At 33.0% G+C, this 69,790-nt stretch overlaps 6 protein-coding genes across 8 annotated transcripts in view; 4 read left to right on the top strand and 2 right to left on the bottom strand.

Moving 5' to 3' along the window:
• Positions 1–24,908: 24,908 nt before the first annotated feature.
• Positions 24,909–25,343, top strand: LOC141674010 (curculin-1-like). The gene has a single exon (XM_074480737.1). It carries the CDS (start codon positions 24,909–24,911, stop codon positions 25,341–25,343), a length of 435 nt encoding a protein of 144 aa, XP_074336838.1.
• A 4,209-nt stretch (positions 25,344–29,552) lies between these two features.
• LOC141674009 (uncharacterized) lies at positions 29,553–30,188 on the bottom strand. Its single transcript, XM_074480736.1, has one exon. It carries the CDS (start codon positions 30,186–30,188, stop codon positions 29,553–29,555), a length of 636 nt encoding a protein of 211 aa, XP_074336837.1.
• A 10,562-nt stretch (positions 30,189–40,750) lies between these two features.
• On the top strand, positions 40,751–42,744 carry LOC141670799 (T-complex protein 1 subunit delta). The gene has a single exon (XM_074476796.1). It carries the CDS (start codon positions 40,929–40,931, stop codon positions 42,516–42,518), a length of 1,590 nt encoding a protein of 529 aa, XP_074332897.1. The 5' UTR covers positions 40,751–40,928; the 3' UTR covers positions 42,519–42,744.
• A 2,553-nt stretch (positions 42,745–45,297) lies between these two features.
• On the top strand, positions 45,298–49,298 carry LOC141670639 (uncharacterized). The gene is made up of 2 exons (XM_074476582.1): positions 45,298–45,673; positions 48,702–49,298. The coding sequence occupies exons 1-2, from the start codon at positions 45,512–45,514 to the stop codon at positions 49,272–49,274; spliced, it is 735 nt and encodes a 244-aa protein (XP_074332683.1). The 5' UTR covers positions 45,298–45,511; the 3' UTR covers positions 49,275–49,298.
• Positions 49,299–64,113: 14,815 nt separating this feature from the next.
• On the bottom strand, positions 64,114–66,471 carry LOC141672292 (GDSL esterase/lipase At5g03980-like). Of its 3 annotated transcripts, XR_012555440.1 has the most exons (6): positions 65,957–66,471; positions 65,611–65,808; positions 65,238–65,392; positions 64,876–65,149; positions 64,556–64,773; positions 64,307–64,444 (listed from the first exon to the last, which is right to left on the bottom strand). XR_012555440.1 is itself a non-coding variant. In XM_074478860.1 (5 exons), the coding sequence occupies exons 1-5, from the start codon at positions 66,246–66,248 to the stop codon at positions 64,203–64,205; spliced, it is 1,161 nt and encodes a 386-aa protein (XP_074334961.1). In that variant the 5' UTR covers positions 66,249–66,467; the 3' UTR covers positions 64,114–64,202. The 3 variants fall into 3 exon arrangements, 2 of the variants coding, with proteins under 2 accessions (XP_074334961.1, XP_074334962.1); XM_074478860.1 differs by lacking the exon at positions 64,556–64,773 and having other exon boundaries at positions 64,114–64,444; positions 65,957–66,467; XM_074478861.1 differs by having other exon boundaries at positions 64,304–64,773.
• A 1,704-nt stretch (positions 66,472–68,175) lies between these two features.
• Positions 68,176–69,790, top strand: part of LOC141672987 (uncharacterized) — a 6,468-nt gene continuing 4,853 nt past the window's right edge. The window contains exons 1-2 of the mRNA XM_074479699.1: positions 68,176–68,602; positions 69,394–69,471. Coding sequence (XP_074335800.1) covers positions 68,282–68,602; positions 69,394–69,471 — 399 coding nt within the window. The 5' untranslated portion in view covers positions 68,176–68,281. The remainder of the gene's footprint in view (positions 68,603–69,393; positions 69,472–69,790) is intronic.

Here is a 69,790-nt window from a genome sequence, read left to right as displayed (position 1 = left end):
ATGATTTTAAACTCTTCAACTTAATTCAAAGAAATACTGATGTCGGATCGTTTTTATATCTGAAAACCCTAAAGAGGGAAGGCACACAGATATATAAATCATATTTTATTATTTCTCTACAATCCATAACAATTTACACATAATAGTTAAATATATATCTAAGCATCTTAACATATTAATCGTATACCGAATAAGCAAAAACTATTTAAACAATTATAAAGTTGATGAATTAAGAACAGCTCACCGGAGTCCCTGGTGAATGCTATGCCCCTATTCTGACTTCCCCGTCATCTTGGGCTCTGCAACTTCAGGCGTCTCAACGGACTATCCACCGTTCCCTGCTTCTTCATCTTTATAATTATTATTATAGTAAATGTTTATTGGGTACTTTGATCTGTATGAAATTTAGCCTAAATATATGTATTAACTGTTATGCTTTCTTGTTATAGATTGCAGAGATGAGGTTTTTTAGCTTGCCATTAGTGTATAAAGAAAAAGAAATTTGTATATGAAAACTCAGAGAATAACTTGGCAGATGATTTTAAACTCTTCAACTTAATTCAAAGAAATACTGATGTCCTTCTCTTTTTTACAATTCCTCCTTTTATAGAAGGAGAGATTTCTATTACATCATATATTTTCCGACATAATATTCTTCTTCTTCTGTCTTCTTTTGCAAATTTTTCTTTCGTCTACTTTTTCTTCTGTCTTCTTTTCCTTTATGTCCTCTTTTTCAACTTTCCATCTTTTTCTTCTGTCTTCTTTTGCAAATTTTTCTTCTGTCTACTTTTTTTTCTTCTGTCTTCTTTTCCTTTATGTCCTTTTTTTTTTCTTTCCATCTTTTTCTTCTGTCTTCTTTTGCAAATTTTTCTTTCGTCTACTTTTTCTTCTGTCTTCTTTTTCTTTGTGTCTTCTATCTGGAATTCCATAATTTTTGCCTGTTGCTTTTTGCTAAAATATTACAGTCACCAATTTTCATTGGGCCGTAAAAACATATATTACAGTCACCAATTTTCATTGGGCCGTAGAAACATATATTACAGTCACCAATTTTCATTGGGCCGTAGAAACATATATTACAGTCACCAATATAATTTGGGCCGTATTGTTATTTGTAATATGTTTTCAGTCACCAATTCTTATTGGGCCGAAATATCATTTGTAATATCCATAGGTCACCAATTCTCATTGGGCCTATCAATTCATTGTTATTATTACATTGTTAGGTCACCAAATTCTATTGGGCCTAACTTTCATCAAATAGTATTACATTGTATTATATGGTTAGGTCACCCTTTCAGGGCCTAACAAATATTTATGCAAAGGGATCAGAACATCCTTCTTCTTTTGTTGCTATATTCTTTAGAGTTGCCACTGGTCTCCGTCTTTGTCCTGATAATAAATTCTGATAAATTTCCTTTGTCTTCTGAGCATGATTGTGCTTTAAGTCTGATAATCTTGCATGCATTTCGTTCAAAGCTGTAGTATCCCTGCTAATTATATCATTATTATAATAAATAGTTAGTATTTCTTCTGCTAATCCACCTTTACTTGTGCCAATGACACATGCCTTTCCTCCTCGTATCATATCTTCAAGTTTAGACTTCAATGTTGCTATGCCGATTGCTCTCTTGTTACACAACCAGTCGCCAAATTGCTCTATTGTACATGTCATGTCCGTCTTTAGGCTAGTATTTTCGCCTTCTATAATAGTATTCCTGCCATACTTAAATATTTGACAGAGTAATATGGGTTTTCCTGTTAAGTCTGTACAGGCATCAAAAACCTGTATACCGTAAATTCCTCCTGGTCCGTATGAATTCATGTAAGATTGAAGGCTTTGTGTTATAGTTGAAGGTAGTTGTGCTATACTTGATAAGGTTTCATCTACCATTATTTTATCAATAAATCCTAAGAGTAATAGGTTTTTTACTACAGTTGAATCTGCGTTTTCCCTACAGATATACCTTGGGTATTTTCCAAATTTCCCATTTCTCAGGATTGTAGTATTGGTTTTATAATCATAGTACTTTTGTATTTTTTCAAAGGACTCGGTGTATTCTTTGGTAAAGGTTACACGCTTTTTTAGGGTAATGGTGTTGATAGTATTTTCTGGTATGGTTATTGTTTTGATAGTAGGAGTATTGGCTAGTCTTGATACAAAGGTTTCTGGGGTTTTTTGTAGGTTGTTTAATATTCTGAGTTTTCCTTCTAAAGTAGTAGTGAGTTGGCTGATTTCCTCGTTAATAGAGTTTATCTGGTCATTCTTTTCCTTTATCTTCTGAATTACTTCTCCCACCTGTATCATAATACTGCTAATACTTTCCATTTTCCCTGCTAAGATAGTCTGCAAGAATATTTTTAGTACCTGATATGTTTTTTACAATAAAATCATAATAACTAAAAAATGCTTGCCAATTTCTTCTTTTATTTAATTCTGGTAAAGGGTCAATTTTATTGAATATAAATGATCTTACTTGAGTATTATCTGTTCTTACAACAAATTTTACAGGTAGTAAATGATAATGAAATCTTTTAATCCCTAATTTTACAGCTAATAGTTCCTTTTCATTAATATGATAATTCTTTTCATTGGGTTTCCATGTTCCAGCTGCATATCCACATATTAAAGGGTTTTCTTTATCAATATCATCCTTTTCAAAAGCTACTAATACTGCTCCCCATCCTATATCACTAGCATCTGTAAATAGTTCTAACTGATCACTATCTTTGGGTAATCGTAGTTTTGGTAAATTTTCTACCTTTGTTTTTAATGCTCTTATTGCATTCGTATGATCTTCCTTCCACTCAAAAGTTTTATTTTTCTTTATTAAATCTTGTAGTGGTTTTCTTAATTTTGGTAAATCTTTTATATAATCTGAAGCGTAATTTACTATTCCTAAGAATTGTTGTACTTCTTTTTTATTTTCTAAAATTTCTTTAAAATTCTTTATTTTTGTTGATATATGTTCTTGTAATTGAATTCCTTCAGAGTCTATAATATATCCTAAATATTCTATTTTGTGTTTAAATATTTCTGATTTCTTTTCTGATAATAATATTCCATGTTTTCTAATAGTCTGAATAAATATTTCTAGATGTTTTGAATGATCTGTTAAATTATCACTAAATATTAATATATCATCTATATATACTAGAATAAAATCATTCATTTCTCTAAATATTTTATCCATTCTTCTTTGAAATATTTGTGGAGCTGTCCTTAATCCAAATGGTAGTACTATCCATTCATAATGTCCTTGTGGAACGCTAAATGCTGTTAAACATCTAGATTCCTTAGTTAATTTTATTTGCCAGTATCCACTTTTACAATCAAATTTACTAAACCATTTTTTATTACTTGTTTGGTTGATTAAATTTCTTTTATATGGTAAAAAATATCCATCAAATACAGTCTTTTTATTTAGTTCTCGATAATCTATTACCATTCTAGCTTTTCCTCTTTTTACTTCATTATGATTTCTTACTAAAAACGCTGGGCTACTATGCGGACTTTTACTTTCTTGTATTAGTCCTAAGTTTAATAATTCTTTTATTTGAACTCCTAACTCCTTTTGATCTGTTGGGCTATATCTTATTGGTCTGTTTCTAATTATATCATTAGGGTTTATTAGTTTTATTTCAGCATATATTTTTTCTGTTTCCCATAACTTCATTGGATGTTCTCCAAAATTTATTTCTAAGGCCTTTAAATATTTTTGTTTTAATAGTTCTAAATTCATTTTTCTTTCTGTTTTAATATTACTTATTTCTATTGATTTTACAGGTATTATTCTTTTTAATACTATCCATTTTTCGCAAGGTGTTAGCAAACTTATCCTATCTTGTTTTATTATTTGGGTTTTAAAAGAATCTAAAAAGTTATTTCCTAGTAACATTTGTTGTTTCATATTATTTTCTTGGTATATTATAGGTAACCTAAATCTTATTTTTCCTAATATAAATCTTACATTTTCTGCTATTATATCTATCTCTTTTTTATGGTTATTGAATCCTGTTACTATTATTCTATTTTTTGTATGCTTCCATTTGTGTTGAGTAAATACTTCTTCTTTAGCTAAACAAATATCTGCTCCACTATCTATAAATATCTTTTGTTTTATATATTTCGTAGGTTTATATTCTACCTGTGCTTCAATATATATAGCCACCATTTTATTTTATTCAGTAGTTAAACTTTCATTATTACTATCATTTTCATTTATATAATTTATTTCTTCTGGTTCTGTTTCACTTATATAGAATACTTCTTCATCATACCAGTTATTATTATCTTCTCTTATGTATTCTAGTTTCATTATTAATTCGGTGGTATCTATGTATTTTACTCCCTTTTGCTGTAATTTAGGACACTTATTTGCATAGTGTCCCTTTTCATTACAATTCCAACATTTACAATCTGCTATTTTTGTTTTATTTCTTTTTCTAAACTTTCTCTTATATCTAAATCTCTTTCTATTTTCAGGAGTATTTCTATATTTTTTAAATTTTCTTCTTTTAAATCTTCGATTAAATGGTTTATAAGGTCTATAGGTTTTATTTTGTTTTCTATAATATTCATTTTGATTATTATAATCTAGTTTCCTATATTTCCTATACTTCTTTCTAGTTTTATATCCTTGATTATCACATCCAAATATTAATTTTTTCTCCGTAAAATTACAGATTTCTCTTAATCCTTGTTTTTTATCCTTTTTAATTTTCTGTTGAATTCTATATTCTTCACATTTTCGAGTTAAATATGCTCTTAATAATCTAATTCTTTCTCCTAATGTATTTTCTTTAGGTTCTAGATTATTATATTCTTTAGTTATTTCGGTATTATAAGGTGAAGGTAGATGATCATAATACAGTTGTTGATATACTAAGCTTTCATTAGGTAAAAACTTAGCTTCATAAAAGAATTTAGTAAAACTTATAGTATATTCTGGTAATTTACTAATCCTACAACATTTCATATTATTTAGATACATTGTTATTTCTAATTTTCTTTCTACTGTTATATTTTCTTGAGCTACAAACCATCTTTCTCCTAGAAATTCTCTTTTTAATAATATATCAAATGCGTTTAACGTATCTTTCCAGCTTCTAGCATACGTTCTTACTTGTCCCTTTAATTCATAAATAATATTTTCTAACCAAAATGCTGCTTTTCCTATAATTGTTTTTGATATTAGTTCAAAAACATAATCCAGATCTTCTATATTTTTTGAATTCATTAAGGCTATATACATCCCTAAATTCCAGTCTTTTATTCTTCTACTTATTTCTTGATCGTCGTAGACATTATCTAAATCTAGAAAATATCCATTTATATTTATTCCTTGGTGTATTGATCCTATGAAATCTTGTACTTCATTTTGTTGTCCTATAGGTATATTTCCTGGCATTTTAATATTATTTTTAGTTATTATATGATCTTCTATTTCTTCTTCTGGGTATGCATCGTTATCCATTATATTATCTGATTCGGTTTCATAATTTGTTTGTTTATGTGAAGTTTCTCTTTCTTCTATATCACTTTCATCGCTTTTTTCTTCATTTGTTATTATTGCATTTACGGTTTTTCCGAGGGCTTCTAATATTTCTTTATTTTCTTTTATTACTATTTCTTTTTCCTCATTATCTGATTCCTCTAAGTAATTTAATCCTTCTTCTCCTAGATTACTATCTGATATACTTGTATTACTGCTCTCATCTTGTTCTTTGTTCGTTTCTGGATTACTATCGTCATACTTAATAATTTCCTTTCCTTTTAATTCTATTTTTAATTGATTAATCTCATTTTTTAAATTATCTATTTCTTTTAATACACTTATTACTTCTAACTTTGTTTCTTTTAATTCTTTCTTTTGGGTTTTATATTTTTTTTATAAAATTTATATTTATTTAACCATTCTATATTAGTTTTAGTTTTTAATTTAGCATTTTCTTTTCTTAATTCTTTTAGCTCATCTTCTCTTATTTCTTGTTTTATAGGTTCATATTTTTGTCTTTCTTTTTCCAGTAACTCTTTTCCATGTTTTTTAAGAAATGTTATAGCACTATGTTCTGTTATGGACATTTTCCTAAAATTTTCCTGATTTATGAAGCTCTGCTAAACCATTTATTGTTCTTTTAACGCCTATAGTTATTTTCGGTTTTGATTTGCTTATATCCATTAATATAGGTTCTTTAGTTCTTCCTATTACTGTTATAGGTACTAGTTCTGGTTCTTCTGTTTCATCTTTAATTATTTTCTTTTCTTTATTTTGTTCTAAACTATTTTGTATAATGGTTAACTTATCTAATATTTGTTTAAAGATTGGGATTTCTGATATATTCCATAACGCTGTTATTTCTTCCTTAATTATCTTTCTACTAATTTCTTGATTTTCTTCCATCTTTTTTAATATAGCGTTTAAACTTTCCTTTATAAATATTTCGTTCCAAATATCTTTTATTTGGTTTTCAGTATTATTCATATTTATAGACTCGTTTTCTCCATTCTCCTTTAATTATCCATATTTTTCTTTTCTTACCTTTTATTTTCTCTAATTCTTTTACTTCTTCCTCTAGTTTTTCTTTTTCTTTTAAGTATTGTAGTTCTTTTTCCTGAGACATAATTAATGTTTCTTTTATTATCCTATTAATAGTTTCTATTTCATCTTTCTTTTCATTTATTTCCTTTTCAGGGTTCATATTCTGTCTATAAATCTTAATTTATTCTGATCATTTATTTCTATTCCTTCATTGGTTATATTATATTTTATTTCATTTAAGAAATCCATTCCTAATAATAGTTGATAACTAACGTCATTTTCTATTACTCCTAGGCTTATATTATATTCTAAGTCTAAAATTTTTAATCTTAATTTTATACTTTTTGTTATTATTGTTTCTCTCGAGCTATTTGGTTCAGTTATTATCTGAGGTTCTATTTCCTCACATTTGTTTGAGTCAACTTCAGTTATATGTATTTGACTTTTTGTTGCTCCGGTATTTATTTCTGTTATGACTTCTTTGGCAAATATTCCATTAAATATTATTGTTTTTATTCTTAATTTATCTGATTCATAACACGGTAATCTTATTAAATCTAATTTTCTACTGGTCATACTCATTGATCTAACTAAATTTATAGGGTTGTGTTCTCTTCTAAAACTTAATCTAGATCCTTCTAATATTGGTTTAATTCTTTGTGTTGGAATTATTTGTCTATTACTAAAGTCTATTGTAAATTCTTCTGGGATTGTTATTTGAGATTCTTCTTTATGTTCAATTTTTTCTAATATATCATTATATAATTTTGGTACTATTATTCCTAATTCCGTTTGTTTCTTTACATGATGGTTTCCAGTCATAGCATATACTATTTTAGTTTCTATACTAATTACTTTACTTCCCTTTTGCATTTTTATTCCATCTAATTTATAATATAATGTTAAAGATCTTTCTTTATTTTCATCTCTTAATGATATGCTGAAATCAGGTTGTATTATAAATTTTAATTTTTGATATATTAAGTTTCCTTTTACTACTGCTATTAATGAATCTTGTATATTTCCTATTATTCTATCGTCTAGTACATATATTTGTATGGGAGTATCAATATTTTTCTGAAAATATGCTTTTATTGTAAATTCTATTGCTCCAAAATAAATATTTTTTAGTTTATTTGCTTCCTTTTGTTTTAATTTAGATAGTTCTTTTTTTATCAAACCATCTGTTATTAAATTTATTTTTGCTTTTCCATTTATTGTATCTATGTCTATTATATTTTCATGTTTTTGAGCTATATATCTAACTTCTTTATTTCTTTCAAAATATGATGTTTTGAATATCTTTTTTATTGTTAGTTCTTCTGTTTCACTTTGGATTTGATTATATATATCTGGTTTAAAACTTAGAGTTTGTGATGTTCCTTCTTCGTATTCATCCATTTGATAATATACATCTTGTGTTTCACTTGATTTTTCTAATGACATTTTTTCAAACTATATTATTATCCAGTTATATTACTTGATAAAATTATTCTTTTAAGTCCTTGAATTCTTAGTTTATTATTTCTAAATGTTATTATCATATTTCCAAGTTGTTGATAACATCTTATTATTTCGTCCGTATTTTCTCTTGTCCATTCAATTTCATTTTTTCTTTCTTGCAATTTATCTAGTTCTATTTCTAGTTTTTCTTGATTTTTTATTAATTCTTTTATTTTTCTATTATTTCTAGTTATTGCATTTGGATCTATCCAATTCATTTTTTAAATTTTTTGCCTTAATTCATCTATTAATTTATATTGTTCAGTTAATACTTCTTTTAATTCTTTTATTTGAATTTCTAAATTAGTTTCTTTAATAAATTTTTCTCGTTTTATTAAAAGTTTTTCTTCTTCCAATCTTCTAATTTTTTCATCTCTCTCTTCCAACATTGTTCGTAACCTAGCTATAATATCAGATTTTTCATTTATTATTTGCATACTTATTTTACAACTTTCAATATGTTGATTTATATCTTTATTAAAAGTAAAGTTTTTATCTGCTATTAGTTTAATACTTTCTAACTTATAGTCTTCCATATAATATTTATTTTATTTATATAAATATATTAATTGTCTATATAGATTTTTCTTACACATTTGTTTTGTTTCTTTATTCTCTACTATAAAATAAATTAATAGATTTGCTATTATTTTAGATTTATAACTTTTATTCTTATTTTTTAGTAATTTTGCTGGAGTTCTCATTTAATTTTTAATTTTTACTATTCATAATTACTATTCATTTTTCACTATTCATCGGTTACTATTCATTCCGAAATTTTGCTACAGTAATTTACTGTTCATTTTTTCCGGCCTATTTTCTAGCTCTGATACCAGATTCGCGGGGGATCGTTTTTATATCTGAAAACCCTAAAGAGGGAAGGCACCAGATTCGCGGGGGATCGTTTTTATATCTGAAAACCCTAAAGAGGGAAGGCACACAGATATATAAATCATATTTTATTATTTCTCTACAATCCATAACAATTTACACATAATAGTTAAATATATATCTAAGCATCTTAACATATTAATCGTATACCGAATAAGCAAAAACTATTTAAACAATTATAAAGTTGATGAATTAAGAACAGCTCACCGGAGTCCCTGGTGAATGCTATGCCCCTATTCTGACTTCCCCGTCATCTTGGGCTCTGCAACTTCAGGCGTCTCAACGGACTATCCACCGTTCCCTGCTTCTTCATCTTTATAATTATTATTATAGTAAATGTTTATTGGGTACTTTGATCTGTATGAAATTTAGCCTAAATATATGTATTAACTGTTATGCTTTCTTGTTATAGATTGCAGAGATGAGGTTTTTTAGCTTGCCATTAGTGTATAAAGAAAAAGAAATTTGTATATGAAAACTCAGAGAATAACTTGGCAGATGATTTTAAACTCTTCAACTTAATTCAAAGAAATACTGATGTCCTTCTCTTTTTTACAATTCCTCCTTTTATAGAAGGAGAGATTTCTATTACATCATATATTTTCCGACATAATATTCTTCTTCTTCTGTCTTCTTTTGCAAATTTTTCTTTCGTCTACTTTTTCTTCTGTCTTCTTTTCCTTTATGTCCTCTTTTTCAACTTTCCATCTTTTTCTTCTGTCTTCTTTTGCAAATTTTTCTTCTGTCTACTTTTTTTTCTTCTGTCTTCTTTTCCTTTATGTCCTTTTTTTTTTTTTTTTTTCAACTTTCCATCTTTTTCTTCTGTCTTCTTTTGCAAATTTTTCTTTCGTCTACTTTTTCTTCTGTCTTCTTTTTCTTTGTGTCTTCTATCTGGAATTCCATAATTTTTGCCTGTTGCTTTTTGCTAAAATATTACAGTCACCAATTTTCATTGGGCCGTAAAAACATATATTACAGTCACCAATATAATTTGGGCCGTATTGTTATTTGTAATATGTTTTCAGTCACCAATTCTTATTGGGCCGAAATATCATTTGTAATATCCATAGGTCACCAATTCTCATTGGGCCTATCAATTCATTGTTATTATTACATTGTTAGGTCACCAAATTCTATTGGGCCTAACTTTCATCAAATAGTATTACATTGTATTATATGGTTAGGTCACCCTTTCAGGGCCTAACAAATATTTATGCAAAGGGATCAGAACATCCTTCTTCTTTTGTTGCTATATTCTTTAGAGTTGCCACTGGTCTCCGTCTTTGTCCTGATAATAAATTCTGATAAATTTCCTTTGTCTTCTGAGCATGATTGTGCTTTAAGTCTGATAATCTTGCATGCATTTCGTTCAAAGCTGTAGTATCCCTGCTAATTATATCATTATTATAATAAATAGTTAGTATTTCTTCTGCTAATCCACCTTTACTTGTGCCAATGACACATGCCTTTCCTCCTCGTATCATATCTTCAAGTTTAGACTTCAATGTTGCTATGCCGATTGCTCTCTTGTTACACAACCAGTCGCCAAATTGCTCTATTGTACATGTCATGTCCGTCTTTAGGCTAGTATTTTCGCCTTCTATAATAGTATTCCTGCCATACTTAAATATTTGACAGAGTAATATGGGTTTTCCTGTTAAGTCTGTACAGGCATCAAAAACCTGTATACCGTAAATTCCTCCTGGTCCGTATGAATTCATGTAAGATTGAAGGCTTTGTGTTATAGTTGAAGGTAGTTGTGCTATACTTGATAAGGTTTCATCTACCATTATTTTATCAATAAATCCTAAGAGTAATAGGTTTTTTACTACAGTTGAATCTGCGTTTTCCCTACAGATATACCTTGGGTATTTTCCAAATTTCCCATTTCTCAGGATTGTAGTATTGGTTTTATAATCATAGTACTTTTGTATTTTTTCAAAGGACTCGGTGTATTCTTTGGTAAAGGTTACACGATCTTTTAGGGTAATGGTGTTGATAGTATTTTCTGGTATGGTTATTGTTTTGATAGTAGGAGTATTGGCTAGTCTTGATACAAAGGTTTCTGGGGTTTTTTGTAGGTTGTTTAATATTCTGAGTTTTCCTTCTAAAGTAGTAGTGAGTTGGCTGATTTCCTCGTTAATAGAGTTTATCTGGTCATTCTTTTCCTTTATCTTCTGAATTACTTCTCCCACCTGTATCATAATACTGCTAATACTTTCCATTTTCCCTGCTAAGATAGTCTGCAAGAATATTTTTAGTACCTGATATGTTTTTTACAATAAAATCATAATAACTAAAAAATGCTTGCCAATTTCTTCTTTTATTTAATTCTGGTAAAGGGTCAATTTTATTGAATATAAATGATCTTACTTGAGTATTATCTGTTCTTACAACAAATTTTACAGGTAGTAAATGATAATGAAATCTTTTAATCCCTAATTTTACAGCTAATAGTTCCTTTTCATTAATATGATAATTCTTTTCATTGGGTTTCCATGTTCCAGCTGCATATCCACATATTAAAGGGTTTTCTTTATCAATATCATCCTTTTCAAAAGCTACTAATACTGCTCCCCATCCTATATCACTAGCATCTGTAAATAGTTCTAACTGATCACTATCTTTGGGTAATCGTAGTTTTGGTAAATTTTCTACCTTTGTTTTTAATGCTCTTATTGCATTCGTATGATCTTCCTTCCACTCAAAAGTTTTATTTTTCTTTATTAAATCTTGTAGTGGTTTTCTTAATTTTGGTAAATCTTTTATATAATCTGAAGCGTAATTTACTATTCCTAAGAATTGTTGTACTTCTTTTTTATTTTCTAAAATTTCTTTAAAATTCTTTATTTTTGTTGATATATGTTCTTGTAATTGAATTCCTTCAGAGTCTATAATATATCCTAAATATTCTATTTTGTGTTTAAATATTTCTGATTTCTTTTCTGATAATAATATTCCATGTTTTCTAATAGTCTGAATAAATATTTCTAGATGTTTTGAATGATCTGTTAAATTATCACTAAATATTAATATATCATCTATATATACTAGAATAAAATCATTCATTTCTCTAAATATTTTATCCATTCTTCTTTGAAATATTTGTGGAGCTGTCCTTAATCCAAATGGTAGTACTATCCATTCATAATGTCCTTGTGGAACGCTAAATGCTGTTAAACATCTAGATTCCTTAGTTAATTTTATTTGCCAGTATCCACTTTTACAATCAAATTTACTAAACCATTTTTTATTACTTGTTTGGTTGATTAAATTTCTTTTATATGGTAAAAAATATCCATCAAATACAGTCTTTTTATTTAGTTCTCGATAATCTATTACCATTCTAGCTTTTCCTCTTTTTACTTCATTATGATTTCTTACTAAAAACGCTGGGCTACTATGCGGACTTTTACTTTCTTGTATTAGTCCTAAGTTTAATAATTCTTTTATTTGAACTCCTAACTCCTTTTGATCTGTTGGGCTATATCTTATTGGTCTGTTTCTAATTATATCATTAGGGTTTATTAGTTTTATTTCAGCATATATTTTTTCTGTTTCCCATAACTTCATTGGATGTTCTCCAAAATTTATTTCTAAGGCCTTTAAATATTTTTGTTTTAATAGTTCTAAATTCATTTTTCTTTCTGTTTTAATATTACTTATTTCTATTGATTTTACAGGTATTATTCTTTTTAATACTATCCATTTTTCGCAAGGTGTTAGCAAACTTATCCTATCTTGTTTTATTATTTGGGTTTTAAAAGAATCTAAAAAGTTATTTCCTAGTAACATTTGTTGTTTCATATTATTTTCTTGGTATATTATAGGTAACCTAAATCTTATTTTTCCTAATATAAATCTTACATTTTCTGCTATTATATCTATCTCTTTTTTATGGTTATTGAATCCTGTTACTATTATTCTATTTTTTGTATGCTTCCATTTGTGTTGAGTAAATACTTCTTCTTTAGCTAAACAAATATCTGCTCCACTATCTATAAATATCTTTTGTTTTATATATTTCGTAGGTTTATATTCTACCTGTGCTTCAATATATATAGCCACCATTTTATTTTATTCAGTAGTTAAACTTTCATTATTACTATCATTTTCATTTATATAATTTATTTCTTCTGGTTCTGTTTCACTTATATAGAATACTTCTTCATCATACCAGTTATTATTATCTTCTCTTATGTATTCTAGTTTCATTATTAATTCGGTGGTATCTATGTATTTTACTCCCTTTTGCTGTAATTTAGGACACTTATTTGCATAGTGTCCCTTTTCATTACAATTCCAACATTTACAATCTGCTATTTTTGTTTTATTTCTTTTTCTAAACTTTCTCTTATATCTAAATCTCTTTCTATTTTCAGGAGTATTTCTATATTTTTTAAATTTTCTTCTTTTAAATCTTCGATTAAATGGTTTATAAGGTCTATAGGTTTTATTTTGTTTTCTATAATATTCATTTTGATTATTATAATCTAGTTTCCTATATTTCCTATACTTCTTTCTAGTTTTATATCCTTGATTATCACATCCAAATATTAATTTTTTCTCCGTAAAATTACAGATTTCTCTTAATCCTTGTTTTTTATCCTTTTTAATTTTCTGTTGAATTCTATATTCTTCACATTTTCGAGTTAAATATGCTCTTAATAATCTAATTCTTTCTCCTAATGTATTTTCTTTAGGTTCTAGATTATTATATTCTTTAGTTATTTCGGTATTATAAGGTGAAGGTAGATGATCATAATACAGTTGTTGATATACTAAGCTTTCATTAGGTAAAAACTTAGCTTCATAAAAGAATTTAGTAAAACTTATAGTATATTCTGGTAATTTACTAATCCTACAACATTTCATATTATTTAGATACATTGTTATTTCTAATTTTCTTTCTACTGTTATATTTTCTTGAGCTACAAACCATCTTTCTCCTAGAAATTCTCTTTTTAATAATATATCAAATGCGTTTAACGTATCTTTCCAGCTTCTAGCATACGTTCTTACTTGTCCCTTTAATTCATAAATAATATTTTCTAACCAAAATGCTGCTTTTCCTATAATTGTTTTTGATATTAGTTCAAAAACATAATCCAGATCTTCTATATTTTTTGAATTCATTAAGGCTATATACATCCCTAAATTCCAGTCTTTTATTCTTCTACTTATTTCTTGATCGTCGTAGACATTATCTAAATCTAGAAAATATCCATTTATATTTATTCCTTGGTGTATTGATCCTATGAAATCTTGTACTTCATTTTGTTGTCCTATAGGTATATTTCCTGGCATTTTAATATTATTTTTAGTTATTATATGATCTTCTATTTCTTCTTCTGGGTATGCATCGTTATCCATTATATTATCTGATTCGGTTTCATAATTTGTTTGTTTATGTGAAGTTTCTCTTTCTTCTATATCACTTTCATCGCTTTTTTCTTCATTTGTTATTATTGCATTTACGGTTTTTCCGAGGGCTTCTAATATTTCTTTATTTTCTTTTATTACTATTTCTTTTTCCTCATTATCTGATTCCTCTAAGTAATTTAATCCTTCTTCTCCTAGATTACTATCTGATATACTTGTATTACTGCTCTCATCTTGTTCTTTGTTCGTTTCTGGATTACTATCGTCATACTTAATAATTTCCTTTCCTTTTAATTCTATTTTTAATTGATTAATCTCATTTTTTAAATTATCTATTTCTTTTAATACACTTATTACTTCTAACTTTGTTTCTTTTAATTCTTTCTTTTGGGTTTTATATTTTTTTTTATAAAATTTATATTTATTTAACCATTCTATATTAGTTTTAGTTTTTAAGTTAGCATTTTCTTTTCTTAATTCTTTTAGTTCATCTTCTCTTATTTCTTGTTTTATAGGTTCATATTTTTGTCTTTCTTTTTCCAGTAACTCTTTTCCATGTTTTTTAAGAAATGTTATAGCACTATGTTCTGTTATGGACATTTTCCTAAAATTTTCCTGATTTATGAAGCTCTGCTAAACCATTTATTGTTCTTTTAACGCCTATAGTTATTTTCGGTTTTGATTTGCTTATATCCATTAATATAGGTTCTTTAGTTCTTCCTATTACTGTTATAGGTACTAGTTCTGGTTCTTCTGTTTCATCTTTAATTATTTTCTTTTCTTTATTTTGTTCTAAACTATTTTGTATAATGGTTAACTTATCTAATATTTGTTTAAAGATTGGGATTTCTGATATATTCCATAACGCTGTTATTTCTTCCTTAATTATCTTTCTACTAATTTCTTGATTTTCTTCCATCTTTTTTAATATAGCGTTTAAACTTTCCTTTATAAATATTTCGTTCCAAATATCTTTTATTTGGTTTTCAGTATTATTCATATTTATAGACTCGTTTTCTCCATTCTCCTTTAATTATCCATATTTTTCTTTTCTTACCTTTTATTTTCTCTAATTCTTTTACTTCTTCCTCTAGTTTTTCTTTTTCTTTTAAGTATTGTAGTTCTTTTTCCTGAGACATAATTAATGTTTCTTTTATTATCCTATTAATAGTTTCTATTTCATCTTTCTTTTCATTTATTTCCTTTTCAGGGTTCATATTCTGTCTATAAATCTTAATTTATTCTGATCATTTATTTCTATTCCTTCATTGGTTATATTATATTTTATTTCATTTAAGAAATCCATTCCTAATAATAGTTGATAACTAACGTCATTTTCTATTACTCCTAGGCTTATATTATATTCTAAGTCTAAAATTTTTAATCTTAATTTTATTGTTTCTCTCGAGCTATTTGGTTCAGTTATTATCTGAGGTTCTATTTCCTCACATTTGTTTGAGTCAACTTCAGTTATATGTATTTGACTTTTTGTTGCTCCGGTATTTATTTCTGTTATGACTTCTTTGGCAAATATTCCATTAAATATTATTGTTTTTATTCTTAATTTATCTGATTCATAACACGGTAATCTTATTAAATCTAATTTTCTACTGGTCATACTCATTGATCTAACTAAATTTATAGGGTTGTGTTCTCTTCTAAAACTTAATCTAGATCCTTCTAATATTGGTTTAATTCTTTGTGTTGGAATTATTTGTCTATTACTAAAGTCTATTGTAAATTCTTCTGGGATTGTTATTTGAGATTCTTCTTTATGTTCAATTTTTTCTAATATATCATTATATAATTTTGGTACTATTATTCCTAATTCCGTTTGTTTCTTTACATGATGGTTTCCAGTCATAGCATATACTATTTTAGTTTCTATACTAATTACTTTACTTCCCTTTTGCATTTTTATTCCATCTAATTTATAATATAATGTTAAAGATCTTTCTTTATTTTCATCTCTTAATGATATGCTGAAATCAGGTTGTATTATAAATTTTAATTTTTGATATATTAAGTTTCCTTTTACTACTGCTATTAATGAATCTTGTATATTTCCTATTATTCTATCGTCTAGTACATATATTTGTATGGGAGTATCAATATTTTTCTGAAAATATGCTTTTATTGTAAATTCTATTGCTCCAAAATAAATATTTTTTAGTTTATTTGCTTCCTTTTGTTTTAATTTAGATAGTTCTTTTTTTATCAAACCATCTGTTATTAAATTTATTTTTGCTTTTCCATTTATTGTATCTATGTCTATTATATTTTCATGTTTTTGAGCTATATATCTAACTTCTTTATTTCTTTCAAAATATGATGTTTTGAATATCTTTTTTATTGTTAGTTCTTCTGTTTCACTTTGGATTTGATTATATATATCTGGTTTAAAACTTAGAGTTTGTGATGTTCCTTCTTCGTATTCATCCATTTGATAATATACATCTTGTGTTTCACTTGATTTTTCTAATGACATTTTTTCAAACTATATTATTATCCAGTTATATTACTTGATAAAATTATTCTTTTAAGTCCTTGAATTCTTAGTTTATTATTTCTAAATGTTATTATCATATTTCCAAGTTGTTGATAACATCTTATTATTTCGTCCGTATTTTCTCTTGTCCATTCAATTTCATTTTTTCTTTCTTGCAATTTATCTAGTTCTATTTCTAGTTTTTCTTGATTTTTTATTAATTCTTTTATTTTTCTATTATTTCTAGTTATTGCATTTGGATCTATCCAATTCATTTTTTAAATTTTTTGCCTTAATTCATCTATTAATTTATATTGTTCAGTTAATACTTCTTTTAATTCTTTTATTTGAATTTCTAAATTAGTTTCTTTAATAAATTTTTCTCGTTTTATTAAAAGTTTTTCTTCTTCCAATCTTCTAATTTTTTCATCTCTCTCTTCCAACATTGTTCGTAACCTAGCTATAATATCAGATTTTTCATTTATTATTTGCATACTTATTTTACAACTTTCAATATGTTGATTTATATCTTTATTAAAAGTAAAGTTTTTATCTGCTATTAGTTTAATACTTTCTAACTTATAGTCTTCCATATAATATTTATTTTATTTATATAAATATATTAATTGTCTATATAGATTTTTCTTACACATTTGTTTTGTTTCTTTATTCTCTACTATAAAATAAATTAATAGATTTGCTATTATTTTAGATTTATAACTTTTATTCTTATTTTTTAGTAATTTTGCTGGAGTTCTCATTTAATTTTTAATTTTTACTATTCATAATTACTATTCATTTTTCACTATTCATCGGTTACTATTCATTCCGAAATTTTGCTACAGTAATTTACTGTTCATTTTTTCCGGCCTATTTTCTAGCTCTGATACCAGATTCGCGGGGGATCGTTTTTATATCTGAAAACCCTAAAGAGGGAAGGCACACAGATAATTCTCCTCTCGTAGAATTCGAACATGTGACCAAGAGGATAGTTTTCTCTCTTTAACCAACTGAGTCAACCCTAGCGGGCGGAACTTATTTCTAACTGTTTTGATAATTTTGAATAGCAAAGATGATTTAGGTATTTATGATACTTACTCAGACATGCATTCGTTAGTCAGAAAAAAAAACAATTTTATTTATGACATCATCATTTGTCAACAAAATACATTCAAACATATATAGGAAAAGTTTGCAGAGAAACACAACTCTCACATGAAGATTATTTAACAATCTGCAGAGAAAAGCAACAAAGATAGAATCAGACCGATTCGCGAAAGTCCTTATGCGGATTTCTTGTAATAAGTCTTGGTATCCCAAATTGCCTTTCTTGCAGCTCCTTTGTAAATGACCACATTCCTGTCTTCTTGAAGAATCAGTTCATATTTATCAGTTCCTCTCACAGTTTTGCTTGCCCAGACTGCACCTTGTCCATTGTAAATCACCAAATTTCCATCTCCCTGCATTTTTGCGTAACAATTACTGCCTTTACCGGCTGTCCCTGTGCTCCATATGGCCCTTGAATTGTCGCGAAGAACAAGATTGCAGTCTCCTTGCATTGCAAGGCTGAAAGCACGGTTGCTGAGTTGATCGCCAACGTGGAGTGATTGATTCGTATAAATTGCCACTTTTGCAGAAACATGAAGACCTGAGTTGCTAGTTAGAACTAGCAAAACCATCAACATGCAGCATTTTAGAGAAGTTGGCATTACCATATGTTTTGTTAGCCTTTTATCTCAGTATGTACTTTGCTTCAATGTTCAATGTGCTTTCTGTTGGTTTGGAGAGGGCTTTATTTATAGGTGAAATTGCAACTTAGATGCATGAATTATTGGATGCCCTAAATAATTTATGTGTTTTATTTGCAACTTGGAGGACCTTCACTTCTTTTTTTTCTGTGATCCACCAAATGGGGCGTTTGAAAACTTACATTTTATTTTAAATGAAGGATTTCAAATAATAGCATTTGAGTTGTCATTTCAAATTCTTATATCTCTTCTATATATAATAACCCCACAAGGGTATAAATGTGGTTCGTGGGAATCAAACCCAGGTTATTTCATTCAATCATACAACATTTTACCACTACACCATATTCTCTGTACTTTTTATCATACACATAATGTGTAAGTATGCTAAATAAATATTTTATTTAATTTTAAAGATACTTACTTAAATTATGCAAAAAAAAGATAGTTAGTTAAATATTTGTACAGTTAATTTTAAAGAATTGAATTCCAGATATAAAATTAGGCATAGTACAAAAATGGATTATTATCTTATTTATTAATCATTTTTTAGTTTGAAAATATATCTCATATATTTTTAGCATATTTTTTATTATAAAATGTAATTAAAATGTACATATATAATTTTTTAAAAAAACAGATATAAAATTAGGCATAGTACATAAATAGATTATTATCTTATTTATTAATCATTTTTTATTTTGAAAATATATCTCATATATTTTTAACATATTTTTTATTATAAAACGTAATTAAAATGTACATATATAATTTTTTTAAAAAATATTGAAAATAGGATCGCTTATATATAAATAATTTATATTGGTATTACATATTTAAATAAGTTCGAATTATAATGAGTAAATGCATTTTAGAACTTGGCCCATTGTTCAAAAAATACTTGAAATTTGACTACATGACCCGGCCGAAAAACATCGTCACATTCTACGTTTAGTAAATTAAAATTATAAGCTCGGCGAGAATATCTTACCAATAATGTGAAATTTTTTAATATCTTGTGTTAATATAAATTAATGTGTTTGAGGTCTTTATAGGATCAAGTCAATTGATTATTTATATTAAAATTACTAACTTTACTGGTAACGTATTATTGTTTTTGGGATTTGTCCCGATTTTAAAAATATTTGAAATTTGAAATGAGATCTCACGAGATTTGTTAAAACTACAATGATATATTAAATCGATTTATTTTTCATTTTTCACTTTAAAAAACTAGCTTTTAAAAATGAATTCTTTTAGATCAGCAATATTCATTGATCAAGATAATATTATACAAATATTTTGAATTATTCAAATAAAAGTTATATCTATACGATATTGTAGCATTTGAATCAATGCATTTTATATTATTTAAGGAAAAAAAACATATATTTTTCAGTAATTTGAAGGAATTAACCAGTTCAACTTATATTTATAAAACTTTATCAAACTGAAATTTTTTAATTTTAGGAGAATAGTATAAAATGTTATCAAATTATTATATGAATAAATATTAGAGTCGTAATGAAAGAAACTTTAAAACAGTTTAAATAACAATATAATTATAATTTTTATTTCGAATTCTTGAAAAAAAATCATGAATATCAATAATAAGTCTTAAAAATATATAATTCATTTTTATGTTACAACCATGATTGATACCCGATTGCGTAAAAAATAGATATGGATCGTTTGTCAATGATAATGTGAATATCATATATAAATAATAGCAATTTATTTATTACATAATTTTAATTTTGGAATAATTATAAATGCATGTTAGTTAAGTAATCAATTATCTCACTAGATGTTAATAATGATTATACATGTACATAAATCAGATATTTAGCATATAAATAATTGAAACCATCATAATTTATTAAGAGATATAACATACAATAATTTACATGCTAACACACATATACATATTACTTAATCTTACTTTCTTAACAGTAGTGTAAATAAAAAACCAACATTTTCCCATACATATATGATATATACATACGTTGAATTTCAAAAACTAATATTTTTCATTAAAATCAACTTTAATATTAATAATAATGTAAATTTTACATTATTGTATATTATGATTGCAAGGGATTCTGACTTCAGTTATGCATTTTTATCTTTTTAAATTGAGTATGTCAATTGTAAGTTAGCATTGAACTCAGTAATAATATAGAGCAGTACATATAATTTATTTAAATAAAATTCAAGATTTTGGTCAACTCTGTATTCAACATGTATGTTAATTTTTAGATTTTTATTTGTAAACATACTAACGGCATTCTACAGATTAAGTTTAATCGTTTCGTTTTAAAGGTACACTTGCTACCCTGTTTATATTCATTCTTTAAATATAAAATAACGGATAAGAAAAATATAATATAATAATAGTTAATGGATATTCATTACTTAAAGTGAGGAAACATTCGAAACTTTTAATGTTATAGAGGGGGATATGAAGATTGTTGGAGAGAAAGTTTATCTCCATTTTTTCAAAATTTGACTCAAGAGGATATTGTTGGAATTGCTCTAAAAACATTATAATTGTGTGGTGTATAAAAAAACTCTAGAAAATGACTCGTGCCTCGCACGGGTTATTATGCTAGTTTATACTAATATTTGAACGTCCTGAATTTAATGAGCCGAGCCGAACCGAACGAGCTCTTAATGAGCCGAGCTCGAACTTATTCACGAACAGCTCTGTTCGTTAATAGCCGTGCCTCAACATGAAGAACATAAGAACTTTAGAAGAGCACAAGTCAATATCTACGTCCGCCCTTGGTTTTGCTGATACCAATGGTATATTCGGATTTTGCATTAATCAGTGCTTCCAAAATACCTATAGGGCATGTCCCCTCCTTTTTAAGTCAATTTCTACGTCGGCCCATGGTGTATCTGATACCACTAGGGCCACTTGTACATTTGGACATTTAGGCTAAGGTACAACTCTTTTTTAGGTTCACTTCATACCTCTGTTGATATTCATTCATGCATGTATAAGTTGCAATTTGCACAAGCTATTCAATTTAGGTGGGGACATATACGGGGAAAAAACTTGGAAGTATCCTTTGATTTCACCTATAAATTCAGCCCTCTCCAAGCCAAATAAAAGCACATACACATCAATAATATTGCAGTGAAGTGCAAACATAGAGTGAGGGAAAAAAGGCTCAGAAAACATGGTAATGGCAACTTCTCTAAAATGCAGCATGTTGATTGTTTTGCTAGTTCTAACTAGCAACTCAGGTCTTCATGTTTCAGCAAAAGTGGCAATTTATACGAATCAATCACTCCGCGTTGGTGATCAACTCAGCAACCGTGCTTTCACCCTTGCAATGCAAGGAGACTGCAATCTTGTTCTTCGCGAGAATTCAAATGCCATATGGAGCACAGGGACAGCTGGTAAAGGCAGCAATTGCTATGCAACAATGCAGGGAGATGGAAATTTGGTGATTTACAATGGACAAGGTGCAGTCTGGGCAAGCAAAACTGTGAGAGGAACTGATAAATATGAACTTATTCTTCAAGAAGACAGGAATCTTGTCATTTACAAAGGAGCTGCAAGAAAGGCAATTTGGGATACCAAGACTTATTATAAAAAAGCTGCATAAACAAACAACCTCAGATTTGGTCTCATGTCCTGTCTCTGCAGCAGTTGCGCAGTTGCAGCTGGATTTTAATTATGTTTCTTCCCTGGTTAAAAAATAATCTCTGCATGTGTACGTTTGATGCTTTGCATTCTGTTCTTATATATGTATGCATTTTGTTGAGAAATAATCTCATGAATAAATTTGTATTTCCACATGCATGGCCTCAAATATGTTTATCATCCATAACTAGGTACGTACTAAGGGGGCAAATAAATTCATTTTCCCAAAAAGAGAAACTCATGTAAGCTCGCAAAATATTAATGACCTCAAAATTTGAAGTATGCCTCGGACATTTTGAACTAATTATAATGTAACTATTGAGAATTTATTTGTTTTGCAGTAGCTGTAAAGATAAAAAGTGTAAATAGCATATTTCGACTAATTTTTTTGTTAAATTTAGATAAATTAAATTGTATCAAAATAATATATATACTCAAATATCGGTTATGTACTTTTTTATGTAATAAAAGGGGCTTTTTTGAAAAATACCCGAGTCTAAAAATATTTTTGCTAAAATATTGCCATTTTTAAAAAAATTGCAAAAATACTTTTTTATTTAACAAAAATACTATTTTTCAAATTTTTTTTGCAAAGATACGGTTTTTTGCAACTGTGATCAACTGGATGCAAATTTTCACAAGTTTCTGCAACTACATGCAACAAAAAATCAATTCAACTAGTTGCATATCTATTTGATTTTAGTTGGTTTTGGTTAATTCCGTTTTTTACAAAAATATTTGAAAGATGATAAAATCACAAAAAACTTAAAAAAAATTAGTGTTTTTGATAATTTCTCTAAAAAAATTAACGCTTACATAAGGTTAGAATATTTAGAATATTTGAGACCTACTTGGATTTAAGTAAATTTCGTTTGTAAGTCCATATCTACGTCCGCCCTTGGTTTAGCTGATGCCCCTGGGTAGGAAAAGCCACGTGTACATTTTGACATTACAGTTTAATTTCACTTTAATTTGAACATTTGGACAAATAAGCTGACTAGACAGTTTTCAAGGCTGCTGCATTGAGGATAAGGCCCCGTAAGATTAGACCTGTAAATTGGTTCGTATTCTATATTTTCGTTTCCTATATTTTCGTGTTTCGTGTACTTGAAGGTCAATACAAAATCGACATGTTTAGGAGGTTTGTGTATTTCCGTGTTTGTGTACTTTCATTCCGTATTGTGTCATGTTTTTCGTATAAAATTGAATATTAATATTAATCAAGATAAATAAATAAAAATATAAAATTTTTAGGTATTTTTTTTACGAAATATATTAAAAACATATATTTAGATCACATTTATATACATAATATAAAATTAAGTAATTATTGTAAAAATAAAGATGCATATTTTTATTATAAATATAAATATATTTATTATAAATATTAATATTTAATTATAATATTTATTTATATCGTATAATACGTGTCTTGTCGTGTATGCCAAGGGAAAACACAATATCGACAATAAACCTCGGTTGTGTACTTTCGTATTCGTGTATTTTCGTGTCGTGTGCAAACACAGATACTAAATTTTTATATTATTTCGTGTGGTGTTCAAAATTACCCGTCCATGTAAAGATTATTTCACTCTAAGATAAGAGCTAATCACCACAGTCCATGACTAGACTGGTTTGTTTACAAAGATATGTTCAAAAAAGAAAGAGTTAGAATTCATTTTTTCCTTTGGTAAAAGTTCGAACTTTGCCTTGTTTTTCATTACGGTGCACGTATATAATCATAAATTTCCGAAATAATTTTAACGTTTTGAGCCAAATTCGTTAATTCAATTTCTATATTGTTTGGGTCATGTTATATAGCTTAACTGGTCAATTTTCTCCTGTATTTAGAATAGTTTTGCAGGTATGTAATTATGTTGTTAGACTTTTCCTCGAATGAGAACGTGTTAAAATGTGATTCGTTAGAATTGGTGATTTCCGTGCTTAAAATTGGGGATTTAATAAAATATAAAAAATTTGGTTTGAACAAAATCACAAATTTACCAAATATAAAATCAACTTTTCAAAAAATCACCAATTTCAATTACATAAATATTCCGCAGTTCTGTTGTTGATGTTTTAATTAAAACCAATTTTTGGTTTTAATTGGTGTTATTGATGTGAATTCAGGTTTCAATTAAAATCTATCACATGTCATTATATACAAAATTTTGTACACAATTCTGTATTATATACCACGTGCACATTCGATTCACGTGATTTGCAGGTTATTGCGTGAGGCTGTAGTTTTCCAGTACGCATCCAAAGGGTAGCAACTACGGCGATAAAACAAAAAAAAATCCAGGTACGGGTCGCATGTGTCAGTTTCTACGTTCGGCCGCGTTTCACATTGTTGCTGCAAAGATTTACAAGGGCTTTTTGACATATGTCCTGGAGCATAAGCAATTCTCACACGTCAATTTATTGCTTCAATATTAAATCTTAAAAATGGGTATCATGCAAGCAAGTTGCAATATTATTTCAAGGCTGCTGCAGCATTAAGGATAAGCTCCCTTTAAGATATTCCCTTCAAGTTGCAGCTAAAGCACAATAAAACTATTGAAAACATCGATTCATGCATGCACTTAAGTTATCCAAACTGAGAGAACTCCTTAAACTATTGATTTCTCCTATAAAAGAACATCAATATTGAAACAAGTTATATACATAGAGTAAGAGAACAAAGAGGCTAAGAAAACATGGTAATGGTAAGTTCTCTAAGATGCTACATGTTGATTGTTTTGCTAGTCTTAACTAGCAACTCAGCTCTTCATGTTTCAGCAATAGTGTCACTATTTACGAATCAGTCACTCCGCGTTAACGAGCAACTTATCAACCGTTCCTTCAGCCTTTCTATGCAAGGAGACTGCAACCTTGTTCTTCGCGATGGCACGAGGGTTTTATGGAGCACTAACACGTCTGGTTATGGGACTAATTGCCGTGTAACCATGCAGGATGACGGGAATTTGGTGGTTTATAATGACCAAGGTGCACTCTGGGCAAGCAACTCATGGAGACAGGGAAGAGATTCATATGAACTTATTTTACAGGAGGACAGGAATTTGGTCATATATAAAGGATCTGCAAGAACGCCAATTTGGGATACCAAGACTTATTTCTTGGCATCTGAATGAATTAAACAGCTCGGATCTGGTCTAATGTCGAATAATTTGAAGCTGCTTTGCCAGATGATCTGGTCGATGATCTGGTTTAATGTCGAATAATTTGAAGCTGCTTTGCCAGATGATTTCATGCTGCTTCCCTGATTTCTAAATTATGTTTGTCTGTAAAATAGTTTTGTACTCTGCAAACCATTTCTATATGTATTTGTATATCGTGGACTGCGAAGTGAATCAAGTGATCATCATAGCCACACTTTTTCAGTATCTGCATTCTCGGTCAATATCGGTCACAACCCGAAACCCGACCCTAACCCGACTCGATTCACAACCCGATTTACTTTTAGAAAACTCGAAAGTGAACCGAACACGACTTGGACAATCCGAAAGTGACCCAAAATGACCCGTTATTAAGAATTTCATTCATTTCCACTTAAAAGTTTGATTTCATTTAATTTGAGGTAATTTTAACTTGACCTGTTATAAATACGAACACGACCCGAAATTATCAGGTTCCACCAGTTGGGGGAAACAGGAAATAGAGATTGAGCAGAGCAAAAACTGCTTAAGTTGCAGACTTGCTGTTATTAGAAACTATGCTCACTAATCTGCTATATATATTATATATACTAGCTTACTGCCCGTACGATGCACGGGTCTTGGTTAATATTTATATATTTTTATTTTTATTTTTATTAATATTTTATATAAATAATTAAATACTAAATAATGATTATATAATTATAATTTTATTGTGTATAATTTCAAATTAAGTTCAAAAAGTATAAATAGTATATGTCTGATGAGATCTTATTCATAAATAATAATTTAAATATTTATTGTTGGTAAGATTTGAACCCGAGAACTTATATGTATTTTTCTAAATTATAATATAAATGTTTATTGTTGACGGGATTCGAACTTGAGAACTTGTGGAGTGTATTTTTTAGTATATGAATCTAATGGCTCTGATTATTTGGTGAAGAAGATCCAACGGTCGTGATGAAAAGGGATAACCAAAATGAGGGTCAACCAAACTACAAATTATAGGTCATTCCGGTTATTATAGTATAGTATGGATAAGTGTTTATAAAAGTGTTTATTAAATTTGAGAATAACTCAACACATGCACTCCAAACGGCTTATTTTTATTATGCTTCTGCAATGCTGATATAAAGAAACTTACAAACTGAGTTGGCTAAAATAAGGAAATAACTAACTATTATCCTAAACAATCTCCATCACTTCTCCTATAATGACTCTACTAACCCACGACTAAACAAAGCAAGACCAAGTCCTATACTACAGCTGACTCCAATCAAAACATAAAACATTATTAATAAAACAACTAAGTTTAAGATTAAACCCAACAATTTCCCCCATAATCTTAAACTTGTCCACATCCCCCTCAAATATATTATTATTTTTGGTTTCCAAGACTACGCGCCATCGTATACTGAGGTGCTCCCCGCAGATGTTTTACTCCAAGAAGACTCCTCATCCTTTCGAACTTAACTGTCGTAAGAGCTTTAGTCAGAACGTCTGCTCTCTGATTGTCACTGCTAATATGCTTCACAATAATTTCTCCGCGATCAACACACTCTCGAATGAAATGGTAGCGTATATCAATGTGTTTGCTTCTACCATGGAACACTGGGTTTTTTGCAAGATCTATGGCTGATTTATTGTCTATGTACAAAACCACAGGACCAACATCTCCACCCGTTACTTGACTTAGGACATTTTTTAACCATATTCCCTGACATGCTGCAGCTGTTGCAGCCATGAACTCTACTTCACAGGATGACAATGCAACACACCTTTACTTTTGGGATACCCACGTTATCACACTCTCGTTTAAGTAAAATACCATTCCATCCGTGTTTTTCCGATCGTCTAGATTACCTCCCAGATCACTGTCTGGATACCCTGTGAGTACATTGTTTCCACTTGCTCTCGTGTACACCAAGCCATAGTTTAATGTCCCCTTGATGTAACGTAAAATTCTCTTGACTGCGTTCAGATGCATTATTGTTGGTCGTTCCATGTACCTGCTCACAATTCCAACAGCATATGAGATGTCTAGCCTAGTGTGTACAAGATATCGAAGCCCTCCTACTAAGATTTTAAATTCTGTGGTGTTCACTGTTTTTTCCCCCATCATCTTTGGTTATAAATTCCTTAGGATCCATCGGGTATTTGGTTGGATTACAACCAGACATCCCTGCCTTCTCCAGCAATTTTCTTGCATAACCTGTCTGTTTGAGCTCGATGTAACCCACACCTTGATCAACTTCAATTCCCAAATAGTAGTTAAGTTTTCCAAGATCACTCATATCGAATATATTACCCATTTGTTCCTTAAACTTCATGACAAGAGAGACATTAGTGTCGGTAACCAAGATATCATCAACATATACGCCCACAATCAAAGCTTCAATTCCTTCCTTTTTCATGTAAACGGCATGTTCGTATGGACATTTAACAAAATCAAGACTTTCAAGACATTTATTTAATTTTTCGTACCAGGCACGGGGTGCTTGTCGTAGTCCATACAAAGCCTTTGAGAGTTTATACACCAACTGTTCTTGTCCTTCTTTTACGAAACCCTCTGGCTGTGCGACGTATACTTCTTCATCAATCTCACCATTTAAAAAGGCTGTCTTGACGTCTAGATGATGCACTTGCCAGTCATTTTTGGTTGCTAAAGCAAGTAACAAACGCACAGTTTCCAGGCGAGTGACTGGTGCAAATATCTCATTGAAATCTACTCCTTGTTCCTGCACGTACCCTTTCGCCACCAACCGCGCCTTGTGCTTCACAACCTTTCCATTTGCATCTTTCTTTAGCTTAAAAATCCACTTCAAGTCTATCACCTTATGTCCAGGTGGGAGTTCCATCAGATTCCAAGTCCCGTTTTTCTCTATGGAATCAATTTCTCCTTTCATAGCTTGTCTCCATTCACGAGGCTTTGACGCTTGCTCAAAATTGGTGGGTTCTTCAACCCCCATGAGATACAGTTCTTCTTCAAACTCTGTTTCCTCTATACAGTTGTATATGTCCCTGATGGATTTAAACTTCTTAGGTTCGCAGCTATCATTGTATCTGTCAGAGTCCATACTTGATGTATGTGACTGTGATGTTGCCGTTGATGTTCCAGATGTATCTCCACTCACATATATATACCCACATGATTCTGTTGTAGTCATCAACTAAAAGAAAGAAGTACCTATTTCCAGCCTTGGTTTCTGGTTGAATGGGGCCACACAGATCACCATGAACTAACTCCAGGACCTTCTTCGCATAAAAATTGGTTTGGCACGGGAAGCTTTTTCTGATTTGCTTTGCCATCAGACACCCAGCACACACATCTTTTGGTTGAATAATTTTTGGCAGCCCGTACACCATTTGATCATGATACATAAGTGTCATGGCTCGATAGTTGACATGTCCAAGTCGTGAATGCCATAACTTAGACACCTCATCCAATCTGGAAAGTAGACAAACAGGCTCACTGATCTCGGCAATTAGCTTATACATTCTGTTAACTGATCTCTTGACCTTGATGATGAGCTTCTTTTTATCATAGACCCATAAGTATTCCCCACTTAGTACGACCTTATTCCCTTCTTCTGATAATTGACCCAAACTAATAATATTATTGCAAAGACTTGGAATGTAATATACCTCTTTGAGTTTTCGTTCCTCGCCATTCTTGTATTTGAAAATTACCGAGCCTTTCCCTTGGATCTTTATAGTAGACCCGTCACCAAATCGTACTTAGCCTGTCACACTCTGATCCAGTTCCCTGAAATTTGATTTTTGGCCCGTCATATGATTTGAAGCTCCATTGTCCAAGTACCAGATGTTTGAGTCCCTTCGTACCTTGTTACTGTCTTCACTTAACTTGGGCATCACCTTTTCTTCGTTCAACAACATTACTCCTTCTTCTTCTTTATCATGTTTTTCCAGTAACAGGGCAGGCTCATCATCCTCTATTTGTGTTATGTTTGCTTCTTGTTTGGATTCTCTTGGTCGTCTGGGTTTACGACACTCTGCAGCATAGTGACCATACAGACTGCAGTTATAGCATCGAACTTTACTTTTATCCCGAGCACCTCGAACCCTTTGCATTGAGGTTGCCTCAGCTCCATTTTTATTACTGCGTTTCAACCATTCATCCCTAGTGAACAGTAGCTTCCTTTCTTCTCCTTCTTACTTTAACTATTCATCCTCTGTCAGTAGTAATTCCCCTCCTCCATTTTTGTCGTTATGTCCCTTCATCCTTTCTTCATGAGCCTTTAGTGACCCAATTGCTTCCTCCACTGTCATGTTTTCAAGATCACCAAACTGCTCTATCGTGGACGATATCAGTAGAAATTTTGCTGGAACTGCTCTCAACAGTTTCTTGACCACATAGGTCTCCTCGATCTCTTCACCCAGGGCCCTAATGTTTGTCACCAGCCCATTCATCTTCATACATAAATCATCTAATGATTCGCTGTCTTTCATGCTCAGGGATTCAAACTCTACCTTAAGTGTTTGAGTCCTGGCCTTTTTAACTCGATCTACACCCTGGCACATGGTCTTGATTCCTTTCCATACCTCCTTAGCCGTTTTCTTCTCAGCGACAGAAAGTAATATTTCTTCTGGTATGCCTTGATAGATCATGGCCATAGCAATCTTATCTGTTTTCTCATCAACTTTGGTCGCTTTTGGATCTTTTGGCTCAATGGTTTCCCAGACTGAGTGTGCTTGCATAAAGACTTTCATCTTCAAGGCCCATGTAGTATAGTTACTCCTGATTAACATGGGATAGGTTAAACCCACTACACCACTTTTGTTCTCGCCTGTTTCCATCGCTGTCGCCTTTGACATGTACTCGGATATTCACTGTGAACCGCAGCTCTAATACCAAGTATTAGAAACTATTCTCACTAATCTGCTATATTATATATATATATATGTGTTTATAAAAGTGTTTATAAAATTTGGGAATAACTCAACACATGCACTCCAAACGGCTTACTTTTATTATGCTTCTGCAATGCTGATATAAAGAAACTTACAAACTGAGTTGGCTAAAAACAAGGAAATAACTAACTAATATCCTAAACAATCTCCATCACTTCTCCTATAATGACTCTACTAACCCACGACTAAACAAAGCAAGACCAAGTCCTGTACTACAGCAGACCCCAATCAAAAACATAAAACATTATTAATAAAACAACTAAGTTTAAGATTAAACCCAATAGCTGTTAAATCTCCTCAAAATTATAAAAAGGTTATCTCTGCAAAACCGGACAGTCTCGCGTTTACAAGGAATAAAAACGACCGCTAAGACGTGGTTGGTTTTGAAGGTTAAAACTGTACAAACGACATCGTTTAGAAACAAGATAACCAACCGACGATCGGTCTGCTTTAAAGATGACATATGGCGAATAAAAAAATTCTGAAAATGACACATATTTTAAAGTTGAATTTTACTTTAAAACCGTTAAGAATTTTTTTCTGCGATTTTCGACTGTAACAGTTAACTGAAGTTAGCTTCTCACATCTATTCAACTGATACTGGAGAATCATCGTATCCATACGTTAAATAGCGATAGTTAGTGGAAAGATATATGGTGAAGAACAAAGATGATCAAGTTGCAGTTTGATCACAGTAAAATAATAAAAGGTAAATCGAAGAAAAAATGAGGAACACGTTGATCTCTTCCATAAATGCAGAACCTAAACACCAATATGAAAAGCACAACAATATAGTGAGTCACAAAAACAGCTAAGAAAGAATGGAAGTGACAACTTCTCTAAGGTGTTGCGTGTTGATTGTTTTGCTAGTTCTGACTAGCAACTCCGCTCATGTTTCGGCAAAACTGGCAACATTGTACACTAATGAATCACTTTGTGTTGGTGATCATCGGCTTAGCAATGGTGCTTACACCGTAGCAATGCAAAAAGACTGCAATCTCATTCTTCGGGACCATTCAAAGGTCATATGGAGCACAGGGACAGCTGGTAAAGGAAGGAATTGCTTTGTAAAAATGCGCAATGAAGAAGGTCATCGGTGAGTTGTGTGGTGAGACGCGTACTGAAAAGATAGAGATGTTTTATGATGACAGCTGCTTTCTTTCTAATGTTCAGTGTTAGACATTGTCCATATTGTAGATACCTTATGCATATAATCAGGATATTATATTATTCTAACAACATTCAGAGCAATGTGCAAAGACCAATTTGATGTAATATAATTCAATGTTGCTATAAAAAACAAAACATACTGAACATAGCGCAGTTAAACATCTATGTTCAATTCAAAGATAAAACAAAACACAATCACAAGATTTCATTGAACTTTCTTAATTTATCAAGATCTAATCAATGAAGTTCTGCTACAAGTTCCGGTGAAATCATTACTCCGATGCAAGCAGTGGATGATTACAAGGCCAAGCTTTGTTAAATCTCGCCTCAGTCACCGTCACAAGGCCAGGAGAAGATGAAACTCTCATTATTGTCTGCGTCTCCATGACACTGATGATATGGAAAGAAATATCTCCACAATCTCAATCCTCCACCTCGATTCTTAACAACTCATTGATGATCCTCAAGTTTCTGCTCCAAAGAAGAGTTCTGGTTTTCTCCTACAGGCTACAACACTATATATTCTCCAAGAAAGTTGGTTTTTGACATTGACAAACAGAAATTTCCAATCTGCAAATAGTTTACTAGAGCAATTTTACAATATTATAAAACTGAATAAATATTAAACTTCACCCAAGAATACTTGATTTGACTTTTGCTTCTTTAGGGTTTTGTTTCTTTAGGGTTTGGTTTCGATTCGGTCACTAATGATTTTAAGGTTATTAGGATTGACATGTACTTTAAGAAAGTGTTGTGGATTAACACAACCCAATCTCAAGATAAACTCACATTATAAATTATATTACTGAAAAGTAAAGATATGGATCAACTGTAATTACACGATTGCCAATTACAATTGAAACTACTCCAACGTTCGAGATGTTGGCCTCTCCCAATTTTACGACACACCTAAACAATTATCTGAATGACCAGCCCTAATCTCTCCTCACCCCTTTGTACTCATTCTCTGCTGCAATTAACCTTATACCCTTCTCTTTTACTGGTGAGACCTTTTTGCCCTTCTTCTGTTCCTCACGTATGTTATAAGTATTGGGCCAGACCTATATTCTTGTTGGGTCGTAGCATTACCCCGGGCCCAAAGAGTCACCTTGTCCTCAAGGTAAAAATCTGGAAATCGTAGGCTCATGGATTTATAATCCTCCCAAGTTGCCTCCCAAACTGGTGAATCTTTCCATTTTATTAAGACCTCCAGTATATCGTGTACACCTTGAGTTCGAGTTTGAACTTGCAACAAGGATTCTGGATCAGCAACAAAAATCATATCAGGGGTTATGTGTGTTGGAATGTCCGGTGTCACCGGAGCATTTCCAATCGCCTTCTTCAACTGAGAAATGTGGAACACATTATGAATCCGGGATGTTGGAGGTAATTCAAGGCGGTATGCCACTTGTCCAACCCGTTTACTTACCATGAATGGACCGTAGTATCGTGGAGCTAATTTCTCATTCACTCGTCCGGCAAGGGAGGTTTGTCGATACGGATGTAACTTCAAAAACACATGTTCTCCCACCTGAAGTTCAATGTCCCGGCGGTGACTATCAGCAAGCTGCTTCATTCGCTGCTGCGTGAAAAGCAAATGAGCTTTAAGGTCGTCTAGCACAACATCTCTTTCTATAAGTTATTCTTCTAAGACTGCTACAGCCGTTTCATTACTGGTGAATCAGACCAAATGGGGAGGTGGCCTGCCATAAACTATCTCAAACGGAGAGTGTTTAGTAGAAGCATGAGTAGAGGTGTTATACCAGTATTCGGCCCAAGGTAGCCATTGTGCCCATCCTTTTGGTTTTCCTTGTATAAAACAACGGAGATAACTTTCCAAAGTCTTGTTTACCACCTCCATTTGCCCGTCGAATTGGGGGTGGTAGGCAGTGCTACGATTTAACTCAGTCCCTTGCACCCTGAACAACTCTTTCCAAAACAAACTCATGAAGATACGGTCACGATCCGAGACAATGGTAAAGGGGTACCCATGTACTCAGACAATTTCCTTTACAAACATTTTTTCTACTATAGGAGCAGTAAATGGGTGAGTTAACCCGATAAAATGGGCATACTTTGAAAGGTGGTCTACCACAACCAAAACCGTGTCAATGTCCATGGACTTCAGAAGACCTTCTACGAAGTCTAGTGAGATGTCCTCCCAGATTCGTGTGGGTATTGGTAAAGGCTGCAGAAACCCGGCGGGTGCTAGTGACGAGTTTTTTTGTTGTTGATATATCAAACATTCTCGCACATATCGCGATACCCTCTTCCTCATGCCCATCCAAAACCATTCCTTCATTAACCTTTGATAAGTTTTGTATTCCCCCGAATGACCTCCTATAGGAGAGTCATGGTACTCCTTGAGTAAGGCGTCTACAATCTTTGATTTTGAAGGGACCACAATTCTTCCTTTGTAGCGAACAATGTCATGTACTAGTTCGTACCCTTTTGGACAAGGTTTACCAGCCAACAAGTCAGCGTGCAGAAAGACATCCCCGTCCATCAGTTTCAGCACCTCCAACCACTCAATTCCCCCTACTGAAACCATAGTACTCAGTTCTGTTGTTTCCCCCTCAAGTCGGGACAGGGCATCAGCCGCCTGATTTGTTTTACCGGGCTTATATTCAATCTGAAATTGATACCCCATTAGCTTGCTTACCCAACGCTGATAGTCCATGCCCACTTCACGATGTTCCAACAGAAATTTTAAGCTGCGCTAATCGGTACGAATCACAAAAGGGTGACCTAAAAGATATGGTCGCCATTTTTGTACCGCTAACACAATGGCCATTAGCTCCTTCTCGTAGATGGACTCCAACCTTGCTCTTAGGCCCAATATTTTACTAAAGTATGCCACATGGTCTTCTTGTTGCAAAAGTACCGCTCCCAACCCGTATCCTGAGGCGTCGGTTTCCACCACAAATGGCATTCTGAAATTTGGCATCATGAGAACAGGTGTCGTAATCAAGGCATTTTTAAGGGCTCCAAAAGCCTGTGTTGCTGCTGCGTTCCACCCAGAGCAGTCCTTCTTCAATTGATCAGTCAACGGAGAAGCGATGCTTGCATAGTTTCTTATGAATTTTCGATAACACCCAGAAAGACCCAAAAAACCACGAAGCTCTCTTATGTTTCTGGGAACCGGCCAGGCTTCTAAGGCTTGGACCTTTACGGGATCAACTGCAACCCCACTGTGTGAAATCAAATGTCCCAGATAAGCCACTTCCTTTTTTCCGAACTCGCACTTCTTGCGGTTAGCGTAGAGCTGGTGTTGTTCTAACAATTCCAATACCTTTCCTACATGTTGAATATGCTCTTAGACCGAAGGACTATAGACAAGAATATCGTCAAAAAAAACAAGCACGCATCTCCGAAGAAAAGGCCTAAATACTTCGTTCATAATGGCTTGGAATGTGGAAGGTGCGTTGGTTGGCCCAAACGGCATAACCAAAAACTTGTAATGGCCTTCATGTGTTCGAAATGCCGTTTTTGGCACATCTTCTCTACGCACCCTAACTTGATGATACCCAGATTTTAAATCCAATTTACTAAAAACTGAGGCCCCCTGTAGCTCATCGAGCAACTCATCTATCATCGGTTTAGGAAATTTATCTGGCACCGTTACCTTGTTTAGTGCGCGGTAGTCCACACAAAACCGCCACGACCCATCCTTCTTTTTAACAAGGAGCACTGGACTCGAAAATGGGCTGTTAGATAGTTGAATTATTCCAGCAGTTAGCATATCATGGATCAACCTCTCGATTTCATCTTTTTGGGTTTGGGGATACCGGTATGGTCTTACATTTACCGGGTATGATCCTTCCTTATACACAATATGATGGTCCCGGTGTCGAGTAGGCAGCCCCAGGGGCATTTTGAACACTCCTTTAAATTTTTGCATCACTGGTGCTAAAAAGGAAGGCACCTCACTCGTATCCACACCCTGCTGCTCTTGTTTTTCGTTAACCCCCAAATAGTTAAACTCGACTAGGAATCCACTTCGCTCCTTCTTCATGATTTCAATCATAGCCTTCAATGTAATCCTAGTACGCCCCAAAGATGCATCTCCTCTTAAAGTGACCTCATCATCCCCCATATTAAATCTAATGGTTTGCGACATCCAATTTGTGGACATAGTACCTAATTTTTCCAACCACTGTAACCCCAAGATTAAATCAGAATTTCCCAATTCAATTGGCAGAAAATTTTCAATGATCATAAGACCTTGTAGTTGTAAGATAACTGATCTGCATTCCCCTTGGCTCTGCACCATCTCACCTGTACCAAGCGAAACTCCGAAAGTTTTGGAGTCGGTGCAGTTTACTCCCAGTTTCTGCAGTGCTCGTGTCGCTATAAAGTTGGGAGTGGCTCCCGGGTCAATCATAACGACAACCGGGATCCCATTCACCTCCCCTCTAAGTTTGAATGTCTTTGGGCTCGTGATCCCCACCACTGAATTTAAAGAGATTTATGGCTGAATCTCTTCTTCTATTCCCATCTCATCTTCACCGTGAGATCCCCCAGACCCTACTTCTTCCTCTCTGAACCCATCTTCATGTGTGAGTAATAAGCTCAGTTCCTTTCGTTGGCATTTGTGGCCAACATTCCACTTTCCATCGCACCTAAAACACAATCCTCTTGCTCGCTTATCTTGCAATTCTTTCTCACTCAATCGTCTCAATTCCCCCAAGGGTTTGGTCGTAGGCAAAGGACTGCTCCCTATAGACACACCTGACCCCGTGTAGTTCGAATATGATTTTGGTGATGAGCTGACACTATTGGAATAAGACCTTGGAGATAGCGTGGGAGCTGACCCCCAACTGTTTGTTTTAGCTGCAGGGCTAAACCCTAATTTCCCTTCCCCCTTGTATTTTCCATACTTGAACTTATCTTCTACCATATGCGCTAACTCCATTGCATGGTCTACTGTCACCGGCCCCAACAGTCTGACCTCCGCCCTAATATCCTTCCGTAGCCCATTCAAAAATTTCCCCAACGATAATTCCTCCGACACATTGTCTAGTGGTGCCAATAACTCGATAAATTTCAACCTATAATCTGTAACAGTGCCCCTTGTCTATGGGCCAACCACTGTTCTTGCAATGTCCCTGTGGATTGAGAGCGAAATTGACGTCTCAATAATGTTTTAACCTGATCCCACCTTTCAATTGGCCTTCTACGGTGCTCCCATTGAAACCATAACAGTGCTTGCCCTTCTAGCGCTACCACCGTAGCCTCCACCTTTTCCTCCTCTGTCATCCCATAGAAACTAAAAAATCTCTCTGCCCGTAAGATCCACCCATCTGGGTTGTTGCCATCAAAAAGGGGCATATCCAATTTTTTATGCCACCCCGAATTTCTCCTATTCATACCCTGACCCGGTCCGCCTCCTGAGCCCGACCCGGTACCACCTAACCCCCCATTGTTCTCCAGTACTACTACCTTCCCTGAACACAAACCCTTCCTCCTGCTGACCCTTAAACCCTTTTTGTTGCATCGAATGTTCACCTTGCAACGTGGTGAGCGTAGATCTGATGTCGTTTTGAAATTTTAGTTGGTCGTCTTTCATAGACTGTATTAGGGCCTCTTGAGTATCCCTTGACCGAGTGACTCTCCCCTCAAGTCGGCCTATCGCCGCCGCCAATCTTTCATCTTGCTGCTTTGAGATCTCATCAAAACTACTCACAAATCGATTCACCAAAACTTGTTGCATCGCCGCCACGACCCCCTTCACTGCTGCTGCCACCTTTATCGTAATCGTCTCCCGAATGGATTCATGGGTTTTCTCCAATCAAGCCTCGATCTTGTCCAAACGATCCCTTTCTGTGTTTGCCGCCATCGATCTGAGTAATCGTTGCTCTGATACCAATTTGTTGTGGATTAACACAACCCAATCTCAAGATAAACTCACAATATAAATTATATTACTGAAAAGTAAAGATATGGATCAACTGTAATTACACGATAGCCAATTACAATTGAAACTACACCAAGTTCGAGATGTTGGCCTCTCCCATTTTTACGACACACCTAAACAATTATCTGAATGACCAACCCTAATCTCTCCTCACCCTTTTGTACTCATTCTCTGCTGCAATTACCCTTATACCCTTCTCTTTTACTAGTGAGACCTTTTTGCCCTTCTTCTATTCCTCACGTATGTTATAAGTATTGGGCCAGGCCCATGTTCTTGTTGGGTCGTAGCAGAAAGAACTTCAGGTGATTGTCTATTCCACAGATATGAACTTTTGGAAAGTGATTAAGCCTCGACCAATAACTTTTCCGCGTTACGTTGTTTATGATGCTTGCATTATAGGAGTTTTGTATTGGACAACATGGGAAGACAACGGCATGATCATAAGATTTGATTTGAATAACGAGGTGTTTTATAATGACAGATTTCCTGTTAATATTGTGCAGATCATGAATAGAGAGTTTGGATATCGTCCCAATGTACGAATAACCGAGATCAATGATTCTATGGCTGTAATTATGTATTCTGATGATAATTACAGACTCAAAACTAGGGTTCACTTGTGGACGGCGGATGATGGAATTGCGGGATCCTGGACTCTAAATTATGATTTCTTTTTAAATTATGAAAAGCAAAGAGGCCGAATATTTGACGATTCGAGTTGATACATGTAACATGTCCATATGTAATATATTTGAGCACACTGAGAGCTTGGTTTCAGTCACAGGATCTGAACAGCTTGGTGAAATGCAGAGAGCCTAGTTTCAGTCCCGGGATCTAAACAAGTGAAGTGGAATACTCACCAAGATACTATATATATAAGACAGGGTGAGCAATTCTCTTATTAAATTTGTTGTTATATATTGCACTATCTATGTTAGTATTTGATAGGTAGCTGCCTCTATTTGGATAGATTTGTTCGACAAATTTCATTTCCTTAATGTTACATCACGTTTTGAGAATCGTGTCTGAGAATCTAATGCTCTGTACAATATACATAAATAGTGCTTGATCTTGTCTGAGAATCATGTCTGATCTTGCATTGTGAAGTAATCTGCATGTAGAACTAGTTAATCTTATGTTAATACCTATGCTATATGAGCTCATAGATCTGATTATTATGTTTTCTTCATCATTTCTGTCAATCAGGACTAAATTTGGTCCTTTAGCAACAGCAATGCAAGGACTACTTTTTATAATTTTCCGACCCCACACTTGAGCCACGTAAGTAAAATTAGTCCCGAAAAAATAGTTGGCCTCATGCCTCCAATGGAAGAGTCATTTAACGCTTTATAAATTAATAATCTATTTGTACTGTAGGTCCCGTTAGATTTATTATAATGAACATAAATGGAAAAACTGAAAAAGTAGTATACCACATGCATGCTTGTTCCTTTGATTTGAATTAAAATATTAGAAACAAGGGAAGTGGGTCTGTACCAGGGAGTTGGGACTGGCCACTTTTGAGCCTTGGTCCATAATGCAATTCCAGTCCCATTTTATAACATCAGCCCATTTCACGTGTCCCAAGGTTGCACGTGACACTACGCTGCAGCTGCTTTTAGAGTACCTCCAATGCATGCCCAATTGGTGCATTGGGACAAGTAAAGTGGACTTGGCTATCATATTTTGCATTGGAGCAATGTAAGAGAGTTGATTCAACCCCTCTTTGGTAGGGTGTACACGGTTTGGCCAACTCGACTAATTCAAATCGAACCGACCCTATTTCGGCCGAACCAACCCGATTTTTTTCAACCCGATACATATTTGGGTTGAAAATATGTCAACCCGATTTAATTGGGTTGGATATGGTTTTCGATAATTTTAAACCAATCCAACCCAACCCGATTGAAAAATATATGTACATACTAATAAGTTAATCCAAAAATTATGTTTAGGCCTATTACATACATCCATTTATCTGTAACTCTAAATGTAACTTATAACCTCCGTGTTCATTGTTCATTTCGTAACAATAATAGATGTTTGATTAGTGTTATGTTTTTGCATTTATGATTCATTCCAATATATTATTAGTTCTTTTGGTGTCAAAAATTAGATGCTTAAGACTATTCAATATGGAGGATTGTAATATTGTTTTGAACTATTTTCAAGTGTTTTAGATTTTGAAACCTTATGTTTTATTATACTTTTTTATATTAATTTTGTATATTTAATAAACCGATCAAACCGATCCAAACCGATCCAAACCGAACCAAACTGATGTATATAAATTGGTTTGGGTTACAAATTTAAACGGTTTGGGTTGGGTTGAAATTTTGAAAACCCGAATTAATTTGGTTGGGTTGCTAAATTCTCCCAACCCGCCCAACCCGATCCGTGTACGCCCCTAGTCTTTGGTGTCCCTGCCCAGTCTGATCAGAAAAGTATTATTTATATTAATTTATTGACTGCAACAACTATTACACTACCTTTTAATGTTTGTGTGTGAAACGTTTTTGTGTTGTAAGATTAGTTTTATAAATATTTAAATTCAAGTGACTAGTTGAGTTGCAAACTTGCATTGTATGATAAAGGTTTTATACATATGGCATAAAAAGGGTCCCGGAAAAAAGAAAAGATGGGCCGCATTGCGCACGGGCTGAGACTTAAAACATAACGAATGTCCTAAATAAACACCCTTGTTATAGTTTGCTTAAGTGCGTTTGAAATTGGGCTGATTGGCTACTTGGTAATGGGCTAAGCCCAATAATGAAATGAAATGATGGATCGGGCTTTTCCCTTTTCTTCTGTATGATCTTTTTGGAAATAAAATAATATTTTTAGAAAAGTCAAATTAAGGGGAGATAGATAGATGCCGTCAATATAAAAAAAAAATTCAGTGTCAAATTTATTTGGGAAAAAAAATAACCGAATAAAATATTGATTATTTATCTTTATCAATGATCGTATAAAAACTGAGAAAATGATACAAAAATACGACATAAAATAAAATAACTAAAGACATAAAACAACTAATAAATCAGAATGATTGTTTACAAATCAATATCTATTCTCACAATCTTTCGGATTTTTCTGGGTGACCAATTATAGTGCTCAAATTTTTACATATTTTTAAAAAACACAGCCTAAACACCACACACATAATATAGCAAAAAAATGACAAAAATCTAATAATTTTATTACATCAAAAATGCTCTTAAATACTTGAGTTATTTGAAATAAGCCTAAATTATCTCACTTTCAGTTTCAACAACTAAGATATTTTCAGAAATAAATAACTTTTTTTATCGCATAAATAAATAAATAACTCTATAAAATACACACCTCTCCACAATTAAAAAACCCCTCATTTACAAATCTAGGGTTTTCTCTTCATTTCCCAAATCAAAACACTCTCTCACTCTCTCTAGGGTTTTAAATCTCCCTCTCTCTCTCTCTCCCCAAATCTCTCCCATCTCTCACGATCTCTCCTAATCTCTCCATCTCTCCCAAATCTCTCCCGATCTCTCTCTCTCTCAATGGCCGCCGCAGTCCACTCCTCCAAAACTGAGTCCTACGTGGACAACAAACGCAAAGACGACATCCGAATGGCCAACATCAACGCCGCCCGATCCGTCTCCGACGCCGTCCGCACCTCTCTCGGTCCCAAAGGCATGGACAAAATGATCTCCACCGCCTCCGGCGAAGTCATCATCACCAACGACGGCGCCACTATTCTCAACAAAATGGAAGTCCTCCAACCGGCGGCGAAGTTTCTCGTCGAACTCTCCAAGTCTCAGGACATCGTCGCCGGCGACGGCACCACCACCGTCGTCGTCATCGCCGGCGCTCTCCTCAAACAATGCCAATCTCTCCTCTCTTCCGGTATTCATCCTACGGTAATTTCTGAAGCTTTGCATAAGGTTTCGTTAAAAAGTGTCGATGTGTTAACCGCTATGTCTGTTCCAATTGAATTAACTGATAGAGAGAGCTTGATTAAGAGTGCTAGTACTAGTTTGAATAGTAAAGTTGTATCGCAATACTCGAGTTTGTTAGCTCCGTTGGCGGTTGAGGCGGTTTTGAATGTAGTCGATGAGAATAAGCCGGATTTAGTTGATTTGAGGGATGTTAAGGTTGTTAAGAAGCTAGGAGGGACGGTGGATGATACGGAGTTGGTTAAGGGGTTAGTGTTTGATAAGAAGGTGAGTCATGCTTCGGGAGGGTTGACTAGGGTTGAGAATGCGAAAATTGGGGTAATTCAGTTTCAGATTAGTCCGCCGAAGACGGATATTGAGCAGAGTATTGTGGTTAGTGATTATACGCAGATGGATAGGATTTTGAAGGAGGAGAGGAATTATATATTGGGGATGATTAAGAAGATTAAGGCGACGGGGTGTAATGTGTTGTTGATTCAGAAGAGTATTTTGAGGGATGCTGTTACGGATTTGTCGTTGCATTATTTGGCTAAGGCAAAGATTTTGGTTGTTAAAGATGTGGAAAGGGATGAGATTGAGTTTATTACGAAGACGTTGAATTGTTTGCCGATTGCGAATATTGAGCATTTTAGGGTGGAGAAGTTGGGGTTTGCGGATTTGGTTGAGGAGGTTTCGTTGGGGGAGAGGAAGATTGTGAAGATTACAGGGATTAAGGAGATGGGTAGGACGACTACGGTGTTGGTTCGTGGGTCGAATCAGTTGGTTCTTGATGAGGCGGAGAGGAGTTTGCATGATGCTTTGTGTGTTGTTAGGTGTTTAGTTAATAAGAAGTTTTTGATTGCTGGAGGTGGGGCGCCGGAGATTGAGCTTTCGAGGCAGTTGGGTGCTTGGGCTAAGGTGTTGCAGGGGATGGAAGGGTACTGTGTGAAGTCTTTTGCTGAGGCTTTGGAAGTTATTCCTTATACTTTGGCTGAGAATGCAGGTTTGAACCCGATTGTTATTGTGACTGAGCTTCGCAACAGGCACGCACAGGGTGAGATCAATGCTGGGATCAATGTCAGGAAAGGGCAGATCACTAATATCTTGGAGGAGAATGTGGTGCAGCCCCTGCTAGTGAGCACAAGTGCTATTTCACTGGCAACAGAGTGTGTGCGGATGATCTTGAAGATTGATGACATTGTCACAGTGAGGTAGATTTGATCATAGCATGGGAATGTTGGTGATTTGAAAACTGTTTATGATATTGTTTCTTAATATCTGTGCGTGTTTATTATTTTAGTTGCTTTGTTATTTTGTAAGAAACTTTGCTCGAAGAATTTTGACTCGTTTGTGCTGTGGTAACTCTAGCTTTAGTTATATTGGAGCTTTATGTAGTTTATTTTGAACACTATGATGTCAGTATAATCATTTTATTATCTAATGTTTTTCAGTCGTCTTTATGAATATTTGATGATACATATTATATATTGCAGTTGGTTCTATATATCCATTGCCCCAGGTTGGAAAAGTGGAAGTTGTAGCTCACTGGTTGAGTGAATTGGTGCTACCTCATTAGCAAATCTTAGTATTTTTCTTTAATGATAAATTCGATGTTAGTGTTACCAAAGCACAAATTTCCCTCCTACCATATCATATCAGTTTAGTGTATGTAGCTTTTAATTCTCTCCGGTGGTTTTTCTCTTACAATTTCTTTTATCTTCATGTTTAGTCTTTTATGAACCCTGTATTGTGTGAAGTAGAAGAGTGCTGCTGCACTTATCCTAAAATTTATGTGCTACTAGCTAGTAATATCCAATCTTTTTGTCCACTGTCATCTGATGAGGTTCCTTTAGAGTTGTCAAATTAGATTGCTACTATCTATATTCTGGGGAAGATGGCATAGGTACTTTAAATTTAGTTATTTTGGATCTTGTTGTCTAGTTATTGTTGAATACTGTTATATTAGTATGCTTGTTTCGTTATATTCAGTCCTGCTTTTATATGTCTGAAATTTTGATGATTTTATCACAGTTGATTCTATTATTCATTTATTCTGTAGATCTGTTGCCTTAGATCGGAAGAGTGAAAGCTATATCTCCCTCCCTTTATGCATTTGGGGAAGAACATTAGAAAATTTTAGAACTGTTATATAGTGAAATATTTAGTGTTAGATGTGCATATATTGTTTTTGCCTTGTGATATCCTCGGTTCATTATTAGGTGTTTTCTTCTCTTATAATTTCCTTCATCATTATTTCTTCTTTTCATTCCAAATCCCCGTTTTCTATCAACTAGTACTGGAGCCGGAAGTTACCATTATCTTACAGTTCACATGACACTCATACCCAGTTTTTTTTTGTTAACCACCATTAGTTGAAGCACATTTAGAGCTGGCATCAATGTCATTCCAGGTCAGTAGATAACTGCAGTATCAGATGAATTACTCAAATAGACTAATGCAAGATCTGCCTACGCCAAACCAGGTCAGTTGATAACCCATTTTATTCCCCAACTATACCAACTGCTGGCACCTTATTGATACGCAATTTCTGTTGTCACATCAGCGCCAACTCTATTCTGCCTATTGAATCACTTGAAAGGGAGAAAATTTTAGTATCACTTATCGCTTTGATGTGTGAGAACCGTCATTATTCATTATTAGAATTCAAATTTATCCGAGATTCACAAAACCATATCAAATCCAGGAGTGCAGCAAGTTTGCTTTAAATCTGTTTGGCAAACAGAGCTGCACCGAATCCTCTGTTGTGTGCCAAGAAACTCTGTTGCTCCTCCACTTATCTGCTGAGCCATTTTCATCTTTGGCTTCATATTTTGTCTCTCCAATATGAGATAAAAAGTACGCTGCTTATGGAATTTACATGGTTGAGGCTTTACGTCTTCACAGTCGCTTGCGTTGTGGCTCGTTGTGGCTCTTCCCTACCGTTCTAGTATCCTTGTGGATTTGTGAAAATAAGGATGTTAATAGAACTGCCTGGTGTTAAATGGAATTTCAGGTGGAGTGTTTATGGGAATGTAGCCTACTTTGTGTTATCTACTATGTGCTATGAGTATATTAAGCCTTCTCTAGTTTATGTAATCACATTCTGTAGTTTTGACACTGCCGAGTGCTGAGAAGACATGTTCTGTGCCCCTGTTTTTACATGATTTATAGAACTCAGGAAGTTTCTTTTATAAAGCTTAAATCAATACAGGATTTTTTCGACAAATTAAACCAAAAATGATCAAGATTTATATATTGATGGCTTTATACATTGATTGCTTTGATAAATACATGAAGACCAGAGATTTCAAGAAACCCAAAATTCGAATTTGATCGTATCCGATTCGAAATAAGGTTCAAATAACTTGATTTGGAAAATAACTCAATCCGGTTTACGAGCCTTAAATTAACCTCCTATATTTCTGAAAAATTTGGCCAGGTCCAAAAACCGGGTTGAATAATTAGATTTGGAGAATAACTGAATCTGGTTAACGATGGTTAAATTGACCTCCTATTTCTCTGAAAAATTTGATCACGTCCAAAATCCTATTAGAATAACTAGATTTAAAAAATAACTCAATCCTAGACTTAAATTAACCTCCTATTTTTTGAAAAATTTGGCCATTATGATTTTAAAAATGTCTAGACAAAGACCACTCAAAATTAGGTTCATAAAATAATTTCAAAATGATGTAGTATTGTGTCATTTTGGACTATTTTAATTAGAGAGATTGATGTAAATACATGAAGATCAACCTTATTAATTGTGAGATAACCACATGATATTTGACATTTTAAAACGATTTTAGAAACCGATTCTAAGTACCCGGCATTTCTCTTTAATTTGTGAAAAAAATTAAATGAAAACTCGAGATTTGGTGATGGAATTGAAAATCTAATTTTGGTGCGTGTTGGTCTATAGTCTTAAAAGCTGTCACGTCCGTATTAGTAAACTCACCGCTGGAAATATTAAAAGAATGGACAGCAAGAGTTGATTATCCCATAAATCAGTAGAAAAAAAAGGTGACACAACACTTTTCAAACCTAAAAAAACACAACTACATACAAGATTCCTGACTCAACATACACTCAAGTTCAGTTTAACTTCAAACCTCATATCATTACAAGCCTTACAAACAAAGTTTAACTCTTTCGTTCCAGATTTTGAGTTCGAAAATCATCGGGAAAAGAACAAGAAGAATAGAGAAATGAAGGAGAGAGAGTTGGATTATATACTAGTGCCTTTAGGTATTGTAGTGCTGTGTTTGTATCATGTATGGCTTATTTTCACTATCAAACGACGACCTACAAGAACTGTTATTGGTATTAATGCTCAGAGCCGCCATCAATGGGTTTTCTCCATGATGTCTGTATGTATTTCCTTGTATCCTCTTTTCTTTATGTTTATGAATTATGATCAGACATGAATATTCTTTTTTATTGTGTTGTTTCTTTGTCATGTTATTAGTATGCATCAAGAATTGTATAAGTTTGTATTGTTTTGATATGTGGTTTGAGTTGGGCTTATGTTTTAAAGATCGAATTTCTAGTGTGTGCCCAAGAGCACATGCTAAAAATCCATACTTGATGAGTTGCGGAGAGCTTATTAATATTGATGCACCGCCTGCATGTACAAAATTCTCCATCAATAAAATTTTGGCAACTCATCAAACACGGTTTCTTAGTGTGTGCAAGGTTTGTTTGTTGGGTGGGAATTTTGTTTTTATTGCTGGATAAATTTTGGGTATTAGTGAAATAATGATCATAACAAACAAATAGAATTGAACATTCTCGAATACATTACTCGAAATTATGGGATGGGAGGATAGAATGTATGTAGAGACCTTACCTCCTACTCCTTGAGGCTGTTTTGGTAAAGATCTAAGGCTTTAAGGTACTAAATTTTGTGAAAATGGTGCTAATTGTAAAGAGACACTTCTGAAGTATTTCTTGTTTTGCTAATTGAATTCACCCGGCGACTTTGTGTTTGACTAGCCTTGAACCCTAGACTTCCTGTAATGGGCTGAGGGAATGCCACAGGGCCAGAAATTTTGATCTTTTGCAAGTAGTTGAAATTTGATCCTATTCTTAGCACCAACCCATCAATGATCAACCTAAGCAGGCGTTTGGTTTATGAAAGTAAAATTGAGATTGTGATCCCAAGTTCTTGTTCCAGTCTTTGTTACAGAGCCCATTTCTCGTTGTTTGTTGTCCACCTGATGCTGGAATATTGATTAGCCATCTATTGATATCTCTTAATAATTCGGACCGAGTTCGTGTTCTGCATAATTGACAATCATTATAGCGAAAAAATTGAGAAGGAAGTATAAACTATGATACAAGTTGGAGGACAGGCTATAGTGTCTCAAAGCAGGGCATATGTTTTACATATCTTCTTTTGGCTGGAGGGTGGGTTATGATTTATCATAAGTTCACACCCGGAGACTGTAGTTTTCCATAACCTGGGTTTGCATCTTCGTAAATTCCTTTTTTATAGATATCAGTGTCTTATGTAAAGAGGCTAATGGTAGTTGTCTTGCTCTTAAAATTCTTCACTTTGTTTCCGTGGAAGTTAATTAAGGTTCTCTGTTCTTGTAAATAAAACTTATTGGACTTGTATGGCGATTGTATTGAAAGTAGTGCAATCAGAACGCTGTCCAAGAGTGACCTGGGGTCATGAAGGTAGCGGCTTGTCAGCATGTAACACTCCATTAATCTGAACCGAAACTTCTGTTGTGTAAAACTGAGATTGTGCTCCTAAGTTCTTGTACTTGTTTCAGTTTTTGTTACAGAGCCCATTTCTCATTGTTTTTTGTTGTCCACCTGCTGTTGTATATTGATTAACCATCCGTTGACACCTCTTATTGATCCGGAAAGAGTGCTTGTTCTGCATTATAAAACAGTATAGCGAAAAATTGGGAAGGAAGTGTAAACTATGATACATATTGGAGGACAGGTCATAGTGTCCAAGGCAGGGCATATGTTTTTTTTCTTTTCTTTTGGCTGGAAGGTGGGTTATGACGAGTTCATACCAGTAGACTGTAGTGTACTAGTGTTCAATGACCTAGGTTTGCATCTTCATTATATTTTATTTTATTTTATAGATGAAGTTGTCTTATGTAAAGACTAAAGAGTCTAATGGTAGGTAAAGTTCTCCTTTTATTTGTCTTCCGAATAATGACTCGTCCACTGACAGAAGCTAGAAACATGATGATAAGTTAATAATGTATACAAGATTGATGAAATGATCGTAATAAACAAATCAAGATAAATATTCCGGTATATCCCACTCAAAAGCGACATGGGAGGATAATATGTATGTAGGCCTTATCCCTACTTCTTGAGGCTGTTTTGGTATTGATCTCAGCTTAAAATTTTGCAAAGTTTGATGAAAGATATAAAATGAAGAGGCTCGACAATTGTAGTAGTGCTGCTCCTCTCCTCAGCCGCAAGGCCCGCAACCCCTCAACCTATATTTGACTCTTCCAGTGTAAATTTCTGATCATGATTCTAATTTGTTGTAGTATTTGGTCAGGGATTGACATCCTTTGCTAATCGGCACTAAGTTTGTATTATGCATATTTGACGCTGAATCAAATGTGTAAGCCAAGATGCAAACAAAATAGCCTAAATTGCTGAAGTGTCTTTAGGCAGATGATTTTGATTCACTCTTTTGGTTGAAGGGTGGGTTATAATGAGATCACAGTTGTGGGTTTATATCACACGGTTTGCAGTTTTAGAATTATTTTTTTCTTTGTTGTAGACTATGGGGTCTTCAGTGGAAAGGGCCGTCCTCTTAAAGTTCTTGATCTTTACTTTTACACGTCTTCCAGAAATTATGACTCCTACCTATGACATTCCTTATGACTCCGTATGATTGTGTTTCTTCATCCTTGTATCAAATTTACACGAAGAAGAAATGAAAGCAGTTATATAGTGAGTTTGTCACAACTGGTACTGGAACGCTGTATAAAGTAATCTGGGCTCATAAATAGAGACACTTGTCAACATGTGCTTATAAATTTTGTATAGCAGGTAAAGAACACCGAATTACTGAAATTTTCTGTTTAAAATAGTTTGGTAGTTTTATGTATCTGTAGGAATCAAATCTATACTTTTTTCATTCTTATGGATGACTTCGTCGCAGGTTAGCTTTCTACGAGAGAACCAACTAGTCTCCGGTTATCCTCTTAAGTAGGATGAAACATGTATACTTTAAGTGTCAAAATCAAGATCTATCCTTTTCTTGTTTTAACTATTTGATCTGCTTTCGGTTTATATGCTCTACTGTTCTGCAGTTTTCACTTCATCTGCACATAAATTAGGTGTCGAATCCTTATACATTACAATTTAGACACTGATCCTGGTTTGAAGTTTAGCGTTTTTGTTCTTTTTCAGGATCCAGTGAAAAATGGCGTTTTGGCAGTTCAAACAATCCGTAACAACATAATGGCATCAACGCTTTTGGCAACAGCAGCTATCACTCTCAGCTCCTTAATCAGTGTTTATGTCAGCAGCTCATCAGACACTACAAGCCGATCGTCAGAACTAATTTATGGCAATAAAACCCGAATCATATCTTCAGTCAAGTACTTTACTATCTTGCTCTGCTTTCTTGTAGCATTTCTTTGTAATGTGCAGTGCATTAGATATTATGCTCATGTAAGCTTCTTGATAACACTTCCTAATTTTAAAGATAGTACAGAATCAATCGAATATGTAGCAAGAAATCTAAATCGAGGGAGCTTATTCTGGTCACTTGGCTTGCGAGCATTTTACTTTTCATTCCCTCTCTTCCTTTGGATATTTGGGCCGATACCAATGTTTGTTTGTTGCTGGATCATGTCATTTGTGCTCTATTTTCTTGATACAACTACCAGTTTCACAAGGAAGCTTCACAAGCAATCTTTCAAAGAGCATAGAAAAGATGAGGATGTAGAATCAGGTTGTAATACATTGCAAGACAGTTAACTATTTATTAAAAATATTATTATATTTTGGTGTTAGTGATGGTGAAAACTATGCAACCCTGCTGCAAAATCGTAGCAAAAGAATCTCAAATCTCAACCAACTTTGATTTGATTTTCATTCGATATAGTTGTAAGAGTCTATGTTCATTCTCACTTAGATTGTTAAGTAAGAGGACTTGGACATTAGCAATCCTCTCTTGTAAGGAATTGTTTGATTTGATCCCGGGTACGCTAACTTTTGTTTCACTTCTTCTCGAATGCAAGTGCTGTAATGTGTAGTTTAGTTTCAGGTCAGACACCGATGCTTTTCATCTATGGCCCTGATCACGGGGAAGCCGGGGTGGATCCTTCAGGTTCTGTTCATGATTCCTTGTATTAATCGTCTGCTACTTCGTAATCATATTGTCATATAATTTAGAACTCTTGTATTTTCTAGTTTCTTACAAGTTTTAGTTTGGGAAATGTTATTTCCAGAGCATTTTTTTTGTTTCCAGAGCAATGGAATGCGAAATTACCAAATTACCCTTGTATTAATCTTTTCAGGAGATGTTTATAGTAAATGCAGGGGGACAGTTTAGTATTTTCACTCAGTTTTTCCTCCGGAAACAAAAAACTTGCTCAGGAAATAACATTTCCCTTTAGTTTTGATGTACATCTGTTCCATACAACCCTACCTCATTCTGAACATTTCTATGTGTTAGACAAGTAATGTGCAATTCTACTTGAGCGGGATGAGATAGATCAAGTGGTTAAGGGTATATTTCTTGTCGTCTCACGTTCTGGATTCGATTCTCGTTCGCCCCCAAAATTTGTTAGAACAGATACTCAATTGTAATGCAAATAGGCCAAATTAGTCAAAACAAAATGTGCAATTCTACTTTGAAGAAATAAATTTTGATAAGATAATAAATAAGAAAAAAAAAAAGAAATATCAAGGTGGTGTGGAGTGGGCCTTGTGGTACAGTTTTATCCCTCATGATGTCGTCTCAAGTTCTGAGTTCGATTCTCGCTCATCCCGAGATTTGTTAGAACATATACTCAATTGTAAGGCAAATAGGCCAAATTAGTCGAAACAAAATGTGCAATTCTACTTTGAAGAAATAAATTTTGATAAGATAATAAATAAGGAAAAAAAGGAAATATCATGGTGGTGTGGAGTGGGCCTTGTGGTACCCTCATGAATGAACAAGTCAAAAGGGTCCAAAATAGAATATTTACATAGGCCCGGCCCATACTTCAGTTTCTGGGATATAAAATGGTTCAAATCCAAATCTCTGGCCCAGGATAAATCAATTACTATAAATTATACCTGTTGCCTTGGCTTCTCTCAAATTTTATGTTTATAATATTATTTTAATAAAATTTAATATGGATATTTGAAGATAGTGCACTTCTAAGACATCAAAATTTATTTGGCGATAAAAGTTTATCACTTGTGATTTTAGGTTCTTAATTTGATTTTAGCTCAGCCGAAATTTATTGGAACATCTTCGAAACTGTTGAATTTAGGAATTATATAACATAAATTTAAAGTTATATGTATGTACATTTATTTTTTCTCAAAATTTTCGGTTTACATACATGTATCTGAAAACTTTGACATTTCAAAGTGAATCTTAAAGCAGTGTTTCGCCTGTTAGCCAACATTGCAATTATTAGAGGGATACTCAGGCTGAAAGACCTGTGAGTCAGAGCAAGTCAAATTCAAGATGCAAAATAACTATAGTTATTGCTATAATTTGGCATCAAATATTGTCTTTTGGTGCTAAAACAAAATTTCAACTTCAATGCTAGATGTATTTTGAAACCAAATATTTTCTTATTTACCTAAATTTTGTCACTTTGCCTTGAGTTTCATTTAAAGTACAACAACATGCATCTTATTTGTAGTAGTATGATGATGTGGCTAGATGCATAAATGCATCATTGGTTTCAAATTTAGAACCAAGGATGCATATATACATATTTGTATCTAAGTATAGAACTCTTAAAGTTGAAATTTTTGAAATTTGATTTCAAATTATAAAAATGACATCACTTATAGCATTGCATTGGACTTGCTCTTATAAGCGACTGTCTTAAGATGACCGTCACGAGTTGGTTTGTTTTGATCCTCATTTCTAAACGAATATAACTGGTCGCAAATAGGGTCAAAATCGATCGAGTACCGACCCATAATTGGTTCTTCATGCTGCATTTTCCAATTAACGAAAACCACCTAATATTTCGGTTAAAAATATGATCAAAATTGACTGACTTTTGATTGGTTATGTCTTTTGTAGGTCCAATCCTATGCCCAAGAGTATAGTTTTGCCGTATTAGCAAAATCAACACAAGCAAGGGTAGAAATTCTGAAAATGCAAGCATTAAAAATCAAGAATTAGTTTGGTATCTTTAAAAAGAATTCAAGCTAAGCATGGAAAAACATAAAAAAAATTATGTTTTTAGGATTAAAAAACCATCAATCTTTTTTTCAGTTCTTTCTATTTATACATTCAGCTTACAGTTTGTGCTTTCCTTTCTTGTTCAAAATTTTCCAGCACTTGTCCACAACTCTTAGTGACATAATGGTTGGATATATATATCTATTAATTATATATCAACTTGCTTAAAGTTTATAGAAACCCTAAAAAAGAGATGAGCTGCAGAGCTGACAAATGATTTATCAATTTAAGATGGCAAATCAGTAATTAAGATGTATGACTAATGACAATTTGATCTCCACAAATCAGATCTGACAGATGGTTTGGCCACTGCTTTCAATTCTATTAGTAAATCTAAGATTAAGGCTTACTAAATAGAATTAGACACCTAAATGTATCTAAGAACACCTGATCAGCTGAGTTATAATTTTAGGTTTTAACAGGGCAGTTAATTATCTACTGAGCACTTGAACACATCATATACATGTTTGTAATTTTCTTTTTTTGCTCCTAAAGATTAAATATTACAATTCAAGTCCTTGTAACTCTCTATTTTATTAAATAATTGCAGACCATTTCATCCCCCAGAAAGTCTTCATTACTGTATAGTGGATGCAAGTGGTGCCTATATAGTATATATTCTTTAACAACATTCACTTTAGTGTAATTAGTTGAATTATATGTAAAAACAGGTATGTAGCATCATATCAGTTCTGTCAGACTGCACCGGCACAAACAGTGTCAGAGGTCCCTAGCTCTGTGGAGTTGCTTGTGTACAGCTAGCTAGTCAAATTAACCCTAATTATACAGTACTTAACTTAATATTATATTTTTATAACCCTAAACAAAAAATGTTTAGTTACAGTATACTGATTGAGTGCACAACTTCAAGTGCCTTCACTCTTATCTGTTAATTAGGGTTACAATTACTTTTATCTGTTTAGGGTTATAACTTTTAAACATTTATAAGCTCCCAACTTATAATTATATATGACTTTAATAGAAGTGCAGAACCACTAATATTTCTCGCCCTAAAATGTGTTCTCAGAAGAATCATTATCGTTCCATATATATTTTTTTGAAGAAATATAATCAAATCCTTGAAATAATAGTATAAAGAATTTGTATAAATGTACTGCCGGATCGAGTTGTATACACAAGAAGGATGACAAATAATAACATTGAAGAATAATTCAAAGTCTTCGATCCGGTTCTCATCAGTAATCTGCAGATTAGGTTATTGATTCACTTGCACCAGTTGCTATAATCTCTTTTACTCTTGATCTGAAATTGCTGCTTTAATTAATAATCAGTAAAGGCTTGAATTACGAAACTGCAAACTGAAAATTGAATCTCTGCAATTTGTAAAAAACCCATGTCAGCAAATTGAGAAACAAAACTTGAATTAGCTCCAATTATTACTTCTAGTACTCGTTTGATCATCAAATGAAAACTAATTGCATACACAATACTAACTAAAAGAACATAATCAGAAGATTTATATATGAACACATAATAAAACATATATATGTTCTTAAAAAATGAAGCAGAATCATATGTATATAGCCATATAGGGTAGAGAGACAGGGCTTCAAGATTGAGGGGGCTGAATTAAGGATGATGACAGAAGCATAGAGAGCACAAAGGAGTGAGATGCAGGCCCTTGCTGCACTTCATCATCTGTGCTCTCTATCTTCTGTCAACATCACCACCACTGCCTCCCTCTTCCCCCATCTAACTCTACTTCTATCTTCACTATTAATTAAGGATGTATACTTTAACAAAATATGTGTGTGTGTGTGTGAGAGAGAGAGGGAGAGAGAGAGAGAGAGAGGGAGAGAGAGAGAGAGGGAGAGAGAGAGAGAGGGAGGGAGAGAGAGAGAGGGAGGGAGAGAGAGGGGGAGAGAGGGAGAGAGAGAGAGAGAGTTATAGGAGTAGGAGCTAAAGAGCTAGATAGTTTGGTGTGCCCTGTTGCAGAATGGCTAAAGCTGTATTTATAGACAGGAGAAGCAAAGAAATAATGAAAATCGAGGCATCTACTTTTTACTGGTCTATATATACATAAGTTACAACTTACAAGTACAAATGTATATCTCTTGCACAGTTGTTTCATGCACTCCAAAATTATAAATTGTGGAGTCAACAAATTAGGCCCACTGTAACTTACTAACAACCCTAGAAATTTGATTTACACAGACATATACGAAAAATTGTTTCAAGTTTATTAAATATTTGAATCATGTGACATTAAAATGGTAGATCTACAAGAACACTATAAATCATTTTGTATTCTTAAAATAATTCCAGTTATAATTGTCATCTAAGATGTGCCAATATTACATTTTTAGAGATAATTATAAATCATTTTGTATTCTTAAAATAATTGTAATTGCCATCTGAGATGTACATCTTACATTCCTCCTAAATGTTATAATGACTGTTATTAAAACTAATTTTTAAACGACAATATTAATTTACAGTTCATTTTGTCAATAACTTGAATAAAAATTTAGCTGTATAAATGCTTATATGTATTCCGAGAATTATAGGCCAGAAAAACAGCCTGTTTTTCTTTTTCGCATTAGCGACCGCTGACAGAGAGCATGTTTAACCTAATCGTTTTGGCACTTTTTGATGTTCAATCCGACTCTAAATATAGGAGGTAGGGTGTACACGTGGGTCGGATTAACGAGTTTAAGACATTTCGACAACTCAGTTCATTTAAATTGATATAAAAATTTTGAACTCAATGCATAAAAATTAAATTTGTAACCCAACCCTATTTCTTGTTCGTTGATTCGGGTTGGTTCGGGTCGATTTAAATAGTTTTGTTATAAAATATTTTAATCAAAAATATTATAATCTGTTGATTTTAGGAGGTGATATACTCCACTAATAATGGCGTATTAGTTTCTATATTATACCTACCGTGTCAATGCAATATTTGATATTTAGATACTTCACCGTCAGCAATTATCAAATACTGTGTTGACAAAACGGTATCACACTTAATACTTCACCGTCGGCAATTATCAAATATTGTGTTGATAAAGCGGTATCACACTTAATACTTTATTATTAGTGCAATATTAGTTAAATCAAGCAATATAACACTTGATACTTCATGAATAAATCTTTCTTACTCTCTTACGCTGAAAATTGCGTATTATATAATACTTCTATTGTCGGTGAAATATTTAGTGAGCATTTAAAATTATATATATTAAATTTCTGAATATTGATATTTTGGAAATATTTAACTGAAAATTAGATAATTTAATTTTTTATCTTGTTTAATTGACGCATGGAGGGAACATGTTTGACGTGTAATGACCCATCGTCTATTTGTACAAACTCTACGAAGCTTTCAAAATCACGAATTATTAGTTCATTCATTTCCTTGTTTTATGTTTAATAGCAATGAACCTGTTTGACGTGCAATGGCTCACCGCCTATTTGTTCAAACTCTACGAACCTTTCAAAATCACGAATTTTTAGTTCATTCATTTTCTTGTTTTATGTTTATAATCCAAATCATGCTATACGAGTGATTTTGTGCTATATTCTTCAACATAATTTGTACAATTGTGATTTAGCGTGATTTTGTGGTATATCTAGTTGTATGATCGTGATTGGTGATTTGTATCGTAAAAACATCAATTGAGTAATTAGGGAGACCGGATTCATTCCTGAATCTGTCCATAATCACATGTATTTAAGTGTCAATATCTTGCAAATCATAATCACGTGAGGTTAACTCGAGGAATCACAGCTTGGAGAGACAGTCCTTTTGAATTCAGATATAAATTTTTTCAATTCTGTACCAAAAATCATGCACATGATGCAGTTAAAGAATGCAAGATATTCTGCTAACCACTGAGGTTTGAATAATTCAGTGAATCTTTCATTGTACTATCTGTGTGACCACAATTTGATTGTTCTATGGCATGCATTTGTGTGTATGAATTCTATGATATTGTACTAGAACTTAGGTAGATGGCAAGATGAGCATGATGGCTGTACCTGACCCCGGTGACCAAAAGAGATCAGTTCTGTTAGTTGTTAGGATTTTAATTTCATTGATTACTTTTCATGCCTAAATTTACAGGCCCACAGATGAGACCAAGTTAAGCTGAGCTGCAGGAACTGCAGTAGTAAAGATATAGTAATATATTACCAGAGCGGCAGTAAAGATATTGTAATATATTACCAAAGTGAATATTGCTTTTGCCTTACAAATTATAAAGTAATATAAGTTTTGGTACTACAAAAATAGGGTTTTTACCGACATCATACCCAAAATATGTCATTTTTATCCTTTAATATCAGTCGTTTATAGCCCTGTTATTTTTGTGATTTCCGAGTCCTCACGACGGAAGACTTAATCCACGTGTCATTGCAAGGTGGACCATTTGACGTGGTGTGGCCCACCTAATGACAGATGGATGCCACGTATGTGGACCGTATGATAATTATATATATTAGAAATTTAGAATCGCGTTTATCAATCGCCTGTCGATCACTGAAAGTGATAAAAATAACCTAGAAATTTATGACGACGTAAGTTACTAACCGTCAAGCTTTGTTACTTGTATTTGAATTCGGGATTTCGGATAAAACTATTATGAAATTTATACCGATAAATTTTTCAAGGTTAACCGAGATTCAAATATATCCGTTTTACTGATTTATATGAAGCACAAATGTCCACTCATTGACCCATTTATGGTTTATTGCAGAAAACCTAAATTTGTGTAACTTAGCCATTATTAAGCTGAAATTACATGAACTCCCTAATATGATAGAACTGCAGTAGTGCAGTATAATTCATGAACATGCAGCACAACACTTAAACAGTGATGGAACAGTTTGTCGAGTTATAACTAAGAAAGTTAATTAGCTGACATTTCACAAAGAAAAAGAACTGATCAAAGATTATAAACATCTGGCTTCCTTAATATGTGTGCCTGCTAGTGCTAGGGAACTGTTCTGTCTGCATCTCTGTATGTTATCTATTACATAAATATAATAACGGTATTTCTAATGTGTGCCCAAGGGCACATAATAAGCATTAACTCTCATGAGTTTGGTATATTTTGATTGGTAGAGTTGTTGTAAATACAGGGGGTCCATCAATATTTATGATTAGAGTACCAATCAAAACACAGCAAACTCATGAGAGTTAATGTTTATTATGTGCCTTAGGCACACATTAGAAAAACCGATATAATTAACATTTAACAAGACATTCTCTTCTCTTGATAAATTTGCAAAATGGATGAGCCTAAAAAATGTAAATTACAGACATTGATAAGAATTGCATGTAAAAAGAATTGTTCCAATAACTTAAAAAAAGATATATATAGGGGCGGAATTAGGAGGAACCGGAATGAATGTGTTCTCGCAAAATATTTAAAATAATCAAAATTTTAATGTTAAATATTTAAATTTTAAAAAAGTGTGTGTGTATATATATATGTATCATAAGATTGGTCATAGATATCGGTCGATTTTTCAAAAATCACCAATAAATTGTTCAATAATCGGTCAAAAATATTTGTCCGATTTGATCGATTTCTGATAAATCGCAAATTGATACCTCAACCGAATAGTAAAAATATTTGTCCAATTTGATCGATTTCTGATAAATCGCAAATTGATAACTCAACCGAATAGTTTCAATTTTCGAACTCTGTAACCATTACTGAGGCTATAGATAGCTAGACAAACATCCTTTTTATATATATACAAAGAGTATCTTATTTTTGTCAATTTTGGTATAAGAAAAGATATGCGGGTGATGATCAAGAACCAGAACCTTAGTAAAGAAATCAAATGGAACATGAAGTTTGTCAAAAGAAAAAAGAACTGTGTGGATAACAAGAGCAGTATTCTAAAAGATGTAGGGATACATTTTTCGTAAAGCTGAAGAGCTGCATGTGCAGGATGCTAATTTAATGTGGTGCAATTCTTTTGGCTGAAAAGTGGAGTTGGATTCATGATTCTCAATTATACTGTTACATTCGCTGCACCGGGAAAATTGGTGCGGGTTTCGCTCATGATCGGACATTAATATCATGATATTATGAGATTAAGATTGCGTGGCGTGACGGGGTTCGCTCATAACACTATAAGAAAACAGGACAAAATCGATAATCAAAAACGGTCGATTAAGAGACAAAACGGTCGGTTAAAATAGTTATAACCGACCACGGGGCATGGTCGGTTTTAGCCTGGTCGGTTATGATTTTTGGTCGGGTTTAACCCTCATAACCGACCAATATAGTGGTCGGTTTAGTGCCTGGACATTTTATTCAAATGTGGGATCACTGTGTACACGTGGCAACACGTGTACACGTGGCAACATGTGTGCACACGTGTTGCCACATCACTGAGTCACTGAGTTATCGCTTTGCAGTTGATTACCAATCCAATTTCGATCAATGGTTTCCATCTACAACAATATTTTTTAAAATTAAAAAAAAACATATTTAACAAATAATTTATCATTAATCTCATAATTATTCATGTATTTAATAAAATACACACTATAATTACAATAAATGAAACTAACTTACAAATTATCTACTACCAAACTTCAATTTTCACAACAAATATTATATATAAAAAATAAAAATATTAAATACATACAACAACATTTAATACATACACCAACATAAACACACACGCATTAACTACAAAATATGGAAAGAACTTACAATTTTCTAAAACTCCTCCACTTCAATTCTCAATCACATGTGTCTTTTTAATTTTTTGTCCAAAATCAAGAAATGAGGGATATAATAAAAAAATTAAAAAAATAGGTTAAAACCGACCGCTGGGCAACAAACTAAAACGACACCGTTTTCTCTGTAACGGGTACTTCTTTTTGTACTTTAAATTTATTTTTTATTATTCTACAAAACCGACCACCCTATATGGTCGGTTTTAACCTGCAGAATTTGTGCATATAACCGACCACATGTAGGTGGTCGGTTTTAAAAGTAATACATTAGCAAAACGGTGTCGTTTTTTTCATTAAAACTGATCACCTGTGTATGGTCGGTTTTATGTGTGTCACATCATCGATACGATGTCGTTTAGTTGACATATAACCGACCACTGACGTCGGTCGGTTATGTTCGGTCGATTTTACCCTGTTTTCTTGTAGTGTGACTAGTCATTAATATCATAATATTATAAATATAAGGTTGTGTCTTAATGTGTGGTGCGGGTTTCACTCATGCTTCAAAGCCGGCGTTAATATCGTATCAATATGAAAGTAAGGTTTTATGTATATGATCTAACTGTTTAATCCAGTATAACGGACTACATATCTTCGAACTCACTCTTTCATATTAATGCACCGACTCTGAAATCCCAATGTCGGAACTTTATTTTATTTTAGCAATTTTCCAGGATCAAAATGGACTCAATAGGGAAAAAAATAAAACTTTGCGACTAATTTTTGAAGATCAAACGGAATTTTTGCATAGGTTGCCCCATTTTATGAGAGTCACAATGTTAAAGGTAGAGAAGTGGAAGTGCTTAGTGCGGTAATACGAGAATTCGACAAATTTAATAATACGGAAATTCGGGTACACAAGACACGTCATATATAAATAAATAAATTATGTTTTTTTTTGCCAAGTATGTATTTTTTTTATATTAAACATATTAAAATCTTTTAACAAAGTCAAAAAATTACGTGAAAATGAGTCAAATGTTTAATTTATTAATCTAAAATACAAAAATATAAGTCTAATCTTTTGTTTTATACAAAAATGAACATGAGAATCAATACTTCTGTAATAACGTATAGACATGGATATTTTATTTTGCAAAAGTAATTTGTTGGCATAGAATCGACTATAATTTCAGTTGATAAAATTTAAAATTGATATTATGAAAGAATTTGCGCGTCCAATAAGGCTTAGCATTCGGTCGGTTCGGTCAGATCCCGAACCGAACCGAAAACTGAAGTGATAATTTTTTCCTAAACGAACCGAACCAAACGTATTCACAAACCAAACCGAAAAATTAACCGAATTATTTCGGTTAATTCGGTTCGGTTTCTGAAAACCGAAATATTTGAAATTTTGTCAAAATAATTTAAAATGAAAACAAAAAATAATTCGAAATGTTAAAAGAATACATATTATATAATATTATATATGTAAAAAATTGAAGAGACATACATTCACCAATTAAAGATACATATATTCTATTTTTTGTTTATATTTACTATATTATATTATATATATATACATAAAATATAATTCAAAAATATGTATATTTAGATTTTGGTTATTTCGGTTAAACCGAATTAATTTTTAGATTAACCGAACCGAACCAATATTATTTCGGTTAAAACCGAAAAACCGAATTAACCAAAAATTTTCAAAAAATTCAAAATAAACCAAACCGAAATTATATAGTGCGGTTCGGTTTTTCGGTTTCGGTTCGGTTTTGCTCACCCCTAGCGTCCAATACGAGAATACATGTATTCGAATATCGACACGAGGACATATGACCCAAGTGTCCCTTTCTTCTTGGATACTAATTAATGTGTCTCTCCTTAGATATTTGTTAGATGTAAAGTTAGAGTTTCGTTTTAGACCCAGTGATCTGAATATTGGAGATAAGCAAGGAAGTTCCCCAAGTTTGAATGGGCGACAAAAGTCATTTGCAAGTTGCCAAGAATCATGGAGAAAGAGAGGCCAAAGCAACCCTCAGCACATACATCTTATCCTTGTTCTTTACAGTAGCTTTAAAAATATTGTATTAAAAGTCCAGTCTTCAGCTGTCATTCAGTGGTGGGGGCTGTCTATTCCAACACTCATCCAGCCCTGGACGTGTCAAAACCCCTCAGCTCCACTATCTCCTCATTTCTGCTAATCTTGTTAAAGATAAGAATCGAATTTTAAACCTGTTCGAGAAACGTAGTGTACGTTTGGGAAATCTGAAAATAAGTAATTTCCGATTTAAAATGAATAAGTAAATTATAAGTGATAAAAAGAATAATACTTATAAGTTAAATAAGTGTTTGCATAGTTTTACTTATAAGTCAAATTTTTTTTTTTCTCAAATGAACTAAAATAAATAATTATTAAATATAATTATCTAAATTCATAAATTTTAATTTAGATTAACATTTAAAAATATATATTTTAAAATTGAGGTTAATAAATCAGCGAAAAATCAAAATAAGTTGAGAAAAAGTACGTCGTTACTAACATTCAACTTATCAGCTTATAAGTTATAAATTCAACTTATAAGTTGGGTCGACAAACACTCGTAGATAAGCTGTTACGAGCTTATAAGCCATAAATGGCTTATAAGCTGCGCGATGCCAATTATGGATATATGGTCTTCCGTCACTCAACATGAATTGCGACAAAAAAAATATAAATGACCAGGGGTTTAAACGATTGTCCTTTGATCGTTATTGGATAATACAAACTGAGTTTATTGAATTATGTTCTGGTTTATAACATTTTAAAATAAGTAACTTATGACTTAAATTAATAAGTGGCTTAAAAGTGACAATTAGATGAATACTTATAAATTATGTAAGTATTTGGTTAATTTTACTTCTAAGTCAGAATTTTTTTAACTTAAATGAACTAAAATAATTAATTTTTAAATATTATTATCTTAATTCATGACTTTTAAATTAACTTAACATTTAATAACATATAATTAAAAACTAAAATTAATAAAAAACTGAAGAATCAAAATAAGTTGAGAAAAAGTACGTTATTGCTAACATTCAAATTATCAGTTTATAAGTTTTAAATTCGACTTATAAGTTGGGTCGAAAAACAGTCCGAGATAAGTACTTACGGGCTTATAAGTTATAACTAACTTATAAGCCCGTAGACAAACGGGCCTATGACCATCTTTTTGATCGGTAAAGACCTTGTTTCTTGTAGTAATATGTCATGCATGTTGAGAGTAATAGGGCGTGGCCCAGTGGTAAATTAACTAAGAACCAAGGCCCATGCACACAACACATGTAGTCATTACGGTTAGGAAGCATGACCACGGATGTGTATTGGGAGTATACGAGAATTTGATAAAAATATAATAATATGGAAATTCGGTGGGTGGGGAACACATGTAAATTAAAATATTTGTAAATATTTCATATGAAATATATTAAAATTTATTAATAAAACTAAAAATTACATGAAAATGAATCAAATAAATGCATAATCTCTACTAATCTAAAATACAGAAATACAAGTGTAATCTTTTAATTTATGCAAAAAAGAATTTGAAAATCGATAATTTTGTAATAACTAATAACCATGAATACCTTTATTTTGTGAAAATAGTTTGTTAACATAGATTTTGACTAAAATATTGTGAAAGAATATGTGTGTACGATATACGGATATGTGTCACTGCTTTAAGATTCACAAGAGTTTATTTTGGATATGTGGAGTTTGTATTTATTTTTCTTTTTTTTTATCTCAGATCGTGTCAAATATTAATTTATTTGAAATTTCGCATTCAAAATTTACTTTTGCAAGTTATTCATAAAAACATTAATGACGGGGAACTTGATTTAATTTAAAATTCTGAGTTCGTTCAAATAACATAATTAGATAAACAAAAGAATTTTAGATATTGATTTTATTTGAAATCCAAGATATTCTAAGGATTGATATAAATATTAGAATTTAAAATAGCAATTCAAATAATATGATTTGAAATTCTTTATTTGAAATGAGGTACATGCTGTCAACCACAATCTTAATTTAATCTTGAGAACTTGGCATAAAAACAATGTTTCATTTTATAATCTGATTCCATTATTTTAACTTTTCGAAGAACAATTTTCAAAAAAAAAAAAACTTTTCGAAGAACACTTCTGACTCGTTGACCTAGCTATAGCATGTACCAGTACTGTATTTCCTCTTATCTGTAACATGCTTCTGTCTGGTTTCCCTTTGATCATTTTGGTCTTGGCTTGGAATTCACTGACATGCCATGTACTTGAAAAGACTGGTTGCCTATCCATGGGGCTCGAGGAAGGCGCCTCGACCCCCATGGCGATAATTTGCTTTGGTGTTACTATAGTGACAAGGAGTCGAGCTTGTGTCATCTGTCAGGTCTAAGATCTGATACTCTGATATCATCTTAAGTATGCAACCCGATCTTATATTATATCCTACGAGGAATAATGAACTTTAGCTCAATATTGTTAAAATAATTAGCTAAACTTAATTTAATAATTTTAATTATTTAGAATTTTCTTGAAAAGTTCTTTTTTGAGTTCATGGACCTTTAAGTTCGTAGTATTTTGAGTTCACGACTTTTTGCATTTCTAAATAGTTCATATATTTAGAGTTACATGTAGTAGAAACTTTGTAGTAGGTTTCATGTAGTCCTTTAAATAGGACAATCTTCCAAGCTTTGTAAATTAATCAAGTTTTATCGAATCATTTTAGTGAAATACGAGTGTGAGTTTATATATCTTTTGTATGAGTAAGCTGTGTGGATTATTGAGAACAAGTTTCTTCCACTTCACGAGAACTTGTGGTACCAGAGACCACGGTGCTCTTCTTTACTGGCGCAATGTTGCAGAACCGCCAACAGTGAAGCTTAAATTTCATAGTTGATGATGAAAGTAAAAATTCTAATGCATTTTAGAACTTTTGACTAGGACTTTTGTGATAGTGTGAAGTCAGAAGAGAACATACTTATAACGGAAAATAGACTAAAAAAATTTGTCGAAGAATGCTGTTTTTTTTTGTAATGGAATGATTTTCTAGTGTCTGGAGATTAAAAAAAATCAGGGATTTAGAAGAGGCAGAATTCTGTTTAATTCAAATACCATAAACTACAGAGTATGTGTGTTAGAAGTCCTAGCACACTGGGGACTGTGGCGCATTGGCAACAATAAATCTTGTACAGGTTGGCTTATAGTGGTAGTAATGTACCAGTCATCAACTAGTTTGATAATGATGATACATCTAGGTTGTACTGATGAATTACTTCGGCCTCTTAGGCACCGGTTTTCAGAGTTTTAAACATCGGTCCAGAACTGATGTCTATTGACGTTTTTCCAGCAGTGATTGTTCTCTCAAGAGGAAATGTTTTGCAAATGGAATCCCCTGAGAAATTTCAGTATTGACTACTTGTCAGAAATACTGCAATCACCTTAACATGATACTGCACTGGGAAAACTATGACAAGTACAGTACGTCCTATGTTTTTACGTCTTTCTAGCATTGTCCTCTAAGAAGATCAACATCTTCTCTGAACTATTACTCCCTCCGTCCCAAGTACCTACAGGTTCTTAGCATTGTTCTTGGATACGGAGTTTAAGAAAAATGACGAAAAGTGAGGGAGAAATTATGCTATTTTAATACATGAATGGGAGGGAGTAGTAGTTTGTTCAAGGAATAATGATAACAAAGTTAACCATATATCAAAGGAGTTTTCTCATGTAGTTCAATTTCAATTTTCTTATTATAACTCATCAAATTCAATTTCTAGATGCCTGCATAGAGATTCCAATCCATATTACAATCGATCTTTGGTAGAAAATCAGCTACAAGCCACGTAGCAACAAGGCGATTTGCCTTCTGTGTCAGATGAGTTCCATCCCAGCTAATATACCTATCAGGATCTGGACAGACCGGAACACGTGAGATCCCACACTGTACTCGAAAGTTGAAATTATATCTACCGCCCGTTCCACAACAAGCTTTTAAAGTAGATTTGGCATCAAATCCTGGCAAACAAGAGTAGTAGGAATATGTTACTGATCACAACTGACTAATAGAGTTCATATTTACGCAGATAGTAAAAAGAGTAAATGATGAGTGGCTGTCGATTGCAATACCTTGGGAAGCCTTTTAACAATTGATAAAAGGTGTGTGAAATTAAATGAAAATTTGCAGATGTATCTTCCCTATCTAGAGTAACAATGTGTCGAAGAACACCTTGCACCGATAAGTCTGGAGACCGATATTGACTATAACAAGGATCCCAGAAATTCGAGAAGCCTAGAGGTCCAGAGCATCCCTCTGCTTCTAATCGGATAAAGGGAGCTAGCCAGTTCTATTTTTGTAATTAGACTAGATCACATTTCAATAAGATACAAAAAATTAAGTAAATGCTATGTTGTGCACATAAGGCCATGCTACAAGAAGAATTGTATACCTATAAACGGAGCATTGGTCAGAAGCCATTTGAAGGCGTTGTAGTAATCACAGTACACAATCTTCGTCTTGGGATTCTGTTTTTGCAGTATTTTTAGAGCATGCTGCAGATACTTGTTGTGATCTGCTGCAAGATCATTATGAGCTTTTAAACATTGATGAGTATCATAAGCTGTTGTGCTGTTACTTGGGAAATTTGTCAAATACATCGGAAAACAGCCCAGTGGAAACTGTCCGGGGACAATTATTCGTACAGCTCCCATGCCAATCAGTTTCTTAAAGTCCGAAGAATATTGTTTCATCAATATCAGAAAACTACAATGCATACAAGAAAATAATGCAGACAAAGTCCAAAGAACTTACTAATACAGCATCCATAATAGATTGAACAATTTGTGGCATCAATTTATTTTTGATCTCTTCTAAAGTTTTCCCTTGAAGCAATGCATCAGTATAATCATTATATCCTGTTTCCCCAACTATGAACAAATTTTTCATATGTCTTCCGGGGCTGCAATCTGCGACAACATATTAGGACGTTAATTTGCCTTTCGTGTCCACAATAAATTGTGAGAAATATTGGGGATGGCATAAATCAAACATAAGTCCTCTGTCAGCCTGAGCTCTGATACCATGTCAAGGAACCAGTTACTCTAAAACCTCGAGGTGTTAGAGAATGATATTATTGGTGTTTTCAGTAGATAATTTTGAACAGAAACATTATTAACTAACTTACCAGTATAACTGCACCATGATGCAGAAAATTTGGACATCCAATTAAGTTGTACATCAAGAGAACTCCTGGTACCATAAATTATGGCATCTTTCTTAACTGGCAATGCTGTAGAACTACTAACTGCAAAGTCTACACCATGGCTGAAAATCGCGGTGGAATTCAAATAAGGATTCAGAAAGGGGATCCCAGCTGCTGATGCTGTTTACAGAAGATCAATGTCATGATAAATTGAGGGTTTGGAGGTCAGTACAAAATCAAGAATTATACTTTTTTTAGCATTTTACAGGCAAATTCTTATTGTTTGAGAAATGTGGCTAACATAGAACAACTACATGAAGCTTCTTACCAATGTAATCAATCATGAGTAGTCCATCAGAACAACGGCCAGTAGGCTCTCCAAAAAAGCTCAGGCCGTAAGGATGCAAATTGCACTGGAATGCAGGATTCTCCATCCTGCGATTTCCGGTGTCTGATTTGGAGGCTCCAAACTGATATATTTGGTTAATGTTACAACTCTTCAGTATACCAATATCAGGTAATGAAGTACTAAAAGAAGCAGCTGCCTGAGCTTGAAGACGATACAAGCAACAGAAGATTATGAGTAGCTGAAATAAAACAACTTTGCGAGAAGTAACCATTTTTCCTTCTGAGCTTCAAGTCCTATAAGGAATTAACTTAAATGGAGAATCTGGTTATGAATTGCATTTTGTACAGAGGAGACTCATGCACTAACAACCACACATTTTGTAATTTGTACAGCTTATCTTGTAGTGAAGTACCACATGTAACTAACATCCACTCATGTAACTTACTACTACACAAAAATACTTAAACTTGGCTTCTGCTTTCTTGTCTGCCACATTGTGTTTGTGTTTAAGTTTGTAACACTGATCCATCTATTGTTGGCTTTGAATGTGTGTTTAGTTTTGTAGGTGTGGTCCAACTGTTGAAACTATTTCGTTTAAACTTAATACACTAGTAGAGCTGACAATTTAGTATACAACACGATAAAACGACACGAGAACGATATGATATAAATGGATATGTGTTGAGCTTTTCGGTACACGAACACGAAAGTACACGACACAATTACTTTCGTTTTCGTGTTAGCCTTTCAAGTACATGGTACACAAAACGAAAGTACACGAACGACACGAATTTCAGCACTATACAGTAACTTGCACTTTGCCACCCCCCATGGTCCTACTTTTCAAAACCTACGATCTCGTTCATTATCTATTCATTATTACTGATTAGTTATTGTGATTTTGCGTAATTGTTCAAAGTAAATTAATCAGTAAGCAAAGAAAATTAAAGTTTAATTGGTGTAAACAATTTGTTTTATTGGTAGTTTGACTTAATACTTGAGTTGAAGACATGGAAACTATTACTCCCTCCGGTTCAAGTACCTACGGGTTCTTAACATTGTTCTTGCACACGAATTTTGAGAAAAATGAAGGAACCCGTTAAGAAACTAGTCACTCTAAAATCTCATGAATCTTAAGGTATTAGAGTAAGGTCCAACCGGATCTGTATTCTAACATTAACTTATATGTATAATCTCGCGACAAAATGCTGCATCTAGTAAAAGGTTTTTATAAATTCTCGGAGTGAGCGAGGATCGAATCCAGGAACTAGCTGTTAACCACTTGACCTATCTACCGATGGCACGTTAACTTAGACTTGAAGTAATTTCTTGTTTGCAACATTGCAGTTGTCAGATTTTGTAGCTGTAATTCATCTCTTATGTTTGAATGAAGTAGTTGGTTGTTAGATAAGGATTGATAATTTAGCTTTATCGAAACTCATCCTAGTCCAAGATAAGATAATGCAGGGAACCTTTCCTTGTTTTGTTACAAAGTTTTAGATATTTAATAACGAAACTCAAAACCAATAAATTTGTTATGATAAATGTAGTTTTGGAAAAAAATGTATAATAAGATGTATTTCTTCGAGAACGTGATTCTAACTTGAACAATTTATACGCGAGAATAATTATGCTCGATTCTATTATAAAGTGCAACATCATTATTGCCCACATTTTTCATATTTCAATATCTTATTGTTTAGACGCGAAATAATATTGTAGTTATATGTGTTTGTCAATGTAATACTTTAATTTGATTAAAATTTTAAAAATAATTAGAATTTCAAAGCACTCATACATTTTTTTCAACATATTTGAATTTTTTAAAAATACTAGAGTTTGGACCGATAATTTTTTTACTTTAACGAGTTTATTATTTTATTGGAATTAAAAATACTATGAGTGCACTATGTTATGACGTGAGAAAAATATTATTTTTAACAAGGTTTCACCGTAATTATTTTTAAAGCGGCGATGGTTAACTCGGTTAGTTAAAAAGAGGATAACTATGAGGTTTGAATCCCAGTTATAGCATGTCGCATTTACCTTGTTTCACGTGATTTGTATGCACCCGAAGGGTAACGAGAATTACCCACGATTAAAAAAATTGAAAATATATTAAAAAATGAAGTGGACCCCACCAAATAGCAAAAACACCACAAAAGTCTAATCCCAACAGCTTAATCCAACAGATTTGGACATAACAACCCCAATTATTACACAAATCTATACATACATTTCCCGTTGTATCTATAACATTTCAAACACAAAGAGAAGAAACATAAACAAATGTTGATTGATTGAATGAGTTTGAATGTATACAAGACTATGATCCGTTCAGCTACGTTGTTTCACAACACTACAACTAGTTCTACTACTACTTGTTTGTCGTATTTTAATCCGGGTCGACCCGACTGTTGTTTGACCCGACCCGGTTTGTATTTGCAGCCCCAAGTTAGGTTTAGTAGACGCTGCGCGTGGCGGAGGATCTATTGTAGCAATGCTTCGTCGGAAACAGTCGTCGTTGATTTGCCGGAGATTTGTACGGCCGATGAGCTTCATTATGTGTCTGTAAGGAAGTCTGATTGGCGGCTCGCTCTCTGGCGGTACAAGCCTTCTCCTCAGGTATGAAATTGTGTGTGTGTGAGAGAGAGAGAGGGAGAGAGAGAGAGAGAAAGATTTGAGATTTTACTTGAATTTTGCAAGAATGTGTGTGTGTGTGTGTGAGGGAGAGAGAGAGAGAGGCAGAAAGAGAGAGAGAGAGAGAGAGATAGAAAGAGAGAGGGAGGGGGAGAGAGAGAGAGATTTGAAATTGAGTTGAAGAGTATGCAAGAATGTGTGTGTGAGAGAGAGACAGATAGGGAGGCAGAGAGAGAGAGAGAGAGATTTGAAATGCAAGAATGTGTATGTGCAAATGAATATTAGTATTGAATTAGAATGATATGATTGGATATATTGTGCAAGAATTTTGTTATTTAAGTTACGATTGAGCTGTCGAGATAATGGTAAAATATTTAAGTTGTTGGTAGTGTGTTGAAAATATGATTAGAGTGACAATTTTAAGCATGTTTTGGAGGAGTTCTGTGTGTATGAACATTTTAAACGATGAGAAAATGATGTGATGTGCTTCTGATTGTAGGCTATTATACGGTTACTTGCATTTGTTAGGGGTGTGAGTAAAGAGAAAGAAAGAATTTTTATGGTAGAAGCTTTGAGATAGAGAGTATTGATCATTTTCCGTACTAACATATGAGTATTTCTGCAAGTGTCTAGACAAGTGCAGAAACAACTCAAATCTAGAAAGAGAGAGCATACAGGCTAGAAATTAAGCATATGTGTGTGAATGTGAGTAATTTTGTGATTACCAAAATATGGGTATTGACTATAACTAGCTTTTTATCTTTGTCAATTTGTAGGCAACACCGAGAAACCATCCTCTGCTTCTTTTGTCTGGTGTTGGGACAAATGCGATTGGATATGATCTAGCTCCTGGTGTAAGCTATTTGAATTACCTCATTGCTTACAGTATCTAAAATTTGAATTTTCTGTAACTGCATTATGGATGTGTCGGGTTCAGTTTTGCCCTCTTATCGACTCGTACATAGAGATTTTAATGTACATCAAATGCTGCATTTTCTTTAATTTAAGGCCTTGACTGTATTCGCAAAGTTGTGGGTCAGAAGCTTTATTGGCAATGATATTTATATGCCCCAAAATTGATGTTCTTCTCTCATTCTTTAAGTGGAACCGTGAAAGGTTATATAATATTGCATGTGATCTTACCTTATTCCATTTTTTGATCATAAATTTTCT

Source organism: Apium graveolens, chromosome 7 (assembly GCF_009905375.1).
Source record: "Apium graveolens cultivar Ventura chromosome 7, ASM990537v1, whole genome shotgun sequence".
Classification (NCBI taxonomy): Eukaryota; Viridiplantae; Streptophyta; class Magnoliopsida; order Apiales; family Apiaceae; genus Apium; species Apium graveolens.
The sequence above is the reverse complement of the archived record's forward strand: the minus strand, read 5'-3'. Positions and strand labels throughout refer to the sequence as shown.

Excerpts from the sequence above, each read along its gene's own strand:
- LOC141674010 (XM_074480737.1), top strand. The coding sequence starts at position 24,909 with ATGGTAATGGTAAGTTCTCTAAGATGCTACATGTTGATTGTTTTGCTA.
- LOC141674009 (XM_074480736.1), bottom strand. The coding sequence starts at position 30,188 with ATGGAAACAGGCGAGAACAAAAGTGGTGTAGTGGGTTTAACCTATCCC.
- LOC141670799 (XM_074476796.1), top strand. The coding sequence starts at position 40,929 with ATGGCCGCCGCAGTCCACTCCTCCAAAACTGAGTCCTACGTGGACAAC.
- LOC141670639 (XM_074476582.1), top strand. The coding sequence starts at position 45,512 with ATGAAGGAGAGAGAGTTGGATTATATACTAGTGCCTTTAGGTATTGTA. Across the intron at positions 45,674-48,701 it reads GGGTTTTCTCCATGATGTCT|GATCCAGTGAAAAATGGCGT; the intron begins GTATGTATTTCC and ends GTTCTTTTTCAG.
- LOC141672292 (XM_074478860.1), bottom strand. The coding sequence starts at position 66,248 with ATGGTTACTTCTCGCAAAGTTGTTTTATTTCAGCTACTCATAATCTTC. Across the intron at positions 65,809-65,956 it reads ACTCATGATTGATTACATTG|CATCAGCAGCTGGGATCCCC; the intron begins GTAAGAAGCTTC and ends TTCTGTAAACAG. Across the intron at positions 65,150-65,237 it reads CTATTATGGATGCTGTATTA|AAACTGATTGGCATGGGAGC; the intron begins GTAAGTTCTTTG and ends TCGGACTTTAAG.